The following is a 72,089-nucleotide window of genomic DNA, read 5'->3' on the forward strand; positions in this document are numbered from 1 at the left end:
GCTCACAAAAGCCTCAGATTGACAGCTCCACAAAATGGAAATTCACAGAACAGAAGTATCACATGTGAGGGGGATATAGCCTCCCCTTATGTTAACCTGCCAATTCACAATCTCAACCTGCAAGGATCTGCCACCAAATTCAAGAGATTAATTCAGTCCCTCTGCCCTTTCAGTCCTTTGCCAATAAGGAGGCCAATTAGTTTCAACTACACTGGTTAGTTTATGTCTGTCTCTTATTTTTTTCTAATGGGGGCATTTTCTCTCCATCATTTGGATGATTTTGACCCCCAATTCATTGCAGGTTACTATAAAATGGCTGTCAATCACTTAAAACCACAGCTTAATGCAAACCAAGGCCTGAGGTGAAAAGTTCAGTCATTAGCTATTGAAACCACCTAGCTCCCCATGGAGGTGGTTTTGTAGTGTTCATAGGAAACAATAATGGCAATAATAATATTAATGTTTGAAATAATATTACAAACTTTATTTTAAAAATAGCATAGTCAACAAGCAAGTCTAGGTAGCCTCTGTTAACTTCCAATCTACAAGAGTCATCAATTCCAAACTCATTAATCCATGTACACTTTTAGAATACACATAGAATAAATATATTTCAGAAAACTTTTGTTTCAGGAAAAATTAAAATATAAACTTTTCAGACAAATGACTTAAACTTTATTTTAGCTTATATTTCTAGAAGATATATTCTCGGTAATGCTAACAGAATTTAAATGTCTAAAAATTTAAAAGAACTTCTGAGCTTTTCTAAGTTAACAAATAAAAACTGTTGTGCAAATATGATGCCACAAGTCCTAATACCAGGACTCCAGAGGATAACATAAAGCTAAAGAAATGAACGAATAAATTAAAGAAATATCCATTATTATTAGGACAAGTGTGTTTATTTTTTCCCCAAAAGTAAAAACAGATGAAGTAACATTTAATGTCTAACTACCATTTATTTCTGAAAAAGGAGCTAACAAAGCAGGTTTTAATAGTAGGAATGGGAACAAAGAGTCTGAGGCACCTGAGGGAAGGGGCTGTGTACAATGAAGGAGGAAAGATCACAGACAAGAGACTGGTGCTGAAGCCTTCTGTTACTAACATTTCCTTGGTGAATAGTCTACTATGCCTCAAGTACCACACTTGGCACAAGGATAATATGGCTTATACACTCCAAAACAACAATGAATCTCAAAACAACATGCTGAAAACTCTAGATAAAAATTGAGACTGATACTTGGGAAAATATATATCTGAGAAAGCTATATTTATCTCACCAGTTTCAGAAATTTCAAAGTTCCTTTTGTTTTTTTCTCTGAACTATACACAGGGTTCACGACGTCAGTTTTCTCTAGTCTACCTCTGGAGGGCAGTAGAGAAGACAGGAATAATATTGGTTTGGAGGCTAAAAAAGGATGCTAGATTTTTTTTTTTTTAATCAAACCAAAAATACAGTATACTGAAGGACTGATAGGCTTTGTGCGTATCAATTCTCAGAAAGTATTTGTTTTTTTCATAGACCAAAACAAGCAATATTATTTGTACTACAATCTACTATAAGCATTGTTACCAACACGCAGCAAGTATAGTGTAGACAGGACTCCAACCAAAACCTATTCCTCTCTAAAATTTTCTTAGTATATATATGAATAACATTTTTTAAAAACTTACTCAAAACTATATAATATTAGTATTTACACAAAGACCTCTAAACCAAAATGACCACTGACAATTGCTGATACTGTTAACATTACAAATAATAAATCTGCTTTTATTTCCAGCTTTGGATGGAATTTACAGATATAAAATTTTTAACTATTCTAGTTATTTTAAAATGAATTTGCTAAAGCAGTACAAAAGAGTTCCATGTATATACCAGTGTTAACATCTTACATAGCCATAGTACAGTTACCAACGCCAGGACATTGGCATTTGTACAGTAAACATTAACAACAGACCTTATTCAAATTTCACCAGTTTTTTCACTAATGTTTTTTTCATCTGTTCCAAGATCCTATTCAGAAGCCCACATCCCCTTTAGTTGTAGTTTTCTGCCCACCTCCACTCCAGGCTCCTCCCATCTATAATTGTTCCTCAGCCATTCCTTGTCTTTTAGATAGACCTAGACACTCTTGAATTTGTGAATTGTGGCAAGATATTACAGAATGGATAGCATATTTTCTTCAATTCATCATTTCAGGGGTTCATGTTATTGACATGTATTATAACTAGTTATGATAACCTTAAGCACTTGGTTAAGGTGGGTATCTGAGATTTTTTAAGCTAAAAACATATTCTTTCTTTTATATCAAAATACACTATCCTTTAGATTTATTTAAGAATAAAATCTCTCACACTATCAGCTGAAAGTAGAATATTTAAGTTAGTCACTATATAACATTTTTTGAGAAATAGAATATGTTAGCACGATGCTAGGTGAGCTTATTAAGAAGAAAAAAGAGATTTTACTTATATAAACATTATTTACATTTACATTCTTTGTAAGACCTAAAAGCACTTATTCAATATAAGGACATGTCCTGTCAGATCACTGTTATATTTGCATTATATCACTCCACTCATGATGATTTTGCCTGCTTGCTTTCTCAGGTCAGCTCAGAACTGTCCAGAATCAGAGAGCAGAGAAAAGTAAACTTCAATTAACATTCTCTAATATCCCCTTATGTGATGCAATTGTAATAGAATGATCCTAGATGGAGAGAACAGTTCAGTTGGAAGTATCATTAGTTCAAGGGGATCTCCAACTAAAACTACAACAGTCGGTTGACTTTGGGGACCCAAAAACAACCCCAAAGACATAAAGTGAGTGAGACATCAGTTCTTGGTGCTAGAAAATCTCTAAGAAGATGCGCAGCAGATCCTTCAGGCTGTGTCACTTGACTCATCCTCCATTAATCTGGCACTTATTTTTTTATATTTTATTTTATTTATTTATTTGGCTGCACTGGGGCTGAGTTGCGGCATGCAGGATCTTTAGTTGTGGCATGTGGGATCTAGTTCCCTGACAAGAGATAGAACCCGGGTGTCCTGCATTGGAAGTGTGGACCACCAGGGAAGTCTCTGGCACTTATTTTTTTGACATTTTTTTCCCAACTATGTTGTGAGGTCTTTAAGGATATGGATATGGGACATATTCACATTTGTCTCCCTAGTGCCACCAAGTGTTGCTCCTGTGCTAACACTCAATTATTGTTTGCCATGGCATATAGCTGCCCCTTGGTTACACATGTTTCAATCATTTGGGGATGCTAGAGAAGATTCTGTTAGCCCTCGTGAATAAGATAATATTGAAAGAAAATTCTATTGAAACAGTCAAGTCATCTGAGGTTTCCAAAAGTAATGATGAATAACTTTCCATGCAATATTCCTTTTAATTATTTTTTTTTCCTTTTAGCTTAAAGTCCCATGAAAGCATACCAGGCTTTGTTCTACTTGAGATTCAACAGATAATCAAGAATAGAAAGGATGAAAGGCAAAACCACTTTACTTTAGCTATAAATTACAGAGGTTAAAGAAAAACATGGCTTCCTTCTCTTATTAAGTACCTCAGTATCCTTTCTTAATCAGGTCAAAAGCTTGATCTGGCCACTACTTAGCTATAGGCACTGTCTCTCTGCTGTGCTCCAGACGCTACAGTTGGGAGCAGGGAGGGGGCACAAGAAACCCATCGAATTCCTGCTCACAAGACAAGAGACCGCAAAAACAGAAGTTTTAGCAAGGAAAGAGCGATCTCAGAAGGACTCTCACATTGATCCTAGAGAGTGAGACTCTAGGAGGTTGACTTTAACTCATATTTAAACTATATTTATATCCATTACTTACAAAGTAGGTGTCCAGTTGGGAGACAACTTTAGTGGATGGTGAAAAATTCATTGAAAACAATGTTCATTTTAGGGCATTTGTGCTTTGTTTTGTTTGGAGATGAAAGAAGATTATTGAAAATGAGTTTTTTACCGACTGAGGTGCAAGGGAAGCCCTATACTGGAGTGGGTAGCTCTTCCCTTCTCCTGGGGCTTTTACCAACCCAGGGATTGAACCCAGGTCTCCCACACAGCAGGCGGATTCTTTATGTCTGAGCCACCAGGGAAGCCTAAGAAAACGGGGCTGGGTAGCCTATTCCTTCTCCAGAATATCTTACCAACCGAAGGATCAAATCAGGGCCTCCTGCATTGCAGGCAGATTGTTTACCAGCTGAGCTACTAGGGAAGACCCATGAAATTTATAAAATGCAGACATTGAGTCGGATCTTTTTTTTTTTTTTAAGCATCATGCTTTGTCTTCCCAGTTAATTCTGTCTCTGACTTTTTTAACCTCACTCTTTTCTCACTGCCTTCTCTGTTTCTTATACCTATCCCAGTAACCACCAGCCCCTCCTCTCTTTCACTTCAAATCATCCTATCTAAATTTAAAAACCCACATGTAACTAAAAGTCCATCATAAGCCCATCTCTGGGCTTATATGCTGAGAATCCAAAGATACCAACATAGCCTCTAGTTTCCAGAGTGCCTGCCAATATCATTAAGGAAATGAGCTTTTCCTCTTGTACAGTAGACCAGACTACACATACTGATGGGCTTCCCTGGTGATTCCGATGGTAAAGAATCTGCCTGCAATGTGAGAGACCTGGATTCGATGACTGGGTTGGGAAGATACCATGGAAGAGGGCATGGCAATCCACTCCAGGATTCTTGCCTGGAGGATCCCAATGGACAGAGGAGCCTGGAGGGCTAGAGTCCACGGGTTCGCAAAAGAGTCTGACACGACTGAGTGACTAAGCACAACACCACAATAACAATATATATGGACGAAACACAGGAGACTATGAAGAACAATAAGCAGGAATATCTAAATTAAATAACTCCAAGAACTAAAAGCTACTTATGAAACTACCGAAGATAGAAAATAGCTATAATAGGTATTATGATACAGATTAATAAGGAGGAAGAGAAACTCTTCAGTTATTTCAATGATCTTATTCAAGCTGGTTTTAGAAAAGGCAGAGGAACCAGAGATCAAATTGCCAACATTCCCTGGATCATTGATAAAGCAAGAGAGTTCCAGAAAAACATCACTTCTGTTTTATTGACTATGCCAAAGCCTTTGACTGTGTGGATCACAATAAACTGTGGAAAATTCTGAAAGAGATGGGAATACCAGACCAGCTGAACTGCCTCTTGAGAAACCTGTATGCAGGTCAGGAAGCAACAGTTAGAACTGGACATGGAACAACAGGCTGGTTCCAAATAGATAAAGGAGTACATCAAGGCTGTATATTGTCACCCTGCTTATTTAACTTCTATGCAGAGTACATCATAAGAAACGCTGGGCTGGATGAAGCACAAACTGAAATCTAGATTGCTGGGAGAAATATCAATAACCTCAGATATGCAGATGACACCACCCTTATGACAGAAAGTGAAGAAGAACTAAAGAGCCTCCTAATGAAAGAGAAAGAGGAGAGTGAAAAAGTTGGCTTAAAGCTCAACATTCAGAAAACTAAGATCATGGCATCTGGTCCCATCACTTCATGGGAAATAGATGGGGAAACTGGAAACAGTTAGATGGCATCACCGATTCAATGGACGTGAGTTTGGGTAAACTCTGGGAGTTGGTGATGGACAGGGAGGCCTGGCGTGCTGCGGTTCATGGGGTTGCAAAGAGTCGAACACGACTAAACGACTGAACTGAACTGATACTATCAGAACTCTGTAAACCCATTTTTTTATATGTTAGTCTGTATAAGATTTAAAAAAAAAAAAGTCTGCACCTCTAATCTTCTAGAATACGTAACTTTAAGGGAAGGATAAAGTGACAAAGCAAGAATAAGCAGAGGTTACAGTAGTCCTCCATTACATCACACACATGTTCTATATTTGTATTTTTAGATCAAAAATCTTCAGGGCAGTGGACTAGTTAGTTAACTCTTCTAAGATGCTAGTTGCACAACTCCTGGCACACACACAAAATTCTCATTATTGTTGGGATAAATACTGTTCAGATACCACTAGCATCTTTGGACTCAATTTGACAAACTGTCATTTACACTTACTCTTAGGGATTATACCTTATGCTAGATATGTAACACTTTTTGTTCTTACTTATTTTCAAACTAAGATGCTTAGTATTTTCTCTTCTGGAGAACAGAAAACAGTGCAGGATTTTGAGTCTACACCAAGTCTCCTCAGTGAGATAAGTGGCAGAAGAGAGCCATGTTTCATGGTTATTACTCTTCAGAGCGTTAGACTTCTGTTGAATCAGCTTTTGCATTTCAGATTCTAAAAACTAAATTATGTATCTTACAATAAATTAGCAACATACCAAAATTATTGCTTAGTACAGGACATAGTTGCCTCACATTTTGCTAGCCAGGCAAATTTTTAAATTTTTGCACTCATCTTTAAAGTCTAACACCAAGAGATAAGCAGATAATTCATAAATTCAAGTTCATAATTCTACATTAAAGTCTTCCCCAAACCAGTGTTCTGAGTCATTTAAACAATGACAAAATGTTCATTTCTGCATTTTAAAAATTAGAGTTAGCATTTAATTAACCACATTTATTTGAAGTCAACAAAGTCTCATCATGCCACATCCAATAAACACATTTGACAGCATTTTAGTAGCTCAGAATATTATATGTGTGTGCAATCAGTTTCAATTAATAACATATACAAACATCTCAAGGAAGAAAAAAATGAATCTTTGTACAAAGAAATATAAAGTAACAATTTAATGAAGAGCCAAAGACTATCATACAAAACTTAGAATTAAATAAAATTTGATTTATATTATCTGAACCTCCCCAAAGAAGTATCTTGGAAGGAAAAGCGTTGAAACAAAAAAGGCAGAATATTGAACACTGTTGAAGCGCTATGATATCTACATGAAGTTCATTATGCTATCTTCTCTTTGTACACATTTTTTAATTTCCACTATAAAGAGAAAAAAGTAAATAATAGTTACAAGCTGGCATATAGTACTTCCAATTCTGGCTAGATGTATTAGATGTACTTTTCTCTATCCCTCCAAGATAGAGACAATCTGAATAGACCTATAAAAATAAAATTACATTAGTAATGTAAAACCTAATCTCAAAAAAAATCTAGACCCAAATGGCTTTATTTTAAATTCTACCATACATTAATGTGAAAAGATATATGCACTCCAGTGTTCACTGAAGCATTATTTACAATAGCCAAGATACTGAAGCAACCAAGGGTCTCATCAACAGATCAAAGGATGAAGAAGATAGAGTGTACATATATTGGAATATTGTGAAAGTGAAAGTGTTAGTCATTCAGTCTTGTCCTACTCTTTGTGACCCCATGGACTATAGCCTGCCAGGTTCCTCTGTCCACGGAATTCTCTGGGCAAGAATACTGGAGTGGGTAGCCATTTCCTTCAGGGGATCTTCACAACCCAGGGATGAAACCTGGGTCCCCTTCATTGCCAGTAGATTCTTTGCCATCCAAGCCACCAGGGAAGCCCGTGCTGGAAAATTATCCAGCCATAAAAGATGAAATAAAATGAAATACTGCCATTTGTGACAACATTGATGAATCCAAAGAATATTATGCTAACTGAAATAAGTGAGACAAAGATAAATACTGCATGATCTCACTTATACATAGAATCTAAAATATAAAGCAAAAACCCAAACAAACAAAACAAAATGAAAATACATTCAGATACAAACAGCTCTACTATTTAGCAGCTCTGTGAATTTAGACAAATCATCTAATCTCTCTAAGACTCAGTTTTTCTTAACTGTAAACTGGAGATAACAATAGTTTCTACTTCATTATATTGTTTCAAAGCATCAGTAATTTAATGCCTATAATGTGCTTAGAACAATGCTAGCATTCAATAGGCACTCAAGGTCAGTTGTTACAACTGTTATTATTATTATTAAATTAGAAATATATTATTATATACCTATCTTATTTGGTCTCAGCAATTTGTTCACTCAATAGTATACAAACAAATATATAATAAAGAAGATGATGAACAGAAAATGTTAAGTCTGTGAGGGAACATCATCTCCCAAACCATCTCATTCACAGATGAATGGTGATGCTATAAGCTTAGGAGACTAATCATGTTATTTTCTGATTTATACTCAGAAGCTATAGCCCTAAATGATCACTACAGAAATTAAGTTGCCATGCTTTTCTATAAATTAGGATTTAGGAAGAAAAACAAACACATCATGTTCCTTTAAGCAAAATTCAAGTGGTATTCATAGTCAACAGGCATAGACTTGCCAGGTGACTCAAATTATAACATTTGGTACCATCAATACATTTTCTATGGAAACTAAAAAGATCTGAGATACAAAAAAGCATACAAAACCCATCAAAAAATGTACTTTTATGAATAGAATCAAAGCTTATCTCTTTTAGCTTTAAACATAAAAAGTCAGGAAAATTAGCAACCATTTTTAAATGAATGATCTTTTTTATAGTTGAGGATTTATTGAAATGTAATAAATTAAGTCAACTTATATGTTGGACAAAATTTATATTTGTGTCATCTATTTGAATATTTATACTGAACAGCATCTGATACATTTCCTTTTATTTGATTTTAGGAAGTGTATCGGGTGCTGCTCAAGCAGGAACTATTCATGAGAAAATTTCCACTTGAAACCCATCCATTAAATTTTGTCTCTAAGTGTGTAAGCTGTGAAAGTGCTACACTCAATACTCCAGCAAATTTAGAAAACTCAACAGTGGCCACTGGAAAAGATCAATTTTCATTCCAGTCCCAAAGAAGGGCAATGCCAAAGAATATTCAAATTCCACAATTCACTCATTTCACATGCTAGCAAGGTAATACCCAAAATTCTTCAAGCTAGGCTTCAAAAGTATGTGAACCGAGAACTTTCAGATGTACAAGCTGGATTTAGAAAAGGCAGAGGAACCAGAGATCAAATTGCCAACATCCACTGGATCATAGAAAAAGCAAGAGAATTCCAGAAAAACATCTACTTCTGCTTCATTGACTATATTAATGACTTTGATTGTGTGGATCACGACAAACTGTGGAAAATTCTTAAAGAGATGGGAATACCAGACCACCTTATCTGCCTCCTGAGAAACCTGTATGCAGGTCAAGAAGCAACAGTTAGAACTGGACATGGAACCACCAACTGGTTCAAAATTGAGGAAGGAGTATGACAAGGCTGCATATTGTCACTCTGTTTATTTAACTTATATGCAGAGTACATCATGTGAAATGCTGGGCTGGATGAAGTTCAAACTGGAATCAAGATTGCCAGAAGAAATATCAATAACCTCAAATGTGCAGATAACACCAACCCTAATGGCAGACAGAAAGAACTAAAGAGCCTTCTGATGAAGGTGAAAAAGAGGGTGAAAAAGCTGGCTTAAAACTCAACATTCAAAAAACAAAGATCATAACATCCAGTACCATTAGTTGGTTAGTTAAGTTAGTTATCACTTCATGGCAAATAGATGGGGAAACAATGAAAATGGTGACAGAATTTATTTTCTTGGGCTCCAAAATAACTGCTGATGGTGACTGCAGCCATGAAATGAAAAGACACCTGCTCCTTGGATGACAAGCTATGACAAACCTAGACAGTGTATTAAAAAGCAGAGATACCACTTTGCCAACAAAGGTCTGTGTAGTCAAAGCTATGGTTTTTCCAGTAGTCATGTATGGATGTGAGAGTTGGACCACAAAGAAGGCTGAGCACAGAAGAATTGATGCTTCCAAACTGTGGTGCTGGAGAAGACTCTTGAGAGTCGCTTGGACAAGCAAGGAGATCAAACCAGTTAATCCTAAATGAAATCAACCCTGAATATTCATTGGAAGGATTAATGCTAAAGATGAAGCCCCAACACTTTGGCCACCTGATGCGAAAAGCCAACTCATTGGGGAAAAAAACTGATGCTGGGAAATATTGAGGGCAGGAGAAGGGTACAGTAGAGGATGAGACGGCTGGATGTAATCATTGACTCAATGGACATGAGTTTGAGCAAATGCTGGGTGATGGCAAAGGACAGCAAAGACTGGCATGCTGCAGTCCGTGGAGTCACAATGTTAGATATGACTGAGAGACTGAACAACAACAAAACAAACAAACAAAAATGTGGATAGGTATTTAAATTTCATAAAATGAAGTATACATATTACTACATTAGATTTCTTATAATGCCTTTTCATCAGTTCAGTTCAGTTCAGTCACTCAGTCGGGTCTGACTCTTTGCAACCCCATAGACTGCAGCACGTCAAGCTTCCCTATCCATCACCAACTCCCGGAGCTTGCTCTGACTCATGTCCATCGAGTTGGTGATGCCATCCAACCATCTCATCTTCTGTCATCCCCTTCTCCTCCTGCCTTCAATCTTTCCCAGCATCAGGGTCTTTTCCAATGAGTTATTCCTTTGCATCAGGTGGCCAAAATATTGGAGCTTCAGCTTCAGTCTTTCCAGTGAATATTCAGGACTGATTTCCTTTAGGATTGACTGGTTTGATCTCCTTGCAGTCCAAAGGACTCTCAAGAGCCTTCTCCAATGCCACAGTTCAAAAGCATCAATTCTTCAGTGCTCAGCTTTCTTTATAGTCCAATTCTCACATCCATACAGGACTACTGGAAAAACCACAGCTTTGACTAGATAGACCTTTGTTGGCAAAGTAATGTCTCTGCTTTTTAACATGCTCTCTAGGTTGGTCATAGCTTTTCTTCCAAGGAGCAAGCATTTTTTAATTTCCTAGCTGCAGTCACTATAGGCAGTGATTTTGGAGCCCAAAAAAATAAAGTATGTCACTGTTTGCACTGTTCCCCATCTATTTGTCAGGAAGTGATGGGACTGGATGCGATGATCTTCGTTTTTTGAATGCTATGCTTTAAGCCAGCTTTTTCATAATATTTTTTCTATGTAAAAGTAAATGCCATTCATAGTACTTTTAAAAATACAATGAGAAACTCATCAATCAAAAGATATTGAGCACTTAACTCAAATGAGAAATAATTTTTTAATGATATCATAAATAAAAAGTTCCAGGCCTGGAAAAAAAAACTGTATTAAAATATTTTCATTTAAGACTGAGATTAAAGTTGAATTTTATATTGATTCAGAAAAATTGAATGAATTAGTAGTATAAATAATATTGGTAAGAAGACATTTGGGAAAGAAGATAAATTAACAGGAGTTAAATGATGACCATTCAAAAAATTATCACAAAAGCATCCATTACCAAGTTGCCAGTTAGAGGTCTGAAATAGCATTTTTAAGGATATTAATATCCAGTTCACAGATCATCACAGAATGATTATTTATCATATTTCTATGAGAAGAAGGTAGTTGAAAAAATACACCTCAATTATACAAATATCATATTGCTTATTTTCTAGCTCACATTCTATACAAAACACAACACTTAAGGAAAGTTAGGCTTAATTGCCTATAAACCCATGGCACCTACAACTCAAGTATTTCCTTCATCACACATTGGAATTTAATGTCAATAACTACTAATTTAAATCAATAATTGAATGAAATTTTATAAAAAGTTTGAAATGCAACTTCATTGTTCCACAGAACATTTAATATCTCAAACTGGGTCAACCACAGTTTATCCTTCAAGGGGGACCCAACAATTTCAAGCAATCATATAGGTCCAGAATATGAGGTCATTCATGATTTACAGCGGCAAGGGTCTGACTCAGACAAGCAAGAGTGAGCTGTTTGAATAGCAAGTGAACCTAGACCTCAGTGTCCAGATTTTTTGCTCTTGACTTACTCATACAAGTACAGTAATACTTAAGCAGTGAGTGAGTGACTGATTTTAACTTTGCTTCTTTGTGTATATTGGCCATCAGGAAATCTTTAACTTCTAGAAAATAGAATGAAAATACAAATTCTTAGAATATGACTGTTGTCTGAAAATAAAAGTTTAGAATAAATTAAAGGGTAGAGCGTAGAATGCAACAGGCCTAGGCCTGTTGAGTCTGAACTTTGGCACTGGTAGATCCACCATAAATAAGTGTTCCAGTAATGAAAAACTCATTCACCAAGTGATGGGTAGAACTTCAGTAAACAATGGAAATATAGTTAACCTGTTTGTGACTATTCATGGAAATCAAGACTCTCAGAAGAAAGCCTGAATGGCCCCTGGAGTGAAGAATAGCTAAATGAAGCTTCTTTCATCACGAGCAAAGTTTGGTCAAAGAATTTTAAGAAGTATTTTTATTCTTTTTGCCAGATAGAAAGTGATGAGAGGAAACAGATTAGGTGCCAAGCTGAAGCATTTCCTTCTGAGTTGAAGAAGATCCTAGAGGAAAAAGACGATAGGTACTCAGTGAGATCCAACCCAATCTGAGACTGTTTTACTGTTTTACCTCTGAGAACATGCACATCTCAGAGGAAACTGTGAACAGTATAGCAGCTGAAAAATATCAGCTCTTCTGATTGGTGGCCCTGATGCAGACCTAGTGATTAAGTCAGATTTTTTCTGTCCCTCTTTAAACCCCAGGGTATTAAAGGGCAAACATAAGGACTTCCCACACATGAACTGGCAGTTCAGTGAAAAGTCTTGGGTCATAGCCAATACTTTTGCAGACTGATTTCACGTGTGTGGTGAGTGAAAAGTGGAACAGTATCTTGCTTTACTGAACATCAGTTAATGATTCTGCTCATCAAAGATACTGCAAAGGGCCAACCACAGTGTTTGACTTTGCATATTTAAGCTGAAATTATGCAGCTTATTTCGAAGGTAGGTGATATTTTTAAGACTCAATGAATCATTTAATCAATTTATTTGTAGAATGTTAAGTTTTTTTAAAAAAATTTTAGACTTCAATGTATTCTATGAGAAAATATAAAGAATTAGTAAATATACATATATGTTACATTTATAATATGTGTATATATGCAAAATGTTTACCTTATTGTAGCATAGCTATTGGACTTCCTTGGTGGCTCATATGGTAAAGAATTTGTCTGCAATGCAGGAGACCCAGGTTCAATCCCTGGGTCAGCAAGATCCCCTGGAAAGGGAATAGCTACCCACTGCAGTATTATTGCCTGAAGAGTCCCTGGGTTCACAAAGAGTCAGAGATGACTGAGTAACTAAGCCCATCCATCACTAAACATGGTTATAAAGATCTTTTTTTTTTTTTTTTACCTTATGGAAAACTTTTGCAATCTATTCTTTTAGTAACTTTCAAATACACAATTTGGTATTATTAACTATAGTCACCAGTGACTCATTTTTTTTTATAACTGTAAGTTCATAATTTTGATCCTCTTCACCAATCCCAGCCACCTCCTACCCCTCACCTCTAGCAACCACGTCTGTTATTTATATCTATTAACTCAGTTTTTTCCATTTTTTCTTTAGATTCAATATATAAGTGAGATCATATGATATTTGTCTTTCTCTGTCTGACATTTCACTTAGTACAATGCCCTCAAAGTTTTCTTTAGTAAACATTTCTTTTAAATGTACTACATTCCACCTAAAGCTACGTTTTTATTCACAATACTCTTTCCACATTTTTTTCTCTCTTTTTCTGGCATCCTGGAAAAATAGACTGCATTTTGATGAATAGTACCCTCATATTTACCTGCAATCATTTGTTCTCAAACATCATTTCTACTCCCACACAACTGAGAGACATGACTGAGGCAGAAACATCGACTTGCTAGGCAGTGATTTTGAGATCACAGAGAAGAATACACTTCTAAAGAATCAATCCCATGATTTTGAAAATAAATAAATAATCTCAATAATAGGAAAAGGTAACTCTTCAGAGTAGACTATAAAAGGTCATTTTAAAAATGTCTGGCGTGTTATTCTTTTTATTTGGGTTTTATTTTGAAAAGGAATTTGTGTGTGTGTGTGTGTGTGTGTGTGTGTGTGTGTGTGTGTGTGTAGCTACCTGCATATTATATATACATTTTTAAAACTTTTCTTATTTCTGTGTCTTTTTTACTTATGAATATGTAAATATTTCAGGATTAAACTGCCTGAAGGTGCAAATGCAAACATTAAAGATTTACCTAAAATACAAAAAGCACAACAGCAATAGCCATCATCATATATTACAACACCAAGCAGCGCTTGTAAAGATGCTCCCAAACTCAATAGGCTGGATTTCCCTGCCAAGAATAATTAAGGCTTCCACCAAACTCCACAATTCTTCCTGTCACCAGGTAATGAACCTCAGAATTAATTTCCACAGTGCTGTCGCTACACTGAGTTGTCCATATAGAAAAAAGATCTAAACTGTTTAGGAATTTATAGATAATAACTGATGCCTTGAAACATACTTAGAAACAAACACTGAATGCACTAGCGTTAGCAAATGTCTACTAAATATGGTGTTTATATTAAAAGTCCATGGTCTCACAGGTATTACACCAAAAGCAATGCAAGTCTTTTGTCTTCTCATTATAATGCATAAGGATGGTGTGGTGCGGGTAGGGAGGTGTTTCTATGTTTTTGGTGATGACATTGACAGCCTATAAGATAGAGGAGCCAAGGACAGAAATCGCTTTAAAAGTAAAAATATCATTTAGATTATATTTGTTGAGCAGGTATATTGAGTTCCTCCTGTCAGTGATAGGAGCATTTCTCTGGGAAACTGGGTTAGCCACATACTAAGGGATGTAATTATACCAGTGCCATCCCCCTGAAAGAGCACTGCATTTTACAGTCTCCATTGGGCTTTCAAACTCATGCATTCTCTGTATCCTTATGTTCATGGCATCAGCTCTGTGAATTAGTATCACAATTTTCCTCATTACGCAGATGAGGAAACTGAGACTCAAAGACACCAGTTTATTCCAAGCAACCAACATATATAAGAAGATAATTTTGCCTAAGTTTCTGTTAGGTGGTTAAAATAGGAAAAAAGGAGTCCAAAATGGTGGCTAGACAAAGAAAGGAAAATGGCTAAAAGACAAAGGGACAAAAACCCAAGAAAATAGAACAAAGGAAGGTCCGAGGACTGGAGTGAGGACTTCAGGTAAGACAAACAGCCCTCCTAGCTAGCCCAATTTACACACGGCAGGCTCAGGGGGAGGAGAAAAACATATAAAAAGAGGAGCCAAAAGTGGGCCGGGGGCTTCTCTTCTCTTCGCATCTTTTGGGTCAACCAGCCCTCATGTCTCAAGGATGTATTTTCCTCTGCTTTCTAAATAAAACTGAGCTGTAACACGAAGCTATAACACTGGTCTGCCTGAGAAAATCACACGGGGCTATAACACTGGTCCATCTGTCACTTCAAATTTTTGTTGCAACTAGACAGAACCGAGGAAATGACACAGTCCCCCAACATTTCCATACCATATTCTGAAGTCCCATGGACTTGACCTGACCTGTCACACAGACACTCAATGGGACCTGGCTGCTCTGCAGCTTGAGACTTTTCCACCTTCCAAGTCACACTACTGCCTATACACAGAAAACTGCAGTGGGTAAATCACTGGTTTCACTACTTTTTGGTTAGGTGCAACCTTTGGCAGATACCTTAAATTCTAGTCCCCAGAGTTTGTAATAGATACCTTACAAATAACTTTGAAAATTAAACAAAATGCTCTTTAAAAATATTGTTTTACAAATCATGAAATGCTGCATAAAATTTCATCCAGTCTACAAATATTAAATGTCTTCTGTGTGTCAGGAACTATAAATACAACGATTACCAAAACAAACAGGGTTATCTCCCCCCTGATGCTAGATGATGGTTACTAGTCTAGATGATGAGTTTTAGTAATTATAGATTGATTAGCGCACTTAAACAGAAATCTGTAATAAATTAGCATTTTCATAAAACCAAGCTCAGAAGCAAACCCAGTAACTGAAAGAACATATGTGAGAAGAAACCTTCCTTGTTTACCGTACCAGCTTGATGTTTACAGTACAGGGTCCTGTTTTAAATGCACAGCAAAGGAATCATGTGAACAATTTGGAAATAATTCATAGGCAAGCTGCAAATATGGTGAACTGATTGGAAAATAATATCTATAGAAAAAGTTTAAAGGGCTAGGCTTTCAAACCTAGAAAACAGAAAAATCAAAAGAAACTTAATCAGAGTTGTCAGGTAAATTCAGCAACATAAATTCTGCTTCTTTCTGTCTCCACTGAGAACAAAGGCTCAAGTTGAAGCAAAAAGGGTTGGTTTGACTGAGGGGTAAGAGGTGTCTTATTACAAGAGTTTTCAAATAAATTATTACCCTAAAAATTAAATCAAAGAAAGTTTTTCCTTACTTTAGTAATAGATGACATTTTCTTGTATCAGAAATTGTGTGGATATGGGGGAATAAACTCAGTGATTTCTCAAGGTCCTACAAGACCTTTAGTTGGTCCTTATTTCCCTGTAATTAAACAATAGGACCCATTATCTTTCATTTAAATGTATTCTGAAAAACAGTGGGACAGGAAAAGAGCAACTGGGTTTAACAATTGTGTTCATTCTCATGAAAGAACACATGGAAATCAGACAGTTGTTCTACCTGGCCTCAGATGCCAACACCACAAAGAACTGGCTTAAATGAGAACATGGAAGATTAGGGTAGATGATTCCTAAATACTAGGCAGAGAAAAGCAGAGCAGGTCAGCAAGCACACGTTTAACATTAGCAGAGTTGGACAACTGAGAACAGTACCAAAGAGAAGCCGGTTATGTTTTGACAGAAGACACTTACGGTTCCAAAGATATCACATAACTTTTTAAGGTAAAATTTCAATTTGCTTTTCCATTACATTTCCCATAGTACCAACTGCAGAATGTCAACTCAACATCATGGATTTTGTGTTTACTTTCTCTCTCTCGTTCTCCCTCTCTAATTTGTCTGGAAAACAGACAGCAATCTGAGTAAATGCCTACCCACCCCCACCAGATGCCCATCAGTTCTAGGATTTGATTGCTGTGGTATGCAATATTCCAACTAAATATTCTAAATAAGTATCTAGATAAATATTATAACTAAATCTCTAGTAGATCCATAGTATTTATTTCAGAAGTTTTTGGACAGTTATTGTGCAGGAAGTTCATTATATTCTATTTAATTGTACTTTCACCTCTTTTTTAAAAAGGATTTGAGATAGTTTGCAGCAAGAGACATCATAATAACATTAAGAAAAGACATTATAAAATCAATAAAAGGGGAAAAAGAGAAATCAAGTTTTATAAGATGTCATGATTAACCTTCAAACTGGGTTCCTGGCACTCAGAGCAAAAAGAGAAATACAACATACAACATAATAAAGACCTATAATAAACCCAGTGAAGAAAAGCCCAATTCCATAGGGGAAAATGCTTCCTATAATACTAGATTACTGGTTATAATTTTTAGGAAACTAGTAAGATTGTATGTTCACTGAATATAATTTGAAGAGCATCAATAATATTAGAAAAAGGAGGAAAAATTAAATATCCAAAACAAACCTTACCCTCAGAAGCAATTATTTTTTAATCATTTCAATATATTTCCTGCCAATCTCTTTTTGGTGCATTTTAAATGAATGAGATAAAAGTATAATTTTGAGATCTATTTGTTTCAGTTAACATGATGTTAAATTAAGGCATAGTGTTTTTAATGAGTGCATAAAGCTTCATTACACGGACATAGTATATTAACCATTCCATCAATATAAGAGATTCACATTGTTTCTAAAGTTTTGCTATTATAAATAATGCTTTATTGAACATCTTTGTGCATTAACCTTTAAATGCATATCTGAGAATTCCCTTTGGAGACCTTCCTGAATTTGAAGTTACTTGGTCAATAAATATAAACACTTTTAAAATTCTTCATATGCTTTCCTGTTAGAGACTATTGCTCCAAATTGAGAGCTATGTGGCTATGCAAAAGAATGAGGAAGATCACTATGAACTGAACTGATATGGAATGATTTTCAGAAAATATTGCTACATTTTTTAAAAGTACAAAAGTTTGTATATATTTACAAATGCAATTTTTCTTTTTTTCTTTCTTTGTTATCCAGGGGAAAAAAAATCCATCTTGAAAGAGCTTTCACTGGTTAGATGTAGAGAATATCAAAAATTGAAAATTAGCGTTTTACAACCCTCACAACAGAGACTGAAACAGGCAGAACCAGCTGCTAAATCTCAAGAGAATTTTTATGAGGAATAGAATATTTGTGTGATCGTCAAGTGTTTTTCCACAGGAAAAAACCGTAATATTCACGCAATGTAGAAATCAGGCCATTTTTTTTTTTTTTAAAGCAACTATTTCTAAACAACTTCTTAAATTTATTTATTTATTTACTTTTGGCGGTGTTGGGTTTTCATGGCTGCGTGGGCTTTTCTCTGGTTGCGGAGAGTGGGGGCTCCTCTCTAGTTGCGGTGCCTGGGGTTCTTCTCTTGTCGTGAAGCATGGGCTCCAAGGTGAACAGCCTTCCGTAATTGAGGCAAGTGCACTCATCTGTTGCAGGTCCGGGGCTCTAGAGCACAGGCTTAATACTTGTGGCACTCGGGCTAGTTGCTTTGCAGCATGTGGGATTTTCCCGGATCAGGGATTGAATTCATTTCCTCTGCATTGACAGGCAGATTTTTTTTACCACTGAGCCACCAGGGAAGCCCAAAAGCTGACCATTCTTCACAGGTAAACAAAACTAACACTACCAATGAGGGTCAGATGGACATCATGTGCCTTCAGATCTAATCGTCTGAGAAGTATGCCTCACATAAAAGACATTTAAACTGAGAATATAGAATCTAATAATGAAGATCATTCGATAGGCACACAACATAAGAAATGTTCTTTAAAAAAAAAAGGACAGCTTATATTCTTCAAAGATGTCAGGGTCATAAAAGACAAAGTAAGGGCTATGAAACATTCCAGATTAAAGAAGCTAACAGTGAAGGACAGGGAAGCCTGGCGTGCTGCAGTCCATGGTGTCGCCAAGAGTCAGACATGACTGAGCAACCGAACAACAAAGAAGGCTAATGAGACATGAAAACCAAATGTAATACCTGGTCTTGACTGGAGGATCCCATACTAAGGGGGAAGAAATCATTCTAAAAGACCTGAATAGACATTTCTCCAAAGAAGACATGCAGATGGTCAGGAGGCACATGAATAGATGTTCAGCATGACTAATTTTTAGAGAAATGCAAATCAAAATAGTGAGGCATCAACTCACACAAGTCAGAATGGCCATGATCAAAAAAATCTACAAAAAATAAATTCTGGAGAGGAGGTAGTGAAAAGGGAATTCTCTTGCATTGTTGGTGAAAGTCACTCAGTCATGTCCAACTCTTTGCAACCCCATGGACTATACAGTCCATGGAATTCTCCGAGCCAGAATACTGGAGTGGGTAGCCTTTCCCTTCTCCGAGGGATCTTCCCAACCCAAGGATCGAACCCAGGTCTCCCATATTGCAGGTGGATTCTTTACCAGCTGAGCTATAAGGGAAGTGCATTGTTGGTAGGAACGTAAACTAATATAGCCACTGTGGAGAACAGTATGAAGGTTCCTTATAAAACTAAAAATAGAACTACCATATGACCCAGGAATATGATTACTGGGCATACACCCAGAGAAAATCATAATTCAAAAAGATATATGCACTCCACTGTTCACTGTAGCACTACTTACAATACCCAAGGCATGGCAGCAACCTAAATGTCCATCAACAGATGAATGGATAAAGATGTGGTATATATACAGTGGACTGTCAGCCATAAAAAGGAGTGAATTTGGGTCATTTGTAGAGATATGGATGGAACTATATCCTGTCACACAGAGGGAAGTAAGTCAGAAAGAGAAAAACAAGTATCATATATTAATGTATATATGTGGAAACTAGAAAAATAGTACAGATGAATCTATTTGCAGGACAGGAATAGAGATGCCGATATAGAGAATGGAGATGTGGACACGGGGGGGATGGGGACAGTGGGACAAATTGGGAGATTAGGATTAACATATATACACTACCGTGTGTAAAATAGTTGGTGGGAACCTGCTGTAAGGCACAGGGAGCCCAGCCCAGTGTTCTGTGATGACCTAGATGGGTGGGATGAGCGGGGATGTGTGGGAAGGAGGGCCAAGAGGAAAGGGATATATGTATACATATAACTGATTCACTTTGATGTACAGTGGAAATGAACACAACATTGTCAAGCAATTATACGCCAATTAAAAAAAACTATTCAGCCAATGGGAAAATTATAAGATGAATGCTAAGTTAGATAAAATAATAACATTAATATTAAATTTACTAAAGTTGATAACTGTACTGTGAATATGTAAGAGAACATTGCTATTCTTAGGAAATACACTCTGAAGTGTTCAGCTCAAATAGTTCCACAAAACAATTTTAAAGCGATTTGGGTAGAATATTAATAATAGATGAGTCCAGGAAAAAGTTATGCAACTGTTTTTTTTTTTTAACACAAATCACATTCTTGCAGCTTTTCTATAAGCTTAAAATTATTTGCAAATATAAAGTTTAAAATGACAGTTTCAACTTACTCTGCCACTAACAATTGCTGAATGTACCTTCTTCATTTCTTCCTTCCCAGCAGAGTATTGTTTTTTATAATCTGCTATTTCGATAGGGATAAATAGTATTAATGTGTATTTGTTACTAATGAGGCTGAAAATGTGTTCGTGTTTATTGGCAATTTATATTTTAGTATATAAATGATCTATTTCTTTTTCATTTCCAGGCACAATTTTCTTAAATAAAAGACTATAGCTTCGGTGCTCTGGGACAACCCAGAGGGATGGGATGGGGAGGAACGTGAGAGAGGAGTTCAGGATGGGGGGAACACAGGTACACCCATGGATGATTCATGCTAGTATATGGCAAAAACCACCACAATATTGTAAAGTAATTAGCCTCCAATTAAAATAAATAAATTAATTTTTCAAAATAAGTAAAAATAAAGTACAAAAAAAAAAAAGACTATAGCTTCCATTAAGCTACATTGACTGATGAATGTCAGGAACAAAATCTTCAACATTTTCAAAGAAAATTGAGAACTGGATTTTATAGGGCTGTTTCCCTCAGGAAGTTCAATAATGTTGAAAGAGTAATTTAATGTAGGTAAGGGGTCACTCTGCAAAAAGTCTGAGCACGTATAATCCCGCCCAGAGGGGCCTGTTTTCACTGACGTTTTAATCACCCCTGCACTCCAGGTAGACTGCCGCTAGGTGGGGGTAGTGCTCAGTGCTGTGGTCTCAGCAGCCGGAACTCCATTTCCTAACATCCAAGCCGTCATTCATTTATTCAGTGAAGCTATGAATCTCTCTTCCAGGTTCTATGCTGGACTGCTGGTTCTTTGAATCCACTGGCTCATGTATTTTAAAGTATAGATTGTTAGTATTATAATCAGAACTAATTTCCTTTTTGAAAATCATTTCAAATGAAATGTAATTATTATTTAAACAAATATTAAATATGCTTTAAATGTTTCCCATGATACTTAATTGATGTTTTGCCTGATTAAATATTAGCTATACAATTAGCAGTTCAGTCTAACCCTACAGACTCCCAAACTGAACACACTGTATTTTACCTTGGACTCTTTAACATTAGATTAATTTCCCCTTTGTTGGGTTAGTGATCTATCTTCTCCCAGTTTAAGAAACAGGCCTCAAAGGAAATGAGGTGGTACATCCCTGTCTAAGGGTTCCAGTAATGTTGTTCACCTCACAGATCTCAAATCTACTCTCAGATACACATCAAAAACCTGATACACGTCAAAAACCTAAGAAAAGCATTTATGGCCAACGAACAGTCCCTCTTTCTCCTTATCAAAAGGAGTCATTCATCAACTTGTTATACATAAAGAATTTACTTTTCTTTATGACATTGGTTCCTTCCATCAGAAAATGTTTCATTTAAATATTAATAACATTATTTATTAACAGATCTACAATTCATAGCATTTAGCAACAGGGCTCACATTTTAACTGGACAAACAAATGTTCATACTTTTAAACAATCTGAGTATCAGGAAAGTCAGAGGATGGCAAAAAATTATCACATCATACCTTCTATGACTTGAATTTGAGTATATTTGGTAGAGCAAGAAAGTGTTGTGAGATATTAGGCAAATATAAATAATTCTTTTAATAAATACTTTAATTTTAAATAAGGCAAGCAGAAAGCAATCTGCTTTTCTTTACTGAGAGGTTTCCTTTTGAAAATTATCCACACATTCTTATGTCTTCTAGTGCCCCACTTGTGTGATATGTGCTCAAAATTTATCTATTAAAAAATCTACATACATAATGGCATTGAGTTAATAATAAAATATCATTTGCATAAGCATCACTGACTCAATGGACACAAATTTGAACAAACTCCGGGAGATAGTGGATGACAGACGAGCCCAGCATGCTATATAGTCCATGGGGTCAGCAAAGAGTCAGACACCACTGAAAAACAACATACTTGCAAATGAGTTGATCATTTGTGTATTATTCTCAGGAGATTTGTCTTCATTAACCATTTCTGCTCCTCCATCATTTTCCCTCCCTATTTCTTGCTCCCACAACCATATCCCTGTTAACCACCTATGTGTCTATCTTCAGTTTACCTCCTCTACCCTCTGCCCTGCCTGAACCTAAAACCTCATTATCTCTGTCTCAGACATTTAGTGGCCTCCTAACATCTCTCCTGGAATCAAAAAATAAAAATAAAGCATGCAGCCAGCTTACTAAGATCCCCGTAGTAGTTCTCCAAAGACAGGAGAAAAAATTGTATTACTATTGCCACAAACCATTGGTTAATTAATCTATTGATAAATAGGCCTTTTTTTAAATCACTTTTAGTTTTATAAGATTCTATTGTAGTGAATGAAGTAAAGTGCACAAGTTCCTGCCTTCATTTTCACCTTTCTACCATCCCTTCTTCACACTTCAGAATTAGAGACTTCTTTATAAAATTTAAGAATGATCAGTCAGGTCTATCTCATGCTTCAAACCCTTCAATGGTTCCCTGTTAACCTTGAAATTAAGTTCAAATTCCATAACAGTTACAAACCCTTTAAAAAAATCTGGCCTGTATTTAGTATTGCAGCTTCACTTCTCTTCACTCATCTCTGTCTCATACTTACCACTGTAGCCATCCTAATTTCCCTCAAGTATCATGCTTCTTCTGGACTCTTAAGTTTTTTCATAGATATACTACCTGTCATAAACATGCTACTTAATTTTACATCTTTCAAAAGCCCACCTTGGATATTCTTCCATGAAGCCTTTCCTAATCTTGCTAATAGTTAATTATTTTGTCCTCTGCTATATCCCACATATTATATTATTTCATTTTCTACACTGCAATATAATTAATTTACATTCCTACATCTGATACCTGATTATAAGTCCCTTAAAAAGATAGGAACTAAAAGTTAGATATTGTACCTATATAGGATAGTGCCTGACCCCTAACAGGGGCTCAACATCAGTTTAATTTGAACTAAAAGTGCTACTCCATAATAAGTTTAATGAAGAATCTCTCCCATGAATAATTATATTAACAGTTTAATCTATTTCTGGCCAGCCTGGTTCTCATTGCAAAAAGAAACATTCTATTTCTGGTTTGCATTTACCTTTATGACACTCAATATTAACATGGTGAGACCAACAATGGAAAGTTATGTTTAATAGTGCCCTATCCATAGTCCCAATTATACTTTATAATTGTTCTTTGATATAATGGAAGTAATAATAATAACGCTCATTATTATTAACATCAAGTGTTTAAGATGTGTCTGGCACTGGACTTTGTGCTTTTATATGATTATCTAATTCATTCTTCAAAGCATCTTTTTCCCATTCCTTATTTAAATAGACCTGTGTTGATGTGGCCTCCAGGTCACTTTGGAAATAAATACATTAATCGGTTATTTACTTTGTGGCAATACACATAAATTGTCTTCAGAGAGCATCTGTCTAATATCCCCAAGGAGAATAAATCAGAACACAGACATGAAAATGTATTTAAGACTTTTCCTAAAAAATTTGTTTCAGGGGAATTTAATGTCTTTGTGCAGTGAGTCTTTCAGGCTTTCTTTAATACATGAGTGAATTAAAAGCACGAACAAATGGCGACGCTGCAAGCATGGTGAGTTTATTGACTTTGGTCATGTAGGAATATCTACTGGATAGGACAGTTAGTGGCAGAAATGCCTGGTGTGGTAGTCTCTGCCTTGTTTGACATACTGATGTAAAAATGAGTATTATTGATTAATTTTTTTAAAAGACAATTTTCCAGAGACTAGATTAGAATCTGAAAATGCTATTAACCTCACAGCAATGAAAAAGACTAACTCCGTTTGATGAAAGCAGCTAAAGAGAAATTCAGGTTAGGGGCCAGTAACCTCAGAAAAATTAGTTCATTGTACCAGTTGCAGTGGCAAGCAAATATGGTTTTGAACATTCCAATTGGATTTAATGTTTCTGGAAGCTCCGACACACCACCGGGATAATATGTGCATGAGGGTCAAATTTTTAAAACATTCTCTTTTTTGTCTGCAGAGTTAAGAGAAGAAAAGAAGGAAAAGATAATGCCTTCATGTTTATATATTCATTGTTTATCAAATAAGAATATTCTTCCTCAAATGAAGAAGAATCCTTTTGAACTTTACCAACTCAAGCATGTAGCTTAATGATTATTTGCATAGGAATATTTTTATTTTTTGCTTATTTTATTTAGATAAATTGTTGTTTGTTTGGGGGATATTCTTAGAATAAGGAATTTTCATTGATTCCAACAGAGAACTAGAATTATAAAGGATAAAAGTATAAGATAAGAATTGTCAATGATGTGAACTGGTTTAAAAAGAGGAAATTTGCTAGTAAAAATAAAATAAAACTAGCTGAAAATACATGTGTTTTATATGATGAGTTGTAGGGCAGAGTTTAAAACATCTGAGTTTTACAAATTTTATTGTTTACTCAAATTACCTAGTCAAAAATTAATGTTCTGTGCTTATTAGATAATGCAGCTAATTCTTTTATTATAAGTATACTCTCATTTTCATCAAAATAAGACAGTTTCTAGCAAGAGAAAAGAAACATTTTCATGCTAATTGTTAAAGTGAGTTAAAAGCAGCAACAGTAATGATAAATTGAGTTAACATATAAGAGTCACTTAGATGGTGACTCTTAAAACATTAGATGGTGACTGTGAATATATTTTTATCGAAAAGATTATATTTAAATATACAAATATTTACAATTCAAAAGAACCAAATTAAGAGAACCTCAAGATAAAAGAGGAAAGGATATAAACCAACAATCCACTCAACAGATGATAATTTGCACATAGGTATATTTTTAATTATAGTGATAATGCAATAATTTCACCTTAGTGATTTTTATTATATTATAGTGATAATAAAAATAATAATCTTCACTAATAATCAAAACACAAAGCAAAACATCAGTGTGGTACTACCTAAAGAAACTAAGAAAATTTCAAAATATTTGTAATTCCTATAGGTAGGAGACTATGGTAAATTGATAATTACACAATCCTTTCAGAAAGCAATGTAACAAAAATCACAAAAATGTTTATATGCTTTGATACTGTAATACCACTCTTCACAATTTATTTTTTAAAATAATCCAAAGTAGAGAAAACGTACACAAATGCAACAAAATTGCAAGGAAATTGAAAATGTCCTGTGTCCAACAATATGGAAATGATTAAATAAAGTAAGCTGTATCAACTCACAAGGACATTGTACAAGCAAAACTTATAAAGTCTATGGCAACATGAAAAAATACTTATCATAAAATAGGTTAAAAAATAAAAATATATATCTATAGTATAGTTATAATTATATAAAAACTACTTGTATATGAGAGACCAGAAAAAAAAGGGTGAAAAATTAAATGCTGCTTATTTTAGATCTTAGATGAGTACTCTACATTTTTAACATCTATCACATTTGTATAAAGCAAGTTAAAAACAAAGTCTAATTTACATCAAACATTTTATATCTGATATTAAGACGCTGGCATTCACCACAACAGTATCAGGACACTAATAGAATCAGCTTAAGCCTTCCCTAAACTCCAAGTTCTTCAGAGCAGGGCAGCCCAATAATTTATCTTGGCTTCAGGCAACTATCTCATCTGTGAAACAACAGGGGTTGTATTGGACCTGTGAGTCTCACACTTTTTTAATTCTGCAAATCTTTATTAAAACTAAATCTTACACAAAATGGGTGAAAGTAGCGTGCCTATGGATACTGCATAAGGAGCACGTGATGCTCTGTGGATGGCTCCATTCCTTCTCCCCTCCCTAAACTCCACCTCTGGAGGCAATCTTTAAGAAGGCTCTGAGCAACCCCAGTCAAAGCTAACTGATTCAATATGTTAAGGGTCCTTTTTTAGCTAAAACATAGGTATTGAAATGGTACAGTTCTCTTCTGTTCTATTTGTGTGTGTGTCAGATCTTCAAATAGGTAATAAAGACTTTTATTTTTTAAACTGTCCCTTATAAACTGGCTTGAAAGGTGAAAGTGTTAGTCAGTCAGTCCTATCCAACTCTGCGACCCCATGGCTCCTCTGTCCATGGAATTCTCCAGGCAAGAATACTGGAGTGGGTTGCCATTCCCTTCTCCATGGCATCTTCCCAATAAACTGACTTAGCCTCATCTAAATTTACTTTGCTATATCCACTCAGAGAAAGAATCACTGATTGAACAAAAAAATGGAATGAGAAAATTTAAATATGGGCATTTTTTATTTTGCAACAAAAAATAAAGTCCAGCAATAAGTTGTTCCATCTTCTGGCTAATCAAAGCTACACAGAAAAACATGGAGAGGAAATTTTTAAAGACTTAAATACAATTAAATTAGAATAATAAAGGCATATGGAGCACTGTTTTCTGAGATAATAGCATTAAAGAGAAAATCCATATTTTGGACAGAGGTACTCTTGCTTCCTAAAATTCTCAGGATACCTTTAGTTCATGATTTTGATGGAAGCAAAGCAGGATTACTTCTAATATTCAAGTTTATTATTTAAAAATCCATAAACATAACTGCGATAAACCCTAAAATCTGATATGGTTGGCCTGATGGTTTCAGCAAGTGAGACCCTGTGACAGAAGATTGCTCTCTCCTAACACGTTTAAAATTCTTACCATTAGAATCATTTTCTTGGATAGATGATTAAGAAGACCACAGAGAATAGACATGTTTTCTAGCAAGTAGAACTTCCATTAATCTTCTGTCATATGTTGGTTTTTTGGATTAGCTAGTGGTCCTCCAAGAATATACAAAGAACCCAAGGTTAAAGATTAGAAAAGAGAGAGCTGGATTAAGGGGGAAAAAAACATAGCAAGACCAAACTCTGGTAAAAAACCAGGGCAAAAACTGTCTAGAATTGTGGAGGGTCTAGAATAAATACTTGGAAAGAAACAGATGAAAGGGAAAATTCTGTTTATCAAAACGGGAAATGGGAGTCAATAACAGCCAAATCACTCAAGAAATATATTGATAACTACCTTTTTAGCTGTATGACTCTTTTTGAGATCATTTATTGGGAACATTAGTTTACTCTAATTACAACGCTAACACTTTAACTTAAATACTCTCTTACTTAACTATCTAAATTTTACCAACAATAAAGATGAAAATAATCATAAGCTTGGCAGTCAGGCAAGTCAGAAATAGAAATTCCAGCTCCATCTCTTACTGGTTATGTAATCACTCAAAAGAGCAATTTATGGACTTTCCTAGAGGTCCAGTGGCTAAGACTCTGCCATCCAATGCAGGGGACATGGGTTTGATCCCTCTTTGGAGAAACTAGACCCCACATGCTGTAACTAAAGATCCTGCATGCCACAATGCAGACTAAAGATCCTGCATGCTGGAACTAAGAACTGGCACAGTGAAATAATTTTTTTTTTTTTTTTTAAAGAGCAGTTTAGTGTATAGGTTGAGCCCATTGATTCATGATTCAATTCTTTCAAAGTCCGGGGATGCTACTTATCATGTGTGTTAAGTAACGTAACCAGGATTAAACCCGTAATTCTCCATTTCTTTATTTTTAAATAAGGTTTGATGATGATGATGTAGTATCTATGTATGTAGATAGATACTACATACTATCTATCTATGTAGATATATACTACATACATACATACTATCTATGTAGATAGATACTACATAAATGTAACTAATTAAAGCTCTTTTCACACGTTCTAACATATCATGGTGGTGATGGTTTAGTAGCTCAGTTGTGTCCAACTCTTGCAACCCCATGGACTGTAGCCCTCCAGGCTCCTCTGTCCATGGGATTCTCTAGGCAAGAATACTGGAGTGGATTGCCATTTCCTTCTTCAGGGGACCTTCCTGACCCAGGCAGGGATCAAACCCAGGTCTCCTGCATTGCTGACAGATTCTTTACCAACTGAGCCACCAGAGAAGCCCACATAAAAAGCACTAATAAATACCAACCACCACCATTATTAGGCTGCCTCACTTCTCTGGACTGTAGCCTGTCATGTATAAAAGGAAAGTAATATATTTACTGTACTACTTGGACTTTCCTGGTGGCTCAGATGGTAAAGCGTCTGCCTACAATGCGGGAGACCCGGGTTCAATCCCTGGATCAGGAAGATCTCCTGGAGAAGGAAATGGCAACCCACTCCAGTATTCTTGCCTGGAAAATCCCATGGACAGAGAAGCCTGGTAGGCTACAGTCCATGAGGTCGCAAAGAGTCGGATACGACTGAGCGACTTCACTTCACTTATTTTCAAGACTAGAATAAAAAATAATAATAAAAGCACTTAACACAATATCTTCACATTGTATTCACCTAGTATCATGCAATGTCCTTCCCGTTTAAAGCCTGTCTCTTCAGAAGTGTTTGCAATGAGTACTGCTTTCTCCTAAAGTGAATTCTCTATACACTCATTTAACATCAAATATGTGTGATGTTACGTACTATCTTTGTAACAATGATTATATCTTTGTAGAAGAAATTAATTGTATTTTCCACCCAAGGTCTACTGCCTCTCTGGTCATCCCAGAAAATTCTACAATTCCAATCTTTCTATGCGTGATCATTTATGCCCCAACTCTGAATTATGTGCCTCTTTTATAAGTGAATCTACTATTATTCTAGGGATGAGTCATGTAACTCAGGTCTGGCTAGTCTAAGTAGCTCATTCCCTTGATCTTGGGTTTGATTCAGAAATAACACATGACCTTATCCAAGCCAGTGAGTCCTAGTCTTCAGATTTTCCTGTGTATTCTGAAAAAGAGGCATGTCCTTTTCCAGCTGAACCTGAAACTAGGTAGGTACAGGCCTAAAGCTCCTTATTACCATGTGGAACCTAAGGATAAATTATCATGAATAAACTCCAGATTCCACCATAATAATTTCATTTGATATTTTAAAAAATAAAAAAGAGAAAGATTTGAAAGAGGACTGATCTGAGGTTATAAAGTGATTCATCAATCAGTTCAATTCAGTGGCTCAGTCATGTCCACCTCTCTGCAACCCCTGTCCATCACCATTTCCCAGAGCTTGCTCAAGCTCAAGACCATTGAGTCCATGATGCCATCCAACCATCTCATCCTCTGTTGTCCCCTTCTCTTCCTGCCTTCAGTCTTTCCCAGCATCAGGATCTTTTCCAATAAGTCAGTTCTTCTCATCAGATGGCCAAAGTATTGGAGCTTCAGCTTCAGCATCAGGTCTTCCATAGAGTATTGAGGACTGATCTCCTTTAGGATGGACTGGTTGGATCTCCTTGCAGTCCAAAGGACTCTCAAGCATCTTCTCCAAAACCACAGTTCAAAAGCATCAATTCTTCGTCGCTCAGTCTGTCATCGTTTCCATTGTTTCCCCATCTTTTTGCCATGAAGTGATGGGACCAGATGCCATGATCTTAGTTTTTTGAATGTTGAGTTTTAAGCCAGCTTTTTCACTTCTTCTTTCACATTCATCAAAGGCTTTTTATTCCCTCTTCACTTTCTGCCATAAGGGTGGCATTATCTGCATATCTGAGGTTATTGACATTTCTCCCGGCAATCTTAATTTCAGCTTGTGCTTCATCCAGCCTGGCATTTTGCATGATATACTATGCATATAAGTTAAATAAGCAGGGTGACAATATACAGCCTTGATGTACTCCTTTCCCAATTTTGAACCAGTCTGTTGTTCCATGTTCGGTTCTGTTTGTTGCTTCTTGACCTGCATTCAGATTTCTCAGGAGGCAGGTCAGGTGGTCTCGTATTCCCATCCCTTTAAGAATTTTCCACAGTTTGTTGTGATCCACATTTTCATCTTTCTGTAGTACAACCTAGACATCTTTTCTTTTTATTGAAATGTAGTTGATCTAAAATACTGAAATGTTTTCAGGCACACAGCACAGTGGTTCAGTTATATATATTCTTCAAATTCTCTTCCCTATAGACCACTACAAAATATTGAGTGTACTTCCTTGTTCTATAAAAGCAAGTCCCTGTTGGCTATCAGTATTATCTATAGTAGTGTGTGTATGTTAATCCCAAACTCCTAATTTTAACTTCCCATCTACTTTGGCAACCATAACCTTGTTTTCTACATCTTATTTTTTAATCTCTCCCTGAAAGCACTCTGAAGATCAAGACTTCTCCCTTGGTTGCTTATTCGTAGTCTTGCATATATTGGAGATGAGTTTGACTTAATTCTACAATCTACACTCTAAGTATATGATTTGGTTAACTATTATCCCAACAAAATGGAAAATAAAAGCATATTTTAAACAGACAATATCAGATAAAAGGAAACATGAGCTCTTTTAGTAATATCTTTGCCTCAAGAAATACAAAGTTTTGGCCTATCTCATGACGACAACAGGTGATTAAACCCTACTATTTGGCAATTCTTTCATTAAACCACCTAGAAATCTGTCAAAGATCTTATACACAAGCAATACCAGAGTAGAAGAAAAAACCCAGACTATTACTTGCTTTCATTAGTTTTGGCCTATATTCTGAACAATTCCTTAAAATTATTTAAAGGAATTTATGAATTTAAAGAAATTATTTAAATTATTTATGACAGCTTTTCAGGAAGAAGTCAGTATAAAATTTTTAAAATTGATGTCTCAAAGTTCTTTTTTTCAGTATCTCAAGGAAGTAAATTTTACCAAATTACGTAAAAGCAAAGGTTAGTAATCAACTTTTAATATATTCAATATTAGAAAAACAATATGTCAAATCCCAAATTCCAAGCCCTATGCTGTCTCCTATTTAAGTAGAATGATGACAGTATATTACAGTATGAATTTGTGTATCAGAGAATCATTCAAAGCACTAAATCTAATATAACTAACAAAATAAGATATTATCAAAATGGCAGCATTTCAAAAGAATATTGGTATAAATATAATTTTAGGATCAAATATCTTCATTTGCATATAGATTTACATTAACCAAATAAGAGCTTTAATTTTCCACAAATATTGATACACCAATAGAGCAATAACCTTAGGAACTAACTAATAACTCTAAAGTTTTCTTGATACCTAAGTAACTAAAACCCTTTGGTTAGGGTTTGTTACAAACTGTTTCTTCATCCTTTCTTCTATCCGTTCAACCCTTATATCTCTCTGGGTGCTTGACCCAGGGATACAAAGAATAATAAGATACTCCTAACTGCCCATTAGGAGTTCATAGTCTGAGAAAACAACACACACAAACAAGTAACTAGGGTATTTACTGCTACTGCTAGGTCACTTCAGTCGTGTCCAACTCTGTGCGACCCCATCCCTGGGTTTCTCCAGGCAAGAACACTGGAGTGGGTTGCCATTTCCTTCTCCAATGCATAAAAGTGAAAAGTGAAAGTGAAGTCACTCAGTCATGTCTGACTCTTTGCGACCCCATGGACTGCAGCCCACCAGGCTCCTCTGTCCATGGGCTTTTCCAGGCAAGAGTACTGGAGTGGGGTGCCATTGCCTTCTCCGGTGGTATTTAACACGGCAAATATTATGACAGAAACAAGAACAAAGGATAGATTTGGAGCACAGTGGAGGGAAAGATTTTCTATATCTGGAGAGTTTAAAGAAAGTTAAAAAAAAAAAAAATTTGATCTGGTACTAGAACCATGATAAGCCTTTCACACTGAATTTACTCTATCAAAAGGAGATTCCTGGGGTGCTTAGGAATTTTTATTTCAAAGGTAGATATTTGTAATAGAATACCCACTTTTTTTTAAAGTTCCTAAAAGTAACTTTAGGAAGTTACTTCCTAAACAAAGCAGAATTTTGAAATTTAACAATATGACTTCATATTAGCTTAACAATAGGACAAAAAACATAATTACAACCTCAAGTCAACAAAGGCAAAAGTCATTTAGCCTGAGTTTGAAATGGGAAAAATAAGAATTAGGTTCTTCTTTCACCAAACAGTGAGAACTAGCTCTAAGATCCTGAAAAAGAAGTCTCAAAAATAAATACCACTTGCCAATGAAGAGCAAAGACTTAGCACATTTTCAGAATGTAGGCTCTACTTCCTGCTGTGCTAGGAAGAATGAAGGAAGGATGTATCTTTTAGCTCTGGGGACTCTACAAGATTCCGCACTGTGGTTGCTAAATGCCAGATGCCCTTTGGCAATTCCTTATGACTCCTGGCTCTGAGGTAAGAATCAGAATAAGGAACCCATACACTGAAGGATAAACCCCAATGTTTCCAAGACACATAGCCTGGCACATCTGTGTACCCAATAAGGCTTGCTGTATGTGAACTGATTCTTGTATGATCTTAGAAGGCCAGGAAGTACATTCTCTCTTGACTTTAGATTTCTGAAATAGCTCTCTGCATTTCAATTAATCCATTGCTAAAGCTCTTCTTTATAGCATGTCAGCTGCTGAAACAGTGATAATGATAGTTTCTAATTAAGCCAGAAAGTTCAGAGGAGAGAGGAAGAAAAATGTGCCTTGTTGGCTCCAGGGCATAAGTCAACTTTATAGACGAGTAATGTTAAAACTTCACAAGTGCCAGAAGCATCTCCTGGCTGCATTCAGAATCAGGACACCAACAACTATAAGACATCTGACAAATCTTTTTTTTGAAGTCTCCCCAGGGAATGAGGTTTCCCATTGTCCTGTGAGTAGCTATTTCCATGGAAAGAGTAATGTATATTTCACATAATCTCCTGCTTCTAAATTCTTCTTGACATCCTCTTCTTTTACATAATAAAGCTAAAATAAATCTATGCATCTAAATGTTAAGAAAATAAATAACTCAATCTTCATAGTTAAAAATTCCCCCCTCTTCTCATTGTTTCCACAAAAGAGGAAAAATATTCTCAGTTTGAGAGGCTAGGAAATGTTATCTAATACTGCCTACACTTAATTTTTTATGTTAGCCAGTTATGTTTTTAATTTTTCAGGAATGACAGATCATATGCTGCACAATTGGTCTTCCCTCAGGAAGTATGGGAAGGAATTTCCAGAAAACTTGATAACTGCCACTTGCTTAACTGCCACAGAAAGAGATGTTTTTGGCTCAATTTGAGTCCTATTGGGAGGGTGAAAGTGATGGGCAATGAGTATATTCAGGTCCAAGTACACTGTATACTGTACATTTTGCACTCTATGATGCTGAGATTAATGATGTACCCAGCCCGCGTGTGGAAACACTGAGCACATATCCCAGCAAAGTTGTATTCTAAAATGTTTTAACCTCTCGTAATTAAGGTTGGGCAATAATGGGATCATTTAAGCTTCCAGAAGTTTCAGTCTGATCATTATTAGCCCAGATCTAACATCTGCAATTGTGTGAAATACCTTCGGGAGACCCAGAAACACCTCAGTCTGTCACTGAAGATTGCTGCTGATATTCTTACTGTACTAATATCCTCTGTAGGACTTATATCAGAGTTTACCAAAGGGTGAATTGTAGTGCATGACCGCACATCCAGTGGTTTAGAGGAATATGTGGAAATGCTGGTCCATTCAGACTTCAGGACTGAAGTCCCCCTATTAGATGGCTTATTTTCCAGGACTCCTCAGGGAAGGGTAAGAGATTAGGACCATGCTCGCCTTGTGGTGCCCACAGATGGGGAGCAAAAGACGCGACAGTGTGTTCATTTACCAGTCCTGTATGGCATCAAGAGCTCCCCAGAGAGGCGGTTTGTTACCTCTGCATTAACATCCTGGGGCAGACCCCTTCACTCTTCATCTTGCTCAAGAGTCCTGTGGAACTGATGGAAGAGTTCACATCCTAGAAGTAAAGGACCACAGCCCAAAAATGTGTTGGAATTACAGAGAAGATTTGGGGGAACTCCAGTCTCTGTCTTCCCATATATTCAATCCCTCTGTCTGCTTGTGCCCATGGAGGGGCATTCAAACTGACTACAAGCAAAAAAAAATGCACATACATTCTGCAATTAGAACTTGATTGTTGTTTTGAGATCTTTGCTATAAAAATGCAAAATTGGAATTGAAATTCATTTGAATTCATCACAGTAAATTTTACCATTATATTTGCCATTGAAAAATAATAGCTATGTGAGTCTTTAGATATTCATTTTAATTTTTGAAAAACTGGGGTGGCTGTAAAAACAAGAGTTTTAAAATGAAGTTTCTTATCTGCAATATATGACTATCAAATATGGAAGAGATTAGCATTAAAATGTCTTAATCAGAAATTATATGTTCACTAACACAAGTCAACTTTATTTAAATGTTGATAGCATTTGAAAGTTTTACATATATTTAATTTTCATCTTTCAAAACACTTTGCGTTTATTTCTTCTATCATAAATATATAACATAAAGAAAACAATTTTTCTTTACCAAATCCCATGTCAGATGCCTTTCCAAAAATCCTCCATTTTATCCCTGAGTACCAAATACATCATCTTTTATGCATTCTATGAAGTAAAGATAATTGGAAAGCACTTCCTTAGATATGTAAACTTTGCCTGTTTTAACAAGTTTGGTTTATGTTTGGCTTAGCCATCAATCTGAAACTGCAATTGATATTTGTCAAGATAATGGTCAGTAGTACATAATTCAAATATTCTAAGGCCTCATCAGCATCATGTTATAAATTAGATAATATTAATATGCAACACCAGTTATCACAGCTTTAATCTGTCAACTCAGTTCTCAATGATTTAAGAGTCCCCAGTAGAATCAGTCCCCGATATCTTATTCATAAATCAGGCAAATTCAGTTTGCAGCTTTATCACCATTGGGTATTGAAGATCACCATTCACAAACACCTGGGGCCCCACTTATGCCACTCCAGTAACTTCTGTTCAGGCCACACATTGCCATCCAAACTAGAGAAGAACAAATTAGAGAAGGTACCGAATGCTCTGACATGCCCAAATAATAACTTGAGAGGTTAGCTTAGGATGCTAACTGACTTCATGGTCGGCCATGTTTGCTTAGTAAACACTGGATTTCCCTGCTGGTACAGTGAACTAGAATTCAATGCAAAAGACACCGGCTTGATCCCTAGTCTGGGACGATTCCATGCCATGGAGCAACTAAGCTCGTGCGCCACAACTACTGAAGCCTACACGCAATAGAGCCAGCAAGCTGCAGCTACTGATCCCCCTGTGCTCCACAACAATAGCCACCACCATGAGAAGCCCCACTCACCCGAACTAGGCAGTAGCCCCCACTCGCGACAACTAAGGAAAGCCCACACATAGCAACAAAGACCCAGCGCGTCAAAAATAAAATACATAAATTATAACAAACAAGTGCTAATGGTATTGAATACGTTTGTTAAAACTGTGAAAAAGAAAAAAGGTATTGGCACAATTCATTATAATTTTTCTGTCTCAGAGCAAAGGTAATTCATAAGGCGTAGTCCCACGTTCCAAGGCTGTATCGCTATTCCATGATCACACTACAAAAGTCTCTCCAAATATTTAAGGAAACGAAATCATACCTAAATCAACGGGGATGTTCAGGCAAACTTTCCAACCCACATGATCTGAGCATTACCAGAAATTAGATATTCAGTTGATTTGGGACCAATCTGTAGTACTGTGGACTGTTAATTATTCAGACATGAAATTGCATGAAAGAAACACTATACATGCTCTAAAAATTATACCAGATATGTAAAAATTAAAAATTGTGAATGAACCATGCCACTTGCACACTTATATACACAGAAAGTGGGCAAGATCCCACTCCTTTGTAAGTTTCTCAGTCTTCTTGCTCCACCAAAGAAAATTAACATATAATCATTTGTTTGCATTTCCTTTTCCTGTACTTTTTGGTGAATGTTTTGACATGAGTTAGATGTTGTCCTCTGAAACACTGATTGAATACATGTGCTGGTTGGGTGCAGGATGGGAGAAGGGTGAATTCAAAAAACTGTATTGAGCACCAGACAAAAGGTTGGCACAGTGCTGAGTTCTAGCTGCTGCTGCTGCTGCTAAGTCGCTTCAGTCACGTCTGACTCTGTGCGACCCCATAGACGGCAGCCCACCAGGCTCCCCTGTCCCTGGGATTCTCCAGGCAAGAACACTGGAGTGGGTTGCCATATCCTTCTCCAATGCATGAAAGTGAAAAGTGAAAGTGAAGTCGCTCAGTCGTGTCCGACTCTTCGCAACCCCATAGACTGCAGCCCACCAGGCTCCTCCGTCCATGGGATTTTCCAGGCAAGAGTACTGGAGTGGGGTGCCATTGCCTTCTCCAGCTTAGTTCTAGACATTGTATATATATCTTTACTCTTTAAAATTACTAAGGATGTATCATTAGCCAATTTGAAACATATTCCAGATGATTGGAGGATTAAATGTAAAAAGTCATAGTCTCAAAAGTTTAGAAGAAAACATATATGAATATTTATTTAAACTCTCTAAGGAAAATAACTTTCTATGTTTAAAGGCAAAAGAGAAAATCATAAAGAAAAAGATCAGTTTGGCTACATACAAATTTAAATCTGTGCACAAATAAAGATGTTTAAAAAAACTGTTGAAGGAATAAATGTTCAACCTGGAAAATATTTCAGTCATTCGTTCAGTTCAGTCAGTTCAGTTCAGTTCAGTTGCTCAGTTGTGTCCAACTCTTTGCAGCCCCATGGACTGCAGCACGCCAGGCTTCCCTGGTGTTTTAAAAACAGAATCTGGTTTTTTAAAAACAGAATCATTTTAAAAGATCTGGTCTTTTAAAAACAGAATCATAAGCCTCTTGGAGTCCCCTGCCTCTTACAGGCACCATTCCAAAGAGAATTCTAAGTGAATAAAGTGTATATTATGTGTGATTTATCCTGTTCTTAGTAAAAATGGGAAGTAAATTAGTCAGAAGTTTTCTAACAAGAAACAGCTTCTTACATACCAGAAAATAATCTGGTCAGCTTTAGCCACATTGTCTTTGAATTAAATAAAGGGGTGCCTCAGGGTTCAGGTGCTTCAATGTCATGCACAGTACCTAAATGTCATTTCTAATGCTCCCTAAAGCTACTGCTTCTTTTGATTTATTTCATAATTATGTTCCCTAAACTAGGTAACAAAGAAAAATCAATATCAAATATTGGTTAGGAGATTGGGCTTTTAACTTATTTTTTATAATAATGTATCATTAGACATGCTTTCTAACTTTTTTCAACTTTATATCCATGATCAGTGATTCCTATTAGCTCTCTTTCCTCATCTCTAAGTGCATTGCCCAGTCCACTAACTCACTTTTAGACAAAGAAATATTTCAGTGCATACTAAACTCAAAAGAGAACTTTAAGTCCAATTTAACCCAGTAATTTTAGCCGTCTGGAGATATGTATACAGTCAGTCGCTCAGTCGTGTCCAACTCTCTGTGACCCCATAGACTGCAGTACACCAGGCCTCCCTATCCATCACCAATTCCCGGAGTTTAACCAAAGTCATGTCCATAGAGTTGGTGATGCCATCCAACTATCTCATCCTCTGTTGTCCCTTTCTCCTCCTGCCTTCAATCTTTCCCAGCATCAGGGTCCTTTCAAATGAGTCAGTTGTTCGCATCAGGTGGCCAAAGTATTGGAGTTTCAGCTTCAGCATCAGTCCCTCCAATGAATATTCAGGACTGATCTCCTTTAGGATGGACTGGTTGGAGCTCCTTGCAGTCCAAGGGACTCTCAAGAATCTTCTCCAACACCACAGTTCAAAAGCATCAATTCTTCGGCGCTCAGCTTTCTTTATAATCCAACTCTCAAATATCCCTAAATATACATTATGTCTATTTCTGCTGAATTTTACAGAATTAGTTATTTTCTTATTAGTGTGTTGCTAAAACTTCACTAAAGCCCCTGGAACATGCTCCAATTTTTACCAAACAGAAAAATCAAAGTGGAATTGAAGAAAGTGGGTGAAGTGGGGTAAAATAAAACCTGGAGCTTATAAACTCAAAGAAACTCACGGGCAGAGATCAGTTGTTGTTTGGAAGAGCACAGAAATCATGGAAATTTGCATACAGTTGATGCAATTTAAGGCAAAGTTACATCTTAATGTGATGACTGTGTGGGAGGATGGTAGGACAGTTCTTCTGTGCCTTTCCTAAAACTCACTTTGTCTGACATTTAGTTTCGGTTAAGAGGGACACTTGGAGTAAGAGAAATAGCTTATCTATTCAAAATTTAGCCAGAGTCAGAAATTAGAAAAATATACTCCTGAACAGAGTATTATATTAATGATATATTAATATATCATTATATTAATAAAAACAAATATTTATAGAGGGAAATGCTTATTCTTTACTCAAAAAGATGTTGTCATGTCCTTTTTCAGCTCTCATCTACTTTTGCTTTTTATAATCTTAACAGGCATGGTTATTTACGCCAGATTAGCACTACCAAAATAGAAAAAAGAGGAAGCAGTACACTGACAGAAAAATGTGACAGAGAGCATGAGAAAACAAAAATAAAAAGCAGGCTCAAGAGTTGTCAGGAAAGCAATACGAGATCAATTAGCATGAGCAACAAAAAATTCATAAGGCCCTGAGGACAATAAAACAGGACAGTGTATAACACTTATCTAAGGCTTGCTTAAATAAGCCAAGAATGGGTAATACGCAATTCTGAAATATCTTTTATTCTTAGGTGAAAATGTTGAATTATTCAGAAAATGGCTACTTTAAATGGTCATTCACCAAGTACTCTTGACAGCTAAGCAATAGATTCATCATAACTATGAGGAATTGATTTATATATTAATATAGAACTTTGAATTACTATTAAATCTTGGGAAGTTAACATAGTTCTCTTTTCAACTTTGGATACTGAATAACAATAATAATGAAAGCACTCATAAACCTACAGGGTTTCTTTGGTTTTGTTTAGTTTGAAACACTCTAGTAATGAGTTGTACACTTTGAGAAGCTGTCTTAATTATTTTATATTACTAGGGGTTAACTTAGTACGCGGAAATAAGTAGGAGTTTAGTCAAATGAAAGATAAAGTTATCTGAGTTAGCAAAACATATTCTGTGAATTTCTTCAGGGACAAAGAACACTGGCTTTGAGTACAAAAATCTGAGGATGATCTTATTATTCAATAATGAAAAACATGAAAATGTGAAGCTTCTAAGTATCAAGACAACCCGATAATACATCTGACTTAAATAAATCTATTAATTCTTTAGAGAAAGTGTTACATAAATATATAAAATTATATCAAATTTATTTACACTCAATTCTGTCTTTTGCACTTTCATTTAACATTCTCGAGGGAATAAATTAGGAAGCACAGATCTATTGATCTCTTCCCAACTTATTTATAATTTAATAATGAGCCTAAGTATATTAGCACAAATAGTTTTATTCTAAGCAGAATAATGTTACCTTTACAAGAAAAGCAATTTAAGTCAGAATAAGATTTGGTTAGGTTATACTCTCATACATTGCTTAGTGAAGACAGAAATAAAATGACACTAACTTCCAGACCAATTGGACAGCATTTGAAATGTGCATACATTTTAACCCAGTAATTTCTCCAAAGGAAATAAAGAAGTGAACAGAAATGACTTTAAAAGACCATTTATTATAGAATTATGTTTAACAGAGAAAAAAGGGTAAACAACCTCAAATGTATAAGAAGAGATGAATCTGTTTCTAAAAATGTGGCATATCCACATAATAGAATATTATGTTTATTTTAAATATTAATTTATATTTATTTTGGGAACATTTTCATGATATATTAAGTGAGAACAAACAGGTAAAAAGTCATATGCATTCTCTAATTGCATTTTTTGAAGGATGGTTGTCTGTTTAGAATGATTTTTTAAATGTGTACATCAAAATGTTAACAGTGATTACACCTAGATGCTATTTATTTGCCTTTTTTCTATATTTTCATAATTTTTCAATCAGCATATCTATATTTTATAGGCATAGAAAAATACAAGTACTGCAAAAAAAGATTTGTTTTGGTTTATTTTACTGTTAAACATGCAATTAGCTACTAAGCAAGCTTAACCCAAAAGTATCTCATGTTGATCAAGCTTCATTTCATAAGTCACGATGTCCAACTGGCCCATAGGCTTCTGTTGACTTCAAGAAGGCTAATGACATCTTCCAACCTGATGTGCATCTTTGATCTTTCCCTTTATCTCAAGACTAAGGAAGCAAGTATCCCCCAGTCTTCCATCCTCTCATATTAGCCCACTTCTACATCCCTCAGGAACCAGCCCAAGTGCCTCCTCCTATGCAAACTGTGCCCTGACCACCTCCCTTGCAGCACATCACTTCTTGCTTTCTGCTCCCCTAGACAACAAGCACACTTCACTTCTGCGTCTCCCACCCTGAACTATAATCATTCCTTGACTCCTTGACCCCAAGTAGTCTGTGAGGTCCTCAGTACAGAAATTATGTCTTATTCATCTCGGTACCACCAGCACTTAACTCCCATGTGGCAGAGGGGGTACAGTATACATATACTATCCACTATGCTTTATAGACATTGTTTCTGAGGCTACAATAGATACTATTCTCTTGTACGGCAGAAGAAACTCAAGATCCTAAAAAGTTAAGTAACACTATAAAGTCATTTGTAAGGTGTGATGGTTAATTTTTTGTATCAATTTCACTGAGCTAAGAGATGCTCAGATATCTAGTTAAATATTATTTCCACATGTGTCTGTGAGGTGGTTCTGAAAAAGATTAGCATTTGAATTGGTAGACTGACTAAAGCGGATGGCCCTCCCCAATGTGGATGGACCTCATCCAATCCACTGATGGGCTGAACATTAATAGAATGAAAGGTGGAGGAAGGTTGGATTTGTCCCCGCTCTAACCTGAATTATCAATCTCTTCCTACCCTCAGCACTACTGATTCTCAGACCTTTTAATGGCCACAAGCTTTCTTGAGTCTCCAGCTGCAGACAACAGATTATGGGAATTTTCAGCCTCCATAATCCTGTATGCCAATACCTTATTATAAATTATATATTGGTTCTATTTCTCTGGAGAACTCTGATACATAAGAAGCACGTTCAGGTGTATCAGATGACCATTTATGCTTCAAATTGCAGGACAAAACTGAAAATATCATGAGAATTTATTGGCTCTCTTATCTACAAAGTCCAAGGAAGGGCGAGCCTCAGGTACTCCCTAAATGAGGTATTAAGCGGCATACTCATTTCTTGTCTTTCCTATATCTAAGGGGTGACCTCATCTCAGGCTGCTCTTGTTATGGCCAGCAAAGTAGTTGCAGTTTCCATCCAATCTAGAAGTGCTTGACACATCTAGGGGCTAGTGCTCTTTAGCAGCCCACTTTCTTTTTATTTATAATTGTTATTTATTCATCTTTGGCTGTGCTGGATCTTTGTTGCTGGATGCAGGCTTTCTTTCGTTTCTGTGAGAGGGGGCTAAGCTAGATCTAAGATGGAGTAAATCTCACTCCACTCATACCGCAGGGATGAGAATGGGGTTATTACCCTCAACCTCAACTCAGTGTATCTTTTGTAATAAGGTACAAGAATGGTTACAAATCAGCAAATAAACAAGTACTGAACAATTTGGCCGAGAACAAAGATTGTTCTGGAACAAATTGCTATTGTTCAGTCCCTAAGTCATGTCCGACTCTTTGTGACACCATGGATTGCAGCACACCAGGCTTCCCTGTCCTTCACTATCTCCTGGAGTTTGTGCAGAATCATGTCCATTGAGTCAGTGATGCCATCCAACCATCTCATTCTGTCACCCCCTTCTCCTCCTGCCCTCAATCTTTCCCAGCATCACAGACTTTCTAATGAGTCAGCTCTTTGCATCATGTGGCCAAAGTACTGGAACTTCAGCTTCAGCATCAGTCCTTCCAATGAACACCCAGGACTGATCTCCTTTAGGATGGACTGGTTGGATCTCCTTGCAGTCCAAGGGACTCTCAAGAGTCTTTTCCAACACCACAGTTCAAAAGCATCAATTCTTTGGTGCTCAGCCTTCTTTATGGTCCAAATCTCACATCCATACATGACTACTGGAAAAGCCATAGTTTTGACTGTATAAACCTTTGTCAGTAAAGTGATGCCTCTGCTATTTAATACACTGTCTTGGTTTCTCATAGATTTTCTTCCAAGGAGCAAGCATCTTTTAATTTCATGGCTGCAGTTACAATCTGCAGTGATTTTGGAAACCCCCCCAAAAAAATCTGTCACTGTTTCTACTTTTTATTTGCCATGAAGTGATGGGAACATATGCCATGATCTTCATTTTCTGAATGCTGAATTTTAAGCCAGTTTTTCCACTCTCCTGTTTCACCGTCATCACCTTTAGTTCCTCTTCACCTTCTGCCATTTAAGCGGTATCATCTGCATATCTGAGGTTGTTGATACTTCTCCCGGCAATCTTGATTCCAGCTTGTGTTTCAGTCAGCCTGGCATTTCGCATGACGCACTCAGATATGCAGATGATGCCACCCTTATGGCAGAAAGTGAAGAAGAACTAAAGAGCCTCTTGATGAAAGTGAAGGAGGAGAGTGAAAAAGTTGGCTTAAAGCTCAACATTCAGAAAACTAAGATCATAGCATCTGGTCCCATCACTTCATTGCAAATAGATGGAGAAACACTGGAAACAGTGGCTGACTTTTATTTTTCTGGGCTCCCAAATCACTGCAGATGTGGCTGTAGCCATGAAATTAAAAGATGTTTACTCCTTTGGAAGGAAAGTTATGACCAACCTAGACAGCATATTAAAAAGCAGAGACATTACTTTGTCAACAAAGGTCCATCTAGCCAAGGCTGTGGTTTTTCCAGTAGTCATGTATGGATGTGAGAGTTGGACTATAAGGAAAGCTGAGCGCAGAAGAATTGATGCTTTTGAACTGTGGTGTTGGAGAAGACTCTTGAGAGTCCCTTGGACTGCAAGGAGATCCAACCAGTCCATCCTAAAGGAGATCAGTCCCGGGTGTTGTCTGGTAGGACTGATGTTGAAGCTGAAACTCCAGTACTTCAGCCACCTGATGCAAACAGCTGACTCATTTGAAAAGACCCTGATGCTGGGAAAGGTTGAAGGCAGGAGGAGAAGGGGATGACAGAAGATGAGATGGTTAGATGGCATCACCAACTTAATGGACATGAGTTTGGGTAAGCTCCGGGAGTTGGTGAGGGACAGGGAAGCCTGGCATGCTGCAGTCCATGGGTTGCAAAGAGTTGGACACGACTGAATGACTGAACTAAACTGAACTCTGCATTTAAGTTAAATAAGCAGGGTGACAATATACAGCCTTGACATACTCCTTTCCCGATTTGGAACCAGTCTGTTGTTCCATGTCCAGTTCTAACTGTTGCTTCTTGACCAGCATATAGGCTTCTCAGGAGGCAGGTAAGGAGGTCTGGTATTATCTCTTTTGAATTTTCCAGTGTTGCAGTCTACACAGTCAAAGTCTTCAGCATTGTCAGTGAAGCAGAAGTAGATTTTTTTTGTTTAATTCCCTTGCTTTTTCTGTGATCCAAAGGATGTTGGCAATTTGATCTTTAGTTCCTCTACCTTTTATAAATCCAGCTGTACATTTGGAAATTCTCAGTTCACATACTGCTGAAGCCTAGCTTGAAAGATTTTGAGCATTACCTTGCTAGCATGTGAAATGAACGCAACTGTACAGTAGTTTGAGCATTCTTTGGCATAGCCTTTCTTTGGGATTGGAATGAAAATTGACCTTTTCCAGTCTTGTGGCTACAGCTTAGTTTTCCAAATTTGCTGGCATATTGAGCTCAGCACTTTGACTGCATCATCTTTTAGGATTTGAAATTAACTTAGCTGGAATTCCATCACTTCCACTTGCTTTGTTTGTAGTAATGCTTCCTAAGGCTCACTTGACTTCATACTCTAGGATGTCTGGTTCTAGGTGAGTGTACACATCATCATGGTTACCGGGTCATCAAGACCTTTTTTGTAGAGTTCTTCTGTGTATTCTTGTTACCTCTTCTTAATCTCTTCTGCTTCTGTTAGGTCCCTACCATTTCTGTCCTTTATTGTGTCCGTCTTTACACAAAATGTTCCCTTGGTATCTCCAATCTTCTTGAAGAGATCTTTAGTCTTTCCCATTCTATTGTTTTCTTCTACATCTCTGCACTGTTCCCTTAGGATGGCTTTCTTATCTCTCCTTGCTTCTCTTTAGAACTCTGCATTCAGTTGAGTATATCCTTCTCTTTCTCTTTCGCCTTTCTCTACTCTTCTCAGTTACTTTTAAGTCCTCCTCAGACAACCACTTTATCTTCTGGCATTTCTTTTTCTTGGGGATGGTTTCAGTTACTGCCTCCTGTACAATGTTATGAACATCCATTCATAGTTCTTCAGGCACTCTGTCTACCAAATCTCATCCCTTGAATCTATTTGTCACCTCCACTGTATAATCATAAGGGATTTTATTTAGTTCATACATGAATGGTCTAGTGGTTTTCCCTACTTTCTTCAGTGTAAGCCTGAATTTTGCAATAAGGAGCTGATGATCTGAGTTACAGTAAGTTCCAGGTCTTGCTTTTTGCTGACTGTATAGAGCTTCTCCATCTTTGGCTGCAAAGAATACAATTAATCCTGTTTCGTTTGTTGACCATCTGGTGAGGTCCATGTGTAGAGTCGACAAATAGCCACTCCCTAAAATCCTATCTGATCCCATTCAGGTGTTCTGGTGAAGTGATTCCTTTTTAACAGAGTTTCTTTTTGATAACCAAAAGATACGATCTTAATGCTGACATTGGTGTTTTTTCTTATGCTTTGTTCTGATCACTGCTGGTGAATACTGGACCTTGTGTGTGCTTGTGCTCAGCTTCTAAGTCATGTCTGATTCTTTGCAACCCCATGGACTTTAGCCCGCCAGGCTCCTCTGTCCGCGGGATTTTCCAGGCAAGAATACTGGAGTGGGTTGCCATTTCCTTCTCGAGGGGATCTTCCTACTAGCTGAACCAAATAAACTAGGTTTTACCTGAGCCAAATCATGCCTGTGTTACTCACTATGAAACACACAGAACACCTTGGAATTATCTGAGATGCCCATTAAAGTTTAAACTGCTAAGCTACTAAATCAAAATCTCTGGACAAGGCTCAGGAATCTACAGATTAGCAAACAGATTAGGCTATTCTTATGACCACTAAAGTTTGATATAGTTATATCCAACAACCTGCTACTTATTCTCGAGAACAAAAATAAAAAGAAATATAAGATAATGCTAATTATAATCAGTTATAATTTTACAACTGTATAATCTTGTACAATAGGGAGGAAAATTATTATTCCTAATTATTGGCAAAATTCTTTGAAGTAGTTTTTATTTAGTAAAATATTTTGTTTGGCTACTCTCGGCAAAAGAATATTACTCAGAGCAAAACTGAGTAATAAGTTAACCAAAAAGAGAACTAAAAATAAAGTAGGCATTTGGGAATTGGGAAAATAATCTAGAAAAGGAAGAATAATCTAGAAAAAATGTGGACAGCATTTGAAGGAGAAACAAAAAGGGCATAGCAACCTGAAAGGAGGTCAGACCCCCAGTAGAAGAGACAACTAATAAAAATTTTTAGAGCCAGAGATTTGAGAGATTTTTAAGAAAAGGGTTAACTGAGATGAAATTTTAAATTGTCTGCTGAATAATAAACCATTTGTCGGCTACAGCTGACAACACTTTCTGTAGCAAAGGAATAGGGACCCTGTCTTGTAGTTCAGTTCAGTTCAGTCCCTCAGTCGTGTCCAACTCTTTGCGACCCCATGAATCGCAGCACACCAGGCCTCCCTGTCCATCACCAACTCCCGGAGTTTACTCAAACTCATGCCCATCGAGTCGGTGATGCCGTCCAGCCATCTCATCCTCTGTCGGCCCCTTCTCCTCCTGCCCCCAATCCCTCCCAGCATCAGGGTCTTTTCCAATGAGTCCTGTAGTTAACAGGGTAGAAATGGAGTCAGAGGCAAAGAGCAAAATGTGAGGCAGAGAATAATCTTAAAAGCAGTAAATAACCATCAGAAATAATTATACACATTAACATCATCTCCAAAATGCTGAAAAATTTACTCCATAATATACTGGAGGAGATAATGCTAATTTTACCTTAATATTATAACAGAAAGTGACCTTATACTTGGGGTGATGAGAGACTCTAAGAAATGCACTACAGATAGGAAGGAGCAAGTATATCTGAGCCTTGCTGAGGGTTTTATAAGTATTAAATATAATTCACCTAGAAGTCTAGTGGATTTGTACTTTCCATATCACTGATGAGAAGGCATTCTTAGGGTAACCTGCAGAGGGACACACAGTGGCGAGCCTGGCAGAGCCACGGTTCAGGTGAGGGACAACCCTCCCCAAAGTCTTTGCTTTCTTTCAGGGTTGGTGGTACCAGAGTCCTTCTCAACTTTGTATTCACACTAGCATCCTCTGGAGAGTGTGAAACAATTACTTATTGTTGAGTTCCACCTCAGACAAACTAAGTCAGAATCTGTGGGGCTGCAGTTTAAGACATCGTGTTCCTAAACTTCTGGGGTAGAACAATAAATGTTTTAATTTTGCTAGTCTTAAGGGGGTTAATTGAATATAGATATATTCCGCCTTTATACTTTTATATACATGATATTGGCCATGTGGCCACTCCTTCAAAATTAAGTTTTTAGGAAGTGCCTCTGTGTGCACGTGGGTGTGTTTGTCTTAATGTGACTCTCAAGAGATACCCCATACCACCAACATACCGGGTAGGATTTCAAAGCATTTCCTTCATTTCTCTTTGCTTTGAAGAAAAAAAACAAACAAACACAGAACAATTCTAAATCATAGCCGTCTCAAAACCAGATATCATCAGTAGGCCCTTCAGATATTTAAGATTTTCCTCAATATTTTTCCCTCTCACATTAACCTGCCTGTGAAACTACTACATATTTGGCAGATTCCAGATGTTTGGAAAATAGTATCAGCAAAAACAAACCTTCACCAGCATTTTGTAATTTTGCTTTTTATCCACACAACTTTGTGTTACTCCTAGTCATGGTTTTGATAATATTGCACATAATACACTAATGAATGAGAGGAAAGAGATGCTAATTTTCTTTCTCAACCCAAGTATATAAAACAAAATGTAATACTACCTTGCTTTCTTCTATAAAATAATAAAGCCTATTCATAGTAGTACTGTACAAAAAATTTGAAGGACTATTAAAATATCTTCTAAAAAGATAACTAAAATTATTCTAGCAATTCATAAAGCTATTCCAATTGAAGGATCTGTTATTTGCATTTCAATGGCTTGTTCAGACTCCACAAACAATCCAATACACAATTTCTTCAAAACGAGCCGTGATTGGGGACTACAAAAATTACTTATATTAGACCTTGTGCCTTGTTCACCTGGACAAGGGAATGAAAGTAATGATACTTGAGAGCAGCCAGGTGAAAACAAATGAAAAAAGTCACTCTAATCACTCTGAGGCAAATAAGCCCTCATTTATTTTAACTATGGTTATCTGATTGTTATCTTAATATCTCATATTACCAATAGCACCTGAAGTGAAAGGCATGCGCTACTAAAATAACTGAATAGATTAAGGCCCAAGGACCATTAACCTTAATTACATATTAGCCCCTGAAATATAATTAATTGAAAATGAATTCCTGATATGCTTGGTACAGTGGACCACATTTATTTAATGTCAGACATGAGCTTATACCTATGAATACGTTGTTTTGCTGACATTCAGTGCTCTTGTCCTCTTTCATACACTATATCCCATGGGTGACGGCATTAATATCAATGATAATTTTCATAAAATAGTAAATTTCATTTTGTAACACTAGACTTATTTTTTCTTTTCTTGAAGGTCATCTAAAAAGAAATTACTATCTTAAAGGTTTCTCGGCATTTCCACAATATATTTTAATCAGACTCCACTATAAACGTGTGTAAACAAACATATACACACATATTACACATACATAGATGTTACCATATATATTAACATAAATGCTAAATAGTGCATGAAAATGTACGTTGTGATTACGTCTAACATATGGTCCATTTGACTTGTCTTAAGTGAAGACCATCTGATTACTTTTCATGGTACAGAATTACTGAGTCAATTACGCACCAGCGTTTCCTTGCAAGAATGTAGCTTCTGTATATACTGCACTGCATACATAATACTCTCTCTTTCTCTGGCACTTCTAGCATTAGCTTGGGGAAAATTAAATTTCTTTTGTTTTATTCTTACATACAAATGTCTCCCAGAATGCTTTCCACATTTTACCCAGATATATACCAAATTATATCTATAATTTAAGTATACTTCATATTTTTCAAAGAATGTATGGTTTTAGATTTTTACATGCTAGTCACACACATTGTTGAAAATTTGATGATGATATGTCACAAGAAGATAAAAACGGTAAGATGAATTCACTTTTTAAAATCACAGAACATGACATAGTTAGCTAACAGGGACAATCTTAAAGCTTCCCATAATTGAAGAATATTAGAAAGAAAATATAATGCCATTATATAAATTATGGTGTTCTTTCACCTTTCAATTAGGGTCATTTTTCTTGGAGAGACAGGCATACAAATTTTTTAAGAGTATACCAAAAGAGACATTGAAAATGCTTTAAAGACATGGAACACTTACATGCATGAAAGGTTTAAGAAAAAGTAGGACTTTTGTCTGGTGAAACTGCTTTCATTACATGGATAAAATTCAGATTTGTTCACCTCTAGCTTCTGTTTCTCTGCTTGTGTCTAGGAAATTTCTCAGATGTCTTGCTGCTATCTCAATTGGATCAAAGTCCTGTCAGTCAATAACATTCATTAAGCATCACTGGGTACTTAATAAATACTTCTGAGCATTATGACAGGGACCCTAGGGAGATACAATGAACAGAGGATACAGTCTCTGACATCAAGGAACTGTCAACAGTACTGGTTATTCACACTGTATAAACAGACTAAAATAGGGTTTCCAAGAAAATACAGAATTTAATCATTGCAAATTATTAAATCAGTACAATTATTATATGTATGCTGAAGTGATTCAGTGTGTGATCTGAGTGAGGGAAGCCAACAGAATATTTTAAATCATGTATTATAAGAGTCAAAAAAATACAAATTATAAGGAAGGAAAGTATTTCGGAGGGCAGGTTTGCCTATAAGGAAAGAGAAATAAATCCTGAAGTAGTGTGAGTGGAACTAGAATCTGAAAGACTATGCAGCAGGCTGTTGACTCAGCTTTATTCATTCCTCTTTCCTGCAATACTACTTAGCAATTTTTTATCTGGCTGGTATAGTCTAGAGCAGAATCTCCCAAGCTTTTGCTTTTCATTGACCCTTTTTATGAGGAGAAATGTCCTTCAAGTAAACAATGCCTCTCCAGTATAACTCCTGCTACCACTATCCATTAAAAACACAATCCACAATTAACGGGGTAAAATTTTAGTATTTGTCATTGCTTCCATCTCTCCTCAATGAAATGTCAAATAAGTTTCTTTCATACTTAAAAAAATTAAGGTGTTGTTGTATCATTACTATTAACATGATAGAGACCACAGTGTGAACTGTGGGGGACTGTCGTAGTCCTCTGTTCTCCCCAGACCACACTTAACAGAATGGAACCCAAAATAAGAATAAAGAAACATCAATTCCCTTCTCCATAGACACACAATTCACACAAATAAACGCCTGTGTCACGCCCACTGTCATTACAGCGGCAGTAGTAGTTAAGGTAATGGTGGTAGTGGTTACAGTCTGTACTGGTTACATTATTACGGGGCAGACACCGTTAGAAGCACTTTACACAAATTATTTAATCCTAACAACCACACTAATAATAGTTATTGATCCCATTTCATAGAAAAAAATACTGAAGCCCAAATGAGCAACTTGCCCAATGCTGGGTGCAGATGGGTGGTGTGGGAGGGCTGCAACGGCACAGAAGCATGCTCTCAGACATGACAACCTGTGCCTCCGCCTACGCCACGTGCCTACCCCGTAACACTGGCCCTCAGTGTCTAGCTGAAAATAATGCCTGTTCTCGTACTTGCCTCTAAAAGGTACAATAAGGATTACTTCTTATGTCTGACCTCTCCATGAAGACACCCATATGATTAAAACTCCTTAATTTCCATTTCCTCATATGCTACATCTTCAAATACAGCGTCTCATAGGTATGCAATCTGGGAATCAATTCACTTTGCTTTCTCTCATACTACACTCAGGTTGTAATCAGTTCCTATTTTATCATAGGAACATCATCCCTAAAATTCATTAGTTTTATTCTAATTTTGATACTTAAACCATCATTAGTCTCAGTTATTGGTAATCTCCTTTACAGTACTGCATTTCACTTTGCAAAGAGAAAATTTTAATGGAAATTGGGTCCTAATACCCATCAGGGGGGAAAGAAAAAAGTTCATGTGTTAATCAAGAAACAAATAATGTCATTCAAATATGCACATTCTTAAGTGCTCTCAGCTTTGAAATCTGCCTTAAGTCTCAATTCCACTGACTACTTACAGGCTCTCTGTATTTTATTTCTGCATTTTCATGTTTAATAATTTCTTAAGATAGTAGAGTTTTGGAGCTAAAACAGAACTTAAAGGTAGCCTATGGCAAACTCCATTTAAAAGATGAGAAAACTAAGGATCACAGATGTCAGATAACTTGCCCAAAGTCCCTCTGCTAAAATGTGACAGATATAGAACTAAACCCAGGTATTCTGATTTCAGATACATACTACTTCTCATCTACATGTCCTTCCATCTATTCTCATGGCTTTAAATTCTTTATGCAGAAAACTTTCCAATCTTTTTCTAGTTCTACTTTTTCTCTCAGGTTCAAGGCCTGTATTTTAAACTACTTAGTGAAATTTTAAGAGGATGATAAGATTGAAAACTAATTTTATCTTCCCATCAAAACCTATTTATCTTTATCCACTTATTGTTCTTGTATTGTCACTAATGTTGAGAATCCAGAGTACAGATTTATCCAAAGTGAAATTCAACAAGGAATGAAAAAGTAAGAATGAGTTCTGGGGGCAGATAGAGGATGCCATCTTCTTGGACAATATTTCCAGGCAAAAGAGGTATTTGTCTTGTGCCTAGAAATCTTTTCTAAGAATCTGATTTGGTTGTAGTAGCAGAGAAACTGAGCAAATCTACAAAACACACACATGCGCACACACACACAGAGAAACCAAATTCATAATTATGTAAATAAAAATAATTGCTAGGGCTTTTGAAGGTAATAGAAACTTCTGTGGAAACACTTGAAAAAACAGGTTTTAAATTTTTTTTTCTTAGTATTAAGGTAAAAATTGTAACAAAGAGAAGGAAGCTCCGATTCAGCAAAGTCCAAATCTGACAGGATAGAATAAAAATTGTTGTCCTTATAAAAACCTAGATGAAAGGAGACAAGAAATGCCAAATGGAGGTAGAAACAGAGAGTGGTCTCGCTTCTGAAGGAAACGAGTTTGCAAGGAAAAAAAAAGATGTTTGTGTTGCCTCAGAAGTAGTGGAGTAATCCAAGGATGAAGGAATTCAAAAGCAATGTTAAAACTAGGCTTTGGAAGAGCACATGGCAAAGACATTGTAGTGCTCACTGGGTCCTTGAGAGCACATGTGAGAAGCATCCACACTGGCAGTTCCCACTCTGAGGTCTTCAGATGGAAATTTTAGCAACTGGATGATAAACTGGAGGTAAGGAGAAGGTCCTGAGGTGAGAGTGAGGACCGTTACAAGATAAAAGGATTTCTGGGCAGTACACACTAGCGTCAAATACAGTTCAGAAATGGAAGAGTGGACTTAGATTACTGAAGATCTTGCTTGAATGGAAGAAAAAATTTGGGAGACAAACAGTATTAGGACTATGAGAAACACAAAATAAGGCAGAAAAAAATGAAAAGAATAAAATCTACAACACTTTCTGTTCACCACACATTTAAAAATTTTCTCTGCCTTTTACCATGAAACCATGTTTAGGATTTGAAAATATTTAATAAAGGTTAAGTATAAATGACCTGAGAATGAGTGAGTAACCATTCTAAATTCCTTATCAGACTGAGAAAAGCTTAAATGGCTTCCTAAAATAGATTTTCTGTTCTCTTCCACCCTGACTCTTAACAAATATAACAAGTATCAGAAACGTTATAACAGATAATAATGGCAATAAAACACCATAATACATTGGGAGGAAAGTTATGACCAACCTAGACAGCATATTAAAAAGCAGAGACATTACTTTGTCAACAAAGGTTCGTCTAGTTAAGGCTATGGTTTTTCCAGTAGTCATGTATGGATGTGAGAGTTGGACTATAAAGAAAGCTGAGCGCCGAAAAATTGATGCTTTTGAACTGTGGTGTTGGAGAAGACTCGAGAGTCCCTTGAACTGTAAGGAGATCCAACCAGTCCATCCTAAAGGAGATCAGTCCTGGGTGTTCATTGGAAGGACTGATGTTGAAGCTGAAACTCCAGTACTTTGGCTACCTGATGCGAAGAGCTGACTCATTGGAAAAGACCCTGATGCTGGGAAAGATTGAGGGCAGGAGGAGAAGGGGACGACGGAGGATGAGATGGTTGTATGGCATCACCGACTCAAAGGACATGCGTTTGGGTGGACTCCAGGAGTTGCTGATGGACAGGGAGGCCTGGCATGCTGCGGTTCATGTGGTCGCAAAGAGTCGGACACGACTGAGCGACTGAACTGAACTGAACCGAATACATTGTCAACAATTTACTGTTTATCTCCTGTACACTTAGGTGAATTCTAATTTTCTTGATTTTTAAGAATAATGAGGTGAAAAACCGATGTCAGAGATAACAACTAATGGACATAATAGCTTAGTTGACAAAAGAAAGTTTCCTAATAAATCTCTAGTCTTACCCTTAAAAGCAAGCAAAAGAAGGATAAAACTGATTTCTGGAAAGAAAAAAAGGTAGATAAAAACCATGATGTTCTTTATAAGCTCTTGCCTATTTTCTGCCCCAGAAGTTACTTCACATAATAGAAAATCAACATAATTAGCATCTTCCTCTCTGGTTGCTTCCTTTATCCTTCAGAACTGGCAAAGTTTAATGTGGGTAAATCACTGCTACATTCTTCCAATTCAAAAAACCCCAAACATGTAGTAACATTTTCTTTTAATTTGAGGTATAATTTACATATTGCAAAAATACACAAATCATAATTGCAGAATTCCATAAATTCTGACAATAATAACCATCCATGTTTAACTACCAGGCCAATCAAGACATAGAATATTTCCATCACCTCATAAAATTCCCTCCTAATTTCCCGTCAGTTTCCACTACTCAGAAACAACCACTGTCTCCTTTCTATCACCATATGTTAGCTTTATCTGCTCTTTCCTTACCCTTTGAAATAGCCTTATTAAAATAAATCAAGTTCACCCATTACAAGAATACAGCTTTTTTTAGTACATTTACAGACTTGCACAACCATCACCATGAACCAGTTATGCATTTCCATCAACTCAAAAAGTTGCCTCACGCCTGTTTGTGTTCCCCAACTCCCCAGTCCAGCAGTCATTGATCTGTATTCCACGACCACAGATTTGACTTTTCTGGAAATTTGGTACATATGGAATCATACAATATGTAGTCTTTCTGTGTCTAGCTTCTTTCACTTAGCTTTCTCTATTGTAGTGTTTATCAGATGTTCATCTTTTTTATGGATAATATTTCATATTCCATTGTACAGATATGCCACATTTTATCTATTCACCAGTTGATAGATGTTTAGATTGCTTCCTGTTTTGTTTTGCCTGTTATAACTTCATATAAATTTAAATATATTGTTATTTGTGTCTGCTTTCCTTCATTCAAATAAATGTTTGATATTATCCATGTTTTTGTTTTAGTTATTTACTTCTTTATATTCCTGAGTAGTATATATTGTATTGCTGAGTAGTATATATGAATATTCCATGATTTATATATTCATTGTTCCATTAATGAACAGTTGAGTTGCTTTGACTTTTGCCCATTATAAATAAAGCAACTATAAACTATGTTGCATTTGTATTTCTCTTGGGTAAATACCTAGGAAAAAAATTTTTGGATCACAAGTTAGGTCTCTATATAATTTTTATAAGAAATTGCCAAACTATTTCCAAATAATTATACTATTTTAAACACTCACCAACAATATGAGAGTCCCAGTTTTTCATATTCTCACCAATCTTTGATACTGTCACTTTTAGTTTTAGCAATTTATCTGGCTAAATAAATTTAAATTTACATTTTAATTTGCATTTCCACAATTATGCTGAGGACCCTTTCATATGCTTATTGGTCCTTCATTTCTCTTCTTTTTGAAGTATTTGTTCTCCTCTGTTCATTTTTTATTGAATTGATAGTTTTTATTGACTTGTAGGATTCTGGAACAATTATCTTAACAGATATAAATGTTGCAAATATTGTCTCCAAGTTTATAGTTTGAATTTTATTTCCTTAATAATTTTGTTTTTGATGAGAGAAAAATTGTATCATTGTACAATCCAGTTCATCTATATCTTGTCTTTTGTGGTTAGGAAGTGCATGTGTGTGGGTGTAGGTTGTTAAGAAATCTTCAAATGTCAAAGACACAATGAGATTCTCCTTTGTTATTTTTCTAGAAGCTTTCTGGTTTGGCTCTTAAATTTGGCACATCTTGAATTAACTCTTTTTATATTGTGAAGAAGGGATAGAGGTGCATTTTCTAGTTGTTGTAGAACCATCTGTTAAACATTTTCCTTTATGTCATTGAGCTTCTTTGGTAGCTTTGTTCAAAATCAATTTACTGTAAGTTCAGTTCAGTTGCTCATAAGTGTCCAACTCTTTGTGACCCCATGGACTGCAGTACACCAGGCTTCCCTGTCCGTCACCAACTACTGGAACTTGTTCAAACTCATGTCTATCGAGTCAGTGATGCCATCCAACCATTTCATCCTCTGTCATCCCCTTCTCCTCCCGCCTTCAATCTTTCCCAGCATTAGGGTCTTTTCCAGTGAGTCCATTCTTCATATCAGGTGGCATAAGTGTTGGAATTTCAGCTTCAGCATCAGTCTTTCCAATGAATATTCAGGACGGATTTCCTTTAGGATGGACTGGTTGGATCTCCTTGCTGTCCAAGGGACTCTCAAGAGTCTTCAACACCACAGTTCAAAAGCATCAATTCTTTGATGCTTAGCTTTCTTTATGGTCCAACTCTCACATCCGTACATGGAAAAACCATAGCCTTGACTAGACAGACCTTTGTTGACAAAATAATGTCTCTGCTTTTTAAAATGCTGTCTAGGTTGATCATAACTTTTCTTCCAAGGAGCAAGCGTCTTTTAATTTCATGGCTGCAGTCACCATCTGCAGTGATTTTGGAGCCCAAGAAAATAAAGTCTGTCACTGTTTCCATTGTTTCCTCAGCTGTTTACCATGAAGTGATGGGACTGGATGCCATGATCTTAGCTTTCTGAATGTTGAGTTTTAAGCCAACTTTTTCATTCTCCTCTTTCAATTTCATCAAGAGGCTCTTCAGTTCTTCTTCATTTCCTGCCATAAGGGTGGTGTCATCTTCATATCTGAGGTTATTGATATTTCTCCTGGCAATCTTGATTCCAGCTTGTGCTTCATCCAGCCCAGCATTTTGCATGATGTACTCTGCATATAGGTTACATAGGCAGGGTAACAATATACAGCCTTGACATGCACAATTTGCTATATTTGTGTTCAATTCTGTTCAGTTGATCTAACTACCTACTCCTATGCTAATAGACACCTCTCTTCATTACTTTAGCTTTAATGTAACTCTTAAAATCAAGGGTTTTATGTAAGTATTTCAACATTGTTCTTTCAAGATTTTTTTAAACTATTCTAAATCCTTTCCATTTCCATATGAATTTTTTAAAAAACCAAAGTACAGTTGACTTATAATGTTGTTAGTTTCCAGTATACATCAAAGTGATTCAGCCATGCACATTTCTGCAGACTACTTTCTCTTATGTGCTGTGCTATGCTTAGTCGCTCAGTTGAGTCCGACCCTTTGCAACCCCATGGAGTCCGCCAGGCTTCTCTGTCCATGGGGTTCTCCAGGCAAGAATACTGGAATGGGTTGCCATGCCCTCCTCCAGGGGATCTTCCCAACCCAAGGATCGAACCCAGATCTCCTGTATTGCAGGTGGATTCTTTACCAACTGAGACACCAGGAAAGCCCATTTTCCCTTATAAGTTATTACAAAATGTTGAGTATAGTTTTCTATGCTACACAGGTCTTTCTTGTATATATGTTAACTCCAAACTCCTAATTTAACCACCCCTCTTCCCCTTTGGTATCCATAAATTTGTTTTCTATATCTGTGGATCTATTTCTGTTTTGTATAAAAGTTCATTTGTATTATTCATTAGATTCCACATATAGAGAATACCATATGAAGTTTATCTCTCTCTGTCCACATATAAATTTTAGACTCAATTTGCCAATTTCTACAAAAAAAATTGGGGAGGATTTTACTGAACCTATAGTATTTGTAAAGAAATGGCATCTTAATAATATTGAGCTCCAATCTATGAACATGGTATATCGCTCAACTCATTTGGCTCTTCTTTTACAATTCCTTTCTTATGATTTATAACTACAGAGAATGAGCTTGTGAAAAAGAACTATCTTAATTACTAATGATGAACTAAATTGATTCTTTAAGAGAATGTATTTATTTTTCTTTGATAAATGCTTACACTAGCTTTTTCAAAAAATCATAAAATTTTAAAATTATAAAGTAATCTTAGAAGTTATTGACCCAATATTTTACTTTTATTGAAATTAGAAACCTTAAAATCAAGATATAATGTACTTTTATATTAAATGGAATTTGCTTTCCTCATTTGTCTTTGGTAGATAAGTGAGGAAGGCTCCCCAAGTGGCATAGTGGTAAAGAACCTGCTGCCAAAACAGGACTTGTAAGAAACACAGGTTCAGTCCCTAGGTTGGGAAGGTCCCCTAGAGGAGGGCACAGCAATCCACTCCATCATTCATGCCTGGAGAATCCCATCAACAGAGGCGCCTGGCAGGCTATAGTACAGGATCGCACAGAGTCTGAAGCAACTATGAGGAAGGAGAATACTGGAAACTACTCTTCTTGCATTGGAAGGAGTAGCTTTGAAGGATCACAGTACACATAACCAAGAGTTTGCTAACTTTTATTTCCAATTCCCAAGATACTAATTAAGCAAGCCCTGGATATTCAAAAAGCACTGGTAGAATTTAGATCATTTTATGACAAAATCTCGGGATTTTGTATTAATGTATTTTATTTATTTCCACTTTTAATGCTTATGATTATAAACATAGGCAGACGCTAAGGATCAAAAAGTTTCCTTGGATCTTGTTTAAGCCAATAACTCTAGACTCTCTTTAGTAGTCACATTATGTTAGGAAGAAAAGAATATAGAGAAAAATTCTTTAAAATGCAGGAACACAGGGCCCCTGGAGTATGAAGGTCAGCTGAATCTATGTGATAATATCTAGATCAGGAGGCGTAAGTTTTTCTCTAAAGGGCATAGCTTTTCAGGCCATGCTCAAATCTGCTGTAATAACATGAAAGTTACCACAGATAATACACAAATGAATAAGCATTGTGTTCCAATAAAACCTTACTCACAAAAATAGGCAGTGGGTCAGATTCAACTGAGTAAATTTGCCAACCTTAATCTAGATTAATTCTCATCACTTACATTATAATGTCCAATACATATTCCTGTTACATATATGTCATCACACATAAATGCGTATACTCAGACATAAACTATCACACAGAATATTTCAGGGACTGTGGCCTAAAAGCATAAGAGTAAGCTAAATAATGGAAAATTTCCCATTACTCTCTTTCTTTTTTCTATTATATGATTAGTGATGAAGTCATTTGAACCATATCAAAGATATTACATTTATTCTCTGTGGACATTTTATTATCTTTCAAACAACTAGATAACAATACCTTATACTCATTGTCTCTGTGCTTATAAACCAGATACTTTATAAATATTCATAGAAGCAGACTATTCCCTACAGAATTATCTCCAAAACAATAATTATGCAAATTGCTGATTGTCCAAAGCACTTAATTTCTTAGCACTATGCAATCTTAGCTAGCCTAAAGACAAGTTAATAAACAGTGTTTAAAATAAATGATAGAAGTACCTTGTATCTATAATCAGTGATAAAATTTAGAAAACAGAAGGAACAATCTGAGGCAGTTTTTAATTTGATAAACACATACTAAAACTCTTCTATAAAATATACGAGAGCTATTATAAACACTGCAAATAAATTCAGCATATCACAAATGCTGCAATGTAATAACACTTCTTTCAATTGTAGCAAAAGAGTAATTTTCTATCAGATTTTCCTGAAAGAGTATTGCTTACCTATTTATACATTTAACTCCACTTAGATAACTCAACCAGGATGTTGAAACATTTACTGTGTGCTTTTCTTTGTTTAAAAAAAAAAAGTTAAAGATTTACTAATAGAAGTGTAATTCTAGTGTCTTTCTGTACCAAGTTGCTTTTCTTTCATGGGTATTCTGGAAGGCTTTGAGTGATACAGGTCAACCACCTACAGAGACCATGCATTTATAACCATGAAAACAGGGAATTAACTTTCAATTAATGAAGACAACTTATTTAGGGAGTTTTGCAATAAAACATATAAACAATATTTGAGAAAATGGTATCAAACCCTTCTTCCAAAAAGTTTGTTACAGAGATATTATGATCATGATTAACAATGTTTGGTTGCTTGGACTGTCTTCTCTTCACTTCTTAAGTTGCAATAAGACAACCAAACAGAGTTTATTGAGCAGCTCAACCGTGTGCTCAATCACTCAGCATTACAGGTGTCCAGTGGGCTGCCCCAGGGAGCTTATGATCTATGTAGCCACACAAGATACACAGGAGAAACAAAATTAAGAATGAACGTTTGAGACAAAAGTTCAACAATAGAAACTAGCGCAAGGAGTCCATCATTAATTTTAAAATGAAGAGAAACAGTTTACATAGCTTAGAAAAAAATTCTCTAAGTATTGAGAGCTTATTTATGTGATTAAACACCTGCATTTCTTAGCCATGAAGAAACAAAAGTTTGATTTAGATAAATCTCTTTAAAAACTAAGTTTATAAATAAGAGAGAAAAGTAAATCACATGCCAAAATTATTCCAAAATAAATGAAAGTAAAATTGGAAAACAAATCGGGGCACATGTTGAGTAAAGTTTATAATTAATCACAATTAGTCAAAAAACTATTTGAAAAATGCCTATGAAACAAGACTATGCACTTTGGTAAAAACAAAAACAAAAAATGTCTGTCTCCAAAGAGCTTATATTCTGGTTTGAGGAAAAGGATAATAAATGCATAAATGAATAAAAATTACTTCAGTTACTCATAAGGATGACTATGAAGATAATAATATAATCTAACATGTGAAAGAAAATAACTATGGCAACATGGAATGGAAATAAAAATATTTAACTAGATGTAGTCAGAGGGGGCCTCTTTGAGGAGACACTTGGACCAAGATTTCAAAAATGAAAAATGTGCCAACCATGCAAATGTCTGGAGAAAACTTTCTAAGAAGAGGAGAATTAAAACAGCAAGTACGAAGCCTTCTAGGTAAGGATGAACTTCGTATATTAATGTAGGATATGGAGAAAGAGAGTCACTATGGCTGGAATACCTTGAAAAGGGAAGGCATATTGATTATGCTACAAATCTCTTCCCACTAGATAATTTTATTTTCATCATTCGTACCTAATTATAAGAAGCCAAAATCTCCCATCAAGAGTGTACAGTAGTCTGAAATTTTTTAAATATGATGCTCATAGGTAAAGAGGACACAGAGTAATGAGGGGGAAAGGAGTGTTCAAATCTCAGTCTTGCATTTATCAGCTTTCTGAGACCTGGAGAAAGTCACTTACCATCCTAGGTCTCAGATTCTTTATCAGATCACACTCAATCTCAGTATTCTCACCTATAAATCTGTGATGCTTCTATCTCCCTCCCCAGTAATGACCAAGGATTAAATATGATGTGCAAGGAACCTGGTACACAATTGGCACTTGGGAAGTACAGGTTGTCATCCTCACCATCATGGTCATTTTCACATGTACCAGCTCCATTACCATAACCATCGTCATCACTATTAGGTAAGTTCAAGTCTGACAGAACATTCTTCCAGAAAAGCAGCAAAAATAAGCATGTGCTAGCAGTAGCCACTGGAAAAGACCACTGAATTCATACCATATTTTTAAATAACTAAAACATTAGCTTTAAAATTTAGGTGAAATGTTAGGGAAAAGTATACAGTTGTTAAGAATATTTACATATTTAAAAACAGTAAAAGTCAACTTATTTGCAAACTTGTAATCCCTGAATTGATTTATAGATTCAGTGCAACTCATGTCAAAATTACAACTTTTTTTTTGCAGAAATGGACAAGCTAATCCTAAAATTTATATAGAAAAAAGTATAAAATTAAAAAGTAAAACAAAATTTATATATAAGTACAAGTCATCTACTATAGCCAAACAATCTTGAAAAAGAAGTATAACATTGAAAGACTCATACTTCCTCATTTCAAAATCTACCACAAAACTTCAGTAATCAGAAATGTATAATACTAGAAGGGGCTTCCTAGGTGACTTGGGTTTGATCCCAGGATTGGGAAGATCCTCTGGAGAAGGAAACAGTAACCTATTTCAGTATTCTTGCCTGGGAAATCCCAAGGTCAGAGGAGCCTGATGGGCTACAGTCCATGGGGTCACAAAGAGTTGGACACGTCTGAGTGACTAAACAACAACAAATACCTCAATGGAATGGAATTGAGAATCAAGAAATATACCTTACATTTACACAGTCAATTAATTTTCAATAAGGATGTCAGGATCACTCAGTGAGGAAAGCACAGTCTCTTCAACAACAACAACAAAATATGTGTCAAAAGATACTACCAAGAAAATTTAAAAAAAAAAACAAAAACTAAGCAATGGGAGGAAACATTTGCAAATCATACACCTGATAAGGGTTTAATTTCTAGAATGTGCAAATAACACCTACAACTAAATAATGAAGAGACAGTCCAACTCAAAAATAGCCAGAGAATTTAAACAGGTGATTCTACAGAGAAGATACGGAAATGGAAAACAAGTACATGGAAAGATATTCAACTCATCAGGAATGTTGCAAATCAAAACTACAACAATACACTGCTCACACACACTAGGATGGCTATAATTTTTAAAAGGGGGTAATAAATAGTACTGGCAAATATTTGAAGAAATTTTAACCTTCATACATTGCTGGTGGAAATGTAAAATGATGCAGTCAATGTGGAAAACAGTTTGACTGTTTCTCAAATTTTTAAATATAGAGTAACCACGGGAGCTACCAATTCCATTTCTAGGTATATATCCAAGAGAAATGAAAACATATGTCCACACAAAAATTTGTACAATAATGTTCCAGCATGCACATGTGCTCAGTCATTCCAGTTGCATCTGACTCTTTGTAACTCTATAGACTGTAGCCCACCAGCCTCCTCTATCCATGGGATTCTAGAGGCAAGAACAGTGGAGGGGGTTGTGATGCCTTCCTCGAGGGAATCTTCCCTACACGGGGTTCTAACCTGCATCGCAGGCAGATTCTTTACCACTGAGCCACCAGGGAAGCCCTACAAATGTTCACAGCTGCTTTATTCATATTAGCAAAAAGCAGAAATAATTCAAATGTCCGTCAACTGATGAATAAATGAAATGTGGTATATTCACACAATGGAATACTATTCAGCCATTAAAGACACTGAATCACCAACATATGCTACCACATGGGTGCCTTATATGAAGAAGGCAAATACAGGAAACCACATACTCTATGACTCCATTTATATGAGATTTCCCAAACAGGCAAATCTACACAAACAGGAAACAGATTAGCAGTTGCCAGGGGCTGGAGAGCCAGGATAATGTGGAATGACTATGAACTCATACAAAGCTTCTCTATGAAGTAATGGAAATATTCTGGAGTTAAACAGAAGTGATAGCTGCATAATCTCATGAATTTACACAAAACCATCTAATTGTGCACTTTATAATGGTGAATTTTATGACACATAAATTACATCTTGGGAAATCTCTGACAGTCCAAAGATTGAGACTTCGTGCTTTCGTTGCTGAGGGTCTGGGTTTGATCCCTGGTCTGGGAACCAAGATCCCACAAGTCATGCAGCACAGTCAAAAAAACTCTTATCGTAAATTTTTAAGATTAAATTTTAAAACTATGAACAAAAGAGAATACATATATTTGTATTATGTACCACAGAGATTTCTAAATCTTCCATTATGAAAGCATTTAAAGTGACAGAGTCTAGTATGACTAATTTCATACAAAGAGATTCAATATTAAACAAGCAAGAAAGTGCAATAGGAGACAATTCAGATATAACCAAGTAATTCCAAATTAACTAACAAGATGCTTGCTGTGATAGTGGCTATTGAAGTTGAAGCCATTTTCTACAGATACTTCCACAATTAAATTAAAAATGAAGAATTTAAGAAATCACAGCATCTTACAATGGCAATTTTCAACTTACATATGATAGATGTATTTCCACAAAATAAAAGTATTTGCCATACAGAAATACATCCATAATGAATATTTGCTACTAAACCTTTAGCCTGTCTCTTGTCTAGATCTATCAGTTTTGGCTAATGAGTATGAGCAAGTATCCTACTTTTCTTCTGTTCCCCTATTTCTCTTTTGTGTGTTTTTATTCTCTAACCCCACTTTACAACCATCAGGGAAGAACTGATGCCCACCCCTCCATCAAATCATCTCTGATATAATACACCATTTTATTTTTTCCATGAGTGTTAGTTTTGTGGCTCTAACTAGACAGTAATTTCTTCTACAAGAACTGTATTACACTTTTAAAATTTACCATAGTACCTAACACAACACTTGATTCATAGTGTGCATTCCATAATTATTAATATAACAAAAGGTAGCAAGACGGCATCTCAGCTTACTGAAGAAAAGATAGATTATTCAATAAATGCCATTGGGTAGCCATCTAGGAAAAAAATAACATTAGAGCTATTCTTCATATTCTACATCAGGATAAATTACAAATGAATCAAAGATTTAATTGTAAAAGTGAAAGCATAAAAGTATTAGGAGAAACCTAGGAGAAATGTTTTATAATCTTGATGTAGAAGAAGCCTATTTAAATATGACATAGAAGCCATAAATCAAAAGATGGATAAATTTTACAGCATAAAATATAACAATCTTTATAGCAAAAACTATAATAAACAATGGTGAAAGAAAAATGGCAAGCTGGGATAAATATTTGCAACTCATATCACAAACCAATAAACACCTACTGTTTGATAATAAATGACTGGCCCAATAGAAAAATAAGTAAACAATATGCACAGACAGTTTGTGGAAAATGAAACACAAATAACTTTTAAATACATGTCTAAGAGAATAAGAAAAATTAAAATTAAAGCTACACTAGTATACCATTATTTATCTATCAGATGGACAAAACACAAAAGATTAATAATACTGTTTGGCCAGACAGGTGGGAAACAGACATTTCTGTGTGCTGTTAGTCAAACTGCAAACTGGTGCACGTCTACAGGAGGTAATTTGACAATATTTATCAAAATTATAGAAGTATATACCCTTTAACCCAACTCTACTTCAAGGTGTTTTTCTTAAAGCCATACTTACTTATGGGTGAAAAGACTTATATATAAGGTTATTCACTGTAATGTGGTTTGTAATAATAAGATTGGAAACTACCAAAGTGTCCATAACAGACGACTGTTCCAATAGATTACGGAGCATTCCAAAAAGGAAATAGTTTGCAACCATAAAAACAGAGATAATCTGTTACTTGGGCTATGGAATAATCTCCAAGATATGCATGTGAAAAGCAAGATTTGGAGCTATGTGTAGGATATGTTACTATATGTGTAAAGCAGACTGTACAACCCAGATGTTGGAGAGAATAACCCACGCTTGGCTTGTATCTGCTTATATGCATAAGGATACACAAGAAACTGATAATATTTGTTGCCTCTGGGGATGGAAACAGATGGAAAGCAATAATTTTCATGGTGTTTTTATTATGTACCTCTATGTATTTTTAAAATTATAAACCAACTGATCATTTAAAATAAATATTCCAAAATACACAGACTTATAAATCTTTCACAGCACCTGACAATGCTTGATATACAGAATAAACTCAGAAAATGCCCAAATAATAATACTGCCTTATGCTTGCTTATTGTTTTTAAACTTACAAATTTATTTATATTAATTATCATTTTAATGAGTATATATAAACTATTCTTATTAATGATCTAAACACTTTAGACTACATATGAGTGTGGATATAAAGCAATTTGTACTTAATTTCTGAGAAAATTGTCCCATAAAAGAAACACTTAACTCCAAGTATTAGAATCTTCCTACTTCCATTCAACTTGAGATACTTTTTTTGACTGCCTACAAATGAATAAAATTCACTGTAAGATTTTATTTAAAACTTTGATATGCTTAAAAACACAATTCTTTTTTTAATATTGCAAAACTTGATATTTTTAATTGCTATATTTTCCTCAAATTTTTCTTAACCCTAGAATAATTTTTTGTTTTATTTTTAAATTAAAAACCCAAACAAAACACCACAATGAAGACTTTTTTCTTCGGGAGATTAAATAATCATCTAGCCATAAAAATACATGCTTATTCCATCTGAGTAATGACCTAAAGGCCTATTTTAAGGATTACATGATATGTACTATGATTTACTGGCTCAGATGGTAAAGAATCTCCTGCAATGAGGAAGACCTGGGTTTGATCCCTGAGTTGGGAAGATCCCCTGGAGAAGGGAATGGCTGCCCACTGCAGTATTCTGGCCTGGAGAATTCCATGGGCTGTACAGTCCATAGGGTTGCAAAGAGTCGGACACAACTGAGTGATTTTCACTCACTCACATACAAAAAGAGGTTAGTGTTCCCATTCTATCCCACCCTTGCCTTTAGAAAGTTTGTTTCCAAACAAAATGCAGGATTTTTATCATTTTCAAGCTCCCAATGCAAGCATAATTCTTTATCACCTTTAGTCTTTAAGTCACTGTTGCCAGGTATAGAAATACAGGCATTGTCCTGAGAATCACTGTCCTCTTTGTAAATAGGTAATGAATTCTCCAGTCTCACTATGTTTATTTTTTTTTATTAGTCTCACTATGTTTAATGTTTAACAATTAGGGGTACCAATAGGGAGGAGAAATAGGAAGCCCACTCTAATGGACCACCCTTCCTATCTCCAGACTCCAGATAAAATCTTTCCATGATAATCATTTGGTTTTAGTATAGCAATTATTTGTTAAATTATAATAATTAGGAGGCTAATGATACTCCAAGCTTCTGTTAAAGCAATTAGTTTAAAAACTATGATTAAACCAAACCAGACAAATATTTTAATTTTGTAAAATAATTTTACAACTCACATAGGGAATTAAATTAATATGAACTGCTTTGCCTTTAGAAAACCTAGTGCCAAAGAGGAGGCCATTTACATTAGTTGCTATAGAACAAGGTGTTCAAATTTGTAATTATACAGTCAAAATTGGTAATTTGTTAATTTTAATAATATTATCTTAAATAAAAAGGTTAACAGATCTACCTTTAAAATATTTGTAAAAAAAAAAAACCTGATAAATGGATTTTGATTTATTATTAAATAAAAACCTAAAATAGATTCCTTACCTGAGTGAGAGGTTATCCTGGGTTTTTGGCCCAGGCCAGCGATGTGCTCCTCTGGCAGGGTAAGCAAGTGGGGATACGAATCTCTGATTTTAGCATTTGCCAACTTCCATAGAATAAACTCTCTCACTAGAGTTGATTTCAAGCTACTAAAATGAAGTAATGCAAGGCAGAGTTAGAGAGGTGCCCAATTGGCTCTCACAAGCTAGACAGATCAGCTCCAGCCTACCACTGCCCAACCCCAGAACTAATTCAAATCTCCAGAACTTAGAACACGTATTTTAGAAAAGCTAAAAAAAAAAAAAAAAAAAAGAAAAGCTTACTTAGTGATTATGCTATAGTCAATCAATAGGCCAGTGTTTAAGAACTGCAGAGTCCCTTGTCACACAGCTACAGGAGTTTCTGAGACAGAATGGAAAAACATCTCTTCAGCTTCTCCCGTGTAGCACAAACCCAGGTGGAAGTGACATTGGCATCACTATCACCTAGGAAAGTTCTGAATTGTGGTGAGAATATATTACTTTTAAATTAAAGCAAATGGTACAGCGTCTCTTGGTATACGGCTGCTTGTGAGCCCAGTTAAGTGACACGCATTTCTGATACCTTCCTGAGTCAAAAATGCCTGCATCTGATAAAAGTCACTGAAGTCCTCAGTGTTCCTGAAATAAGTTATCTTAAAAAAAAAAAAGTTATCTAGTTCAGTCCTCTGCTTCCTAGAGAGGATGGCAGTTTCATGGTATTTCAGCTCCTATTGCCCACATTCATGAACTACTTATGAGCAATTTCAATGCTTGGTGTCAAATTATTCAATTGAAGCCAACAGAATACAGGCATTCCTCTTTTATAGACATGCCAATTTCATATGAATTTATAATTTTGAATATCTGGGTTTGCACCAATCGTCAAGAGACAGAAAATGAGAAGGATTATATTGGTAATTAGTCTTGGCCTGAGTCACCCTGAAAGCCTTAGAAAAAGGCTTGCAGGCAGGTAGTTTGTTTAGGAACTGACCTCAGGGAAAAGTAGTGAGAGATGGAGGAATCTGTGGGGAAGAAGGCAAAGTCATTACAAAGATGTGTTATCTAGTTGAAAACCTCCATGGTTAATAATTACTCAATTCAATAATAGATTAGAAGAAGTTTTATGAACATGCATTTCAGAATTGCCAACCTGGCATTGAAAGGAAAAAACATTTATCTATCTGGAATATTCTCTATTAGCCAAGGATGGCCCTATGGACATTAACTCCTTTGCCTCCATTCTTTTGGTTGATCTTGCATGAGAGCCCAACTATTCTAAGGCAGTCAGAGAAACACAAGATGGGAAAAAAGAAGCAACTGGCTAAGGCTGAGGCAGTGTCAGTCTATGCTTATATAAATCCGGTCAAAGTGTGTGTGGACCTGGCTACTATAGTAGTGACTGGATGACGAAATGGAGCTAAGATGATATAAAGTGGTATTTAAGAGGGGTTCAGTTCACTAGGTAATAATCAAGCAGTTCTACCCATTTTGTAACTGTTGCTCGGTTCCATGATCTTATTCTTTGGACTTAGATATTAAAAAATACTAATAAGCTCCAAATTAATCCCCAGACTTCTCTACACTGGCAAGAGATCAGGGGGAAAGAGATAATCTTCCTCATAAAGGAACAGATTCATGTATAAATTTTTAAATATTGTAAAGGTTTAAATGACCCTACTATCTAAGGCAATCTATAGATTCAATACAATTCCTATCAACATACCAAAGGCAATTTTCATAGAACTAGAAGAAATAATTTTTAAATTCATATGGAAATACAAAAGATCATGCATAGCCAAAGCAATCTTGAGAAGTAAGTACAGAGCTGGAAGAATTATGCTCCTATAGTGTAGTATACAGCTATACTACACTATAAAGCTCTAGCAAGCAAAACAGTATGGTGCCAGGACAAAACCAGACAGATCGATCAATGGAACAGGACAGAGAACCTAGAAATAAACCCACACACTTATGGTCAAAGGAGGCAAGATATACAATGGAGAAAGGATAGTTTCTTCAGTAAGTGGTGCTGGGAAAACTGGACAGCTACATGTAAAAGAGTGAAATTAGAACATTCTCTAATATCGTATGAAAAATAGACTCAAAATTGATTAAAGGTCTAAATGTACGATCCCAATACTATAAAACACCTAGAGGCAAACACAGGCAGAACACTCTTTGACACGAATCTCAGCAATATTTTCTTGGATCTGTCTCCTAAAGAAAATAAAAGCAAAAATTAACAAATGGGTGCTAATTAAACCTAAAAGCAATTGTACAGCAAAGGAAATTGTCAACAAAATGAAAAGACAACTTATTGAATGGGAGAAAATATTTGTGACTGATATAATTGATAGGGAATTAATATACAACATATACAAACACCTCATACAATTCAACATCACAAAAAACAAGCTGTTTAAAACTGGGCAGAAAAACTGAATAGACCTTTTTCCAAAGAGGAAATGCAGGTGGACAGCAGGTATATGAAAAGATGCTCAACACTGCTAATCATGAGGGGGAAAAAAACCTGTCAGAATGGCTATCATCAAAAAGAACACAAATAACGAACGCTGGAGAGGATCTGGAGAAAAGCAAATCCTTGTACACTGTTGGTAGAAATGCAAACTGGTGCAGTCACTGTGGAAAACAGTATGGAAATTTCTCAAACTCCACAATGTAGGATCCCGAGAGAAAGAACAGAAAAGCCATAGAATTGATCACATCTCTATCTAGCAGTAGACAAGCTAATGCCCCTGGAGAAATTTAAAGGGCCAGACAGCCAAAAGTAAAGACACTGTGGATTATGTCCTCTGATTGTATTAATTGTAAAGATAAGGCACCACACAGTTTCCTTAAAGCAACTGACATCATAAAAATCTGTCTCTATATAAAAAATTAAGTTGAGAGATGATTGTTTACTTAGATATTTGTTGACAATATCAAATTTTGGGGTTTTACCCACCATGCAACTCTAGTTCACATTTAAATTTTGTAACAATAAGGTCAGTATGAAATTTCAGGAATGTCTAGTACCGTCTGCCTTAGGAAACCACTGCACACTAAATCTTGAGGACACTGGTCAGTAGCAGCAGTTCTCAATAGTACAGTGTGAGTGCAGAAGTCATTTTTCTGCAACCCCTTCATAAAAAAGAAGAAACGTTACGTAGCTAAAAAGAAGAGCCTCAGGTATACTGCAAGCAGCAGAGCGGTTAGGGGATTGGAATCTGCAGCTAGATTGCTTGGTTTAAACAGCAGTAACCTTGGGCAAGCTATTTAATCTCTCTAAGCCTCATTTTCTCATCTTAAAAATGAGGATAATAATTTCTACTTCATAGGGCTGCTGTGAGGATGAGATGAGATAATGTATGTGAAGCACTTAGCACAGTGCCTTCCATACAGTAGGTTTTTAACAAATATTACTATTATCATCACCACATTAGTTCTCCAGAAAACACTGTAATACATATATAACATACAATGGGCTAGAGAAATTTCTAAAGTGCTATATGAATGTGAAGTGCCATTGTAGATCTCATTTTTCTTCTCTTTCTCTCTCTCTCAAAAGGAAATATAATAAAACAAGAAGTTTGTTGTGGTACAAACAATAACTTGAACTGGTTTTGCACTCAACCTCTCAGAAACTCAATTTCCCCATTTGTAGAATGGCATGGGCTTCTCAGGTATCACAGTGGTAAAGAATCTTCCTGCCAGTGCAGGAGATGCAAGAGACGTGGGTTCAATCCCTGAGTTGGGAAGATCCCCTGGAGTAGAAAATGGCAACCTACTCCAGTATTTCTTGCCAGAAAAATTTCAAAGACAAAGGAACCTGGCAGGCTACAGTCCATGGGGTCACAAAGAGTCAGACACAACTGAGAACAACAAGAACAACAACCATCATGTTGCAATGCTTAGGTCTCAGGGATGTTGTAACATTAGAAGAGATAGCATGTTGTGATGAGCCCAGCAGTGACACAGACATAATCATGGATATCGAGGGAAAGTGGCTTTGAAACATCTTCCCTATGCTAAGAAGCTCTTCTTGCATTGCAACAGATAGACTGCAGGATCTTCATATTAGGGCTTCAAGAAAAGTAAGAGAAATGCTCTTTCTTTGGAAAAGTGACTTCTTAGGACACAAGATATAAGAACACTGCAATAAAAAATCCTGCCTATCACTAGCTTTAGGCAGACAGTTAAGAATATTTTTAAAGATCAACATAAAGAGATCAAAAGAAATAAATGTAATTATTTACAATATACTACATTATGAAATTCAAATTTCGAGAAAACTTGTGACTGGCATTATTACCCAGTTTACATTCGTGAATTTTTATTATACATATATCAATGTTCATCAAAAACAATGATTGCAAGGCAATAAATGAAATAAAAAGCAATCTGTTAAGAAAAATACCACGTATTCTGAACCTTTAAATATCAAGATAATATATGTAATTGGTATCTAATATTATTTATGAGATATAGACTGCAAATGATAAGTCTACTAAATTCCTTAGGAAAAAGCTGTATTCAGCACTTCCAAATCTTACACTATTTTGCAATGAATGGGGTATACTGTAACTTTTTTAACCTACCCTCAGATTAATAAGGTTTGATTTAGTCACCTTATAGTCACCAGGGAAATAATGATGAAAAAAAGTATTGCGCAGGGCTATATTCCAGCATCACAAGTGGAGGGAGCAGGACTAGTATGCACTGCCTCTGTGATCTGGCCCAATTTAATCGGTCTCTCCTCATCTTAAAGAGTAATAATTGAGTGAGCTGCCAGGGTAAACTGAATGTAAAGAAGCTGGGAGAACTGCTAAGTGCAATATATGAATGGAGAAGCCACTCAGCCTCACCATAACTGTTTCCTCATCTGTAAGATGAGGCACAAGAGTTATCACTAAAGACTTCTGAAGCATGTAAATTCTGTGATTCTAGGCTTAAACTTAAGATACTAAAAGTTGAGAAACTCCTTCTCCCACTGTATCCCATTCCTAGACATAGATCTCAACCCCCAAATCACACACTGTTTTCATGGACTTCTTTCTTCATAGACTGCCTGCCAGACACAGCAGAAATTGTTTGGATGACAACACTACCTAAGGCAACACACATCTTAAATACAGATAGACCCTTCTTCCAAAAGCACTTTGAAAACTGTGATCTTAATTGCAATTAAGACATCCATTGAAATTCAGTGCAACCAGCAGACAGACTTTGAGTTTATTCCAGCATTAAACAAGTTTGTAATAAAATATACCACTATGAATTTTATGTTTTAAAAAAATGGACCCTCAATGGATATGACTATATGTAACATTTAAATATTTATGCATAAATTTGTAATTTACTGCAAATCATAGAAGATTATTGGTTTATCTAATAAGCAATCAGAGTATTAAGGGGATTTTAAATTGAAAAAAGTAATTTAAAATGGCCAAGCACGCTTAATGAAAATTATCCCTTTTAATATCTCCTTTCTAATTAATTATTTTTCTAAAAGTTAAAAGAAGCCAGGTGTTCAATAAATAAACTGTGAAGTCTAGACATTTTACATTATCCTGAATTAGATAGGATTTTAGGATTAGAAGGGACTTTAAAATGTCACCTGTTTAATGCTTTAACATAACATCTGCCAAGTGGTCATCTAATGTATGTTTTAATTCCTCAAGTTTCAGGGAACTTACTCCCTCTCACTTTAACTTCAGAGAGCATAGATTACTAGGATTTCACATATTCTAACAAAACTCAATCAAAATTTTTAACTTAGAAAATTAGCAAAATAACCAAATAATTTAATGACCAGAGTCCAGATTTGGAATAACACTATAGTCAAAGCAAACAACTT

Source organism: Dama dama, chromosome 28 (assembly GCF_033118175.1).
Source record: "Dama dama isolate Ldn47 chromosome 28, ASM3311817v1, whole genome shotgun sequence".
In the NCBI taxonomy this organism is placed as follows: domain Eukaryota; kingdom Metazoa; phylum Chordata; class Mammalia; order Artiodactyla; family Cervidae; genus Dama; species Dama dama.